General features: G+C 39.5%; 2 protein-coding genes across 2 annotated transcripts; one reads left to right on the top strand and one right to left on the bottom strand.

The window, feature by feature from the left end:
* Nucleotides 1–4,158: 4,158 nt before the first annotated feature.
* sfrp1a (secreted frizzled-related protein 1a) lies at nucleotides 4,159–15,811 on the bottom strand. The gene is made up of 3 exons (XM_029511525.1): nucleotides 15,046–15,811; nucleotides 11,977–12,057; nucleotides 4,159–5,695 (listed from the first exon to the last, which is right to left on the bottom strand). The coding sequence occupies exons 1-3, from the start codon at nucleotides 15,539–15,541 to the stop codon at nucleotides 5,370–5,372; spliced, it is 903 nt and encodes a 300-aa protein (XP_029367385.1). The 5' UTR covers nucleotides 15,542–15,811; the 3' UTR covers nucleotides 4,159–5,369.
* Nucleotides 15,812–39,354: 23,543 nt separating this feature from the next.
* Nucleotides 39,355–48,210, top strand: LOC115048380 (golgin subfamily A member 7-like). Its single transcript, XM_029509819.1, has 5 exons — nucleotides 39,355–39,395; nucleotides 40,570–40,714; nucleotides 43,770–43,925; nucleotides 46,851–46,952; nucleotides 48,169–48,210. The coding sequence occupies exons 1-5, from the start codon at nucleotides 39,355–39,357 to the stop codon at nucleotides 48,208–48,210; spliced, it is 486 nt and encodes a 161-aa protein (XP_029365679.1).
* Nucleotides 48,211–54,456: the final 6,246 nt, after the last annotated feature.

The following is a 54,456-nucleotide window of genomic DNA, read 5'->3' as shown; positions in this document are numbered from 1 at the left end:
ATTTCAATGGCTGATAGTGTCATAATTTCACACTACAATTTCCAGTAGAGCCCTGAATTTCTGGACTTTTAGCAGCCAGAAGACTAACATGACTAATCTGTCAATTTCCATGGAATCTGATCTCCAGAGGAAGCTGGTCTTTACGGCAACGTGCTGACTTATCCCTGCTCAAGAGCCAAAAACACTTATTAAAAGCACTGTATTTAAATGACATGTAAATGTATGCAGTGACACACAGTGGAAAAGCTCAAGATGTGCCAACATTATATTTTAAAATTTAAAACTCTAGCACTGCGCTAAAGAGGTGAAATGTTTGTGCGTCACTACAGGAAATCATTTTAACTCTATGTTCTGATTGTGATTTGCGTTCATCTTCCTGCTACACAGCACATTACAGTTGACGGGCTGCACACACAAAGTCCTCCAAAATGACCCTTTGAAGCTTGTGGCTACTGTCTAATCTGTCCCATAAAACTGATTAGAACTATACCATTGAACACAAAGGATAGTTTTACAGCATTTGGCTGAAACAGCAGAAGCTTTGAAAGTACATGGATTAAAAGCAGAGAGTTACCTCACTTTTTAAAAACTCAAGGCTCAGCCTTCAGAGATCAGAGACCCATAAGACAAGATACTTGGGCCTGGTGAAGAAAGTAAAGAAAATGCCATAAAATCATGACTTATTTTCTGCCAACATTTGTGATTTATGTCTTGGTGACACTTTATGTGAGGCTGTGAGGCTGAGGAGCTGTATCTTGAATAAAAAGTGTGTCGCATGGTTTCTGGTCATTCAAGTCATTCTCAGGCCATTTTTTAAATGGTCCATATACAGTGTGTGTTTTCTCGCCCCTCTCTGTGGCTCCCTGAAGATGGGCAATTATTAAAAAGTCTTATCTTTAAAAAGAGGCTCATTATTTTCCAAAGGAGCAGTTTTTAGCAATAAATAAAACAGATGGAAAGAGATATTTGCTGGGAGATATAACTTGATCCAGAGTAAATTAGATGCTTAATTTACAGGTCACCCTGAAGGCAGCCTCAGTGACTTGAATGTGAGGCTCTGGCAGGTGAAACATTCAGATTTTTAGGTTGATTAAAGACCAGATGTGCTGCTGCAAATGGAGACCCAGCTGACTACAGCTGCAGTCATCAACATGAGAGACAACCATGGCCTAGAACCGACATTGTCATGTTGTGAAGTGCAAAGACAGATTTAACATGGTCACAGAAGAAAACCATGTGGGTGTCATAGCATAAAATTGGCTACCTTTGGCGTGATCAATAGATAAAAAGGTTTTAAGATATTTCTTTATTCGTCCCACAGTGGGGAAATTTACAGTATTACAGCAGCATCAGTAAAAAAGAATTAGACAATAGATAATGTACAGTATAAACAATATAAACAAGTGTTACAGATAATATAAAAAAGTATGTACAGTAGTACTATGGAGACAAAATATGTACAATCCAGTAACTTTAAAGAGTCTTGTGTGTGGTCTCCTGGTTCTGCAACTGCTAGTTGTGAAGTCTGACAGCTGCAGGAAGGAAGGACCTGTGATATCGTTCCTTCACACAGTTTGGGTGAAGCAGTCTGTTGCTGAAAGAGCTTCCCAGTGTTGTTAAGAAGTCCTGCAGGGGGTCGGACTCGTTCTCCAACATGGATGATAGCTAAGCTATCATCTTCCTCTCTCCCACCACCCCCACTGAGTCAAGGGGGCATCCCAGGACAGAGTAGGCCTTCTTGGCCAGTTTGTCAAGTTTCTTCCTGTCAGCCATTGAGATGTTGCTTCCCCAGCAGACCACTCCATAAAAGACGGCTGATGCCACCACAGTGTCATAAAAGGTCTTCAGGAGTGCCCCCTGCACCCCAAAAGACTGAGTTGATTAAGTTTGCTCTGGCCTTCCTTGTAAAGTGCGGTTGTGTTCAGAGTCCAGTCCAGTTTGTTATTTAGGTGAAAGCCCAGGTATTTGTAGGATGTCACCATCTCTATGTCTGCCCCCTGGATGTTTACCGGTATTGGAGGGCTGGGTGCTCATCTGCGGAGATACACCACCAGTTCTTTAGTTTTCCCGGCTGATCTGGAGGCACCATTCCACAAAGTCCTGCGTCAGTCATATTGAGGATTGGGTAGTTGAAGGTGGTGTTCTTTTGTCCATGTGCATCTGTCTGTTGGGATTAGTTGGGTATAGTTGGGGGGTATCTGTGTAGTAGTGACATGAAAAGCCAAGATGGGGCCCCAGTGCTGATCCTTGAGGCGCACCTGAACCTGTCAACAATTTTTGCCCTTGTCAAGATACACAAGAATTTGCCAACTAGTTAGCTTGTGTGTGTTGCTCAATCCTATCAGAAGCAGTCAGAGTGAATTGAAACACTAAAGCAGTGAGCTGTGATGGCAAACGGTGTGCTAAATGAAAACAAGTTTCACAACTGTGCAAAAACAGTGCAGAAACAAGTCTTTGTTTCTGTTCAGATTGTACCAAAGACATATTGATCTGAAATCAGTGCATGACATTGTTGGATATTGTCCTCTCAACATCTAAATCAAGACCAGTTTCCTGGACTTGCTGTATAATGTTGCTTGGATGATAAATACTGAAAGCTCAAAGGAAGGAAGTGTACTAAGGGACATACAGTTTTTTATCTGGCACGGTTTTACAGGTCCCGAGGAACATAGTGTATCTGAGAACAACAATCGCACTTGCAACTTAGTAACTTAGTAGCATCTTACACAAGTGTGTGATATTAATATTGGAGGGATAATTGAATACATGCCTACAGCCACTAATGTGGAACAAATTGTGTATTTGATTCAAATCGTGAATCAAATACTTCATCAATTTGAGGTTTTCACCAACAGATCCAACAGGATGTTTTTTTGTAGATCACTTCTTAATGGGACAAAGCTGGATCTTGGCCGATCGTTTTAGGGCTCTTTTGAAGGCAGCTGAAGTAATGATTAGAAAGCAAAGTCCACATCTGAGATTTATTTCCAATGCCAGAGCCATTACTGAAACCAGATGGGCAAGACGTTGGTCTGTTTGATACTTCCTGGTTTTTAACAAGGCTTTTTATTGACAGAATGATTTCATGTTTTGTTGTTTACACATGGTTGTTGTTTACATTGGTGACATGACGGATTTCAGCTCATAAATGCATTTATCATCAAGTTTCTCAGATTTATGCTTCTCGTTGAGGGAAAAGACACATTCTCCCACATTCTCCAAGGTCGCTGCCTCGATCTGTCCTTGGGACTTGTGCAGTTTTGAATGCTAATGTTCATGAATTAATCTAGGTAAATTCATGCCTGTTATGCTCAAAACCAAATCCATCATACTTTCCACATACTTTGAAAACAAATCTGTTAATTCAACAGTTGATTAGACAGCACTGCCCTTTGGTTAAGAAAACACTGGTGTTCATTATCAGCCTGAGCTGTTGAGGATATATATCTCAGGATTAGCATTTGCACACTACATACCAAGACACCAACAGCCTGTGAAACCACATTGAACCTGAATCAGAAGACAACCAGACAAGAATTTAGTTTCATCCGGCAGATTGTGGGGAAGAAAAATATGGGTGCGTGAGAGATCCTTCTGTGCAGAGATCTGGTAGTGAGGTGTGTTGTCTTTTCAAAAAGCATGAAGATGTTAGTTTGGCACAGCTGAGGTAAAGCACTTTGTTTGACATAGCTGTCAAAGCAAAAACTGCTGCCTGAGTTTAAGTGCGTTACATATCACAGGAAATTATATGAATGATGGGTAAGAGTGAGACAAAAGTTTGCACAGTCTTGGTGAGGCAGTTGTAGGATGCCAAATGTTTCAAAATAATTTAAACAGTTAATGGGTCTAATGCACCAATAAAATACACAATCTGAGCTGTTTTTGTGTTTTTAACGTCCATTCATCCAGGCTACACCAATGTATCCTTGACACTACTATGCTTGATATTTTGAATTAATGTGATAATATGAAATGCATGAAAGATGCTGAGAAGAATGAATCAGCTGTGATCATTTCCTCTATAGTGACTGGATAAAGTGGCAGTGTTGAGGGCCTTTCACTACTTTGCTGTGCAATTCACTGGCCCTGGTGGGCTAACGAGGCAGCTAACACCACAGCTATAAAAACCTATGAAAGAAAGTCAAATAATATCAGACAGAGTTTTTCCATATTTATGTAAAATTTGTATGTACAGATAACAAGCAGAAACGTACCGCTCACACTAAAATCTGCAACGTAATAGTGCAAAAATGGACCAGAGCAAATTTGCACTTAGATCACTTTTGCAAGTTTAAACATGTTCTGATTACAAGGCATTTTCGGTTTACTAATGATCATTCTAGTTAGACTGGATGCAGAGAAACATCTAAGTGGTAACTGCCAAACAAGGCTACTCATAATCTCATGATACAGACCTGTGTCCAAGATTCTTTTTCGATTTTTCCTTTCAAGTAACAAAAAGAAATGTAGCAATAAAATAAAGGAATGGAGGAAATTATTATGTTTGAGGGCAATGCAATCATTAGTTCAGCTGATGGCAACACTCAAACTTCTTTCTTCAGACTTTTTTAAAGTTCTTCAAAAGGAAGGTGATCTGGAGCTACTCTGTGAGTTTTAAAGCTCAGAATAGCTGCAGCTGCCAAATTACTTATTTTATAATTTAGTGTGAGTAAAGTGAGAAAGATTTAAAGGGACAGCTGAAAATTGTTTCTTCAATGATATTAATACTTCTTTTTCCTCTTTGCTAAAATCAAAGCTAGTGCCAGCAGATGGTTAGGCTTAATTAGCTTAGTTAGCACGACTGACGCCCCACCCCCCCAAAAATAAAAAAATAAAATGTCGATCAGCATTTCTAAATTTCACTAAATACCAAATTATATTTCATTCACTGTACATGTACACTTTTTTTGGACAGTGCCATGCTAGCCTCTCAGCCTCCCCACCTGCGCTTCAAGTGTTTAGGCTAACACACGCTAAACATCTGCTGGTTCTGGCTGTATTTACTGTACACATGAGGGTGGTATCAGTATTCTCATCTAACGCTTGTCAAGAAAGTGAATAAGTGTCTGTCCAACAACGTCCAGCCATTCCCACTGAGATGGAAGGATGAATGAGTTTCTAGTAAGTATCTATACATATGGTGGAAAAGGTTTCAATGTGGACGGGCTGTTACTGCAACGTCCCAAGAGGAAACCCAAGCTTTTCATTCCACTAAAACCTGATAATGGACATTTTATAGTATATCTGTTATTATACAAAGATATATAGATATATAAACAGGACAATAGAAAGCAAAGTTTGGGATTTTAATGCTCAATGCGTGTTCATATGTAGGATGAGACACAACCAAGTCAGGAGGCAGGGCGATATTATTTGAAGACATTCTCAAAGGCGGGACATTTGTAGGTCTTGAGTTTCTTGATGGCCTTTTTGAACTCTTTACTGGACTTGTCCCACTTGTGGATGCCTGTGAGGAGATACTGTGCATCCACCCTGCGGCCCATGATAAGATACTGGTTCCCCAGGTTGTCAAGCTGCTGGCACGGGCAATCTGCACCATTCTTCAAGTACAACACCAGCTTCTTCAAGTCCTTCTTCTTCAGGTTGCCTGCTTTCAACATCTTCTTTCTCTTCTGCAAGATCACCTTGCGGTCCATGTTTTCCCGCTTCACCTCCTTGATCTTGGCCTTGAAAGCTGCAAGAAATAAGAAAGAGGAACACTTTTTATTTTAAAAGGGACATCTTATGCAAATCTATGACCAGTGTTTGCTCACTTGGCAAAATAAAACACAATAACGTGTAGACATCAATTCAGGGATAACATAGAACGGATGAATGTGATTCTGAAAAGTACGAGGAGAAAGTATCACACTTTCGTCACTGTATTGTATTGTGTTTATCACATTATCTATCCACATGAGGTAATTTAAAGAGCACTGTCATCAGCCACTGTCAGTATACTACCGTGTGTTATGTTTTTCACAATTCTTTGAAAAACACATCTAAGGTCTTCTGACTTTCCGATTATGTTATCATAAAGTGAAATGACCATTGTCATAATTAGATTTCACATAAACAGAGTGAAAAATCAACTTTGTGTCTCCCTAAAACATATGTTAAAACTGTGACGAAAGATACTCCCCAAAGGTTTTTGGGAAATTGTTGTCTAAAAAAAAAATAAATAAATAAAAATACATGGGCAACTTATTTAAAACTTTAAGATACATAAGAGCTCGGACAAAGGTCATTTATACATGAGTTAAAAACAAAATATCAGTCTTGACAAATTAATGCCGCAAAATGTTGCAATTTTAAACTTTTATTTTCTTGTTGCAACAGAAACTTAGTGACATCCTAAATAAAGGGGTCAAAACCAGTGTCTTACAAATCAAATCAAATCAAATCAGGTATCAAGGCACTTTACAAATATAGCAGGTCTAGACCAAACACTTAATAAAATTATCTGTTTTAGAGAAAGGCTGATAGTAAATCTCAAAGCCTTTTGTGGCATCAACGACACAATTTCACATAGATGTTCATCACAAAGAAAAAACGCAATAGAACAAGCGAACAAATGTACTTTGAACTGTGTCACTGCAATGGTGCACATACAATACATTGGTGAGAACCTCATTACATTGTTAAAACAAGTAAATATAGTGCCATCAACCCTATATTTACTGAAAAAACGAGCAATGGCTCTTCATTATGGTGGTCATAAATAAAAAACAAAAGTAAAAAAAGTATATGCACCTCCTGTCATTTATCTTTCTGTTTGAAAGACATACAGCAAAAATATATAGTTTTTTTTTTAATCATCTTAGCAATGGTGATTAATTTAGTTTGATTCAAAGCTACAATCAGATAAAAAAATTTTATTGCTCAACAGCCCTACTTATAATCACTCTGTTTCTGGCAATTTATTTCTGAATCAGAGCACGAGTCAGAAGTTGATGGTTGAAATTGCCATACATCTTAACATATTAAGTTCTCTGGTTTTCCTCCAACATGCAGTGATGTGTGTGTGGCACAGACTACCTTGTGACATGGCAGCACAAGGAAAAAAGTGCAGCATGCCATGTTGTATTGAATTGACATAGCTGGTGTCTGGCTAAATCACCGGGTCATGCTGGAGACACAGTCTTGTCGACCGGATCAGTGGAGGAATTGTACTTCACACAAAAACGTGAATTGGCACTTTAAAAGACTCTAGACTCACATCTCCCGTTGCTAATTAAAGTGTCAAAAAGAGCTTCTGTTTTTTTCCCCAGTATTAAAATGCATGTGGTAAGGATTAAGAATCTCAATTGGCCTCTGTGAAGGGTCTTAGTGTTCAGTGAAATCAAAATGGACAGTGTTCATAATTCAGGTGTCATAAAGGAAAAGGCCTGGTCCACCCCTGAAATGACTTCATCTTGATAATTCCTCCATCTTCCCTAATCCTTTGGCACTATGAACTTTCTTTGGGCCTTGTGTTTTTTTAGAAGCCTTAATCTCCTCAGAGACATCATAGAGTGAGCTGACATCAAATAATTATTGATGAGAATGATTTATTATTTTGGTTTATAGCTGATGAAACAGTCCCTGATTGTGTTTGTAAAAAGCAGTCACACATAATTATAATGTGCAGCAGAGCAGTGAGAGCAGCGTTTACACAACCATGTTCACTTCAGCGTGAAAATTTGTCCAGTGTCCAGGCTGAAGAGCTGAAGAGTCTATTCAAAAATATCAATGAAACTGATTCTGGATAAATGAAGCAAAGGCTCACAACATGACACTAAAACATGCAAAAGAAGTCAAGTATAACACAAGGTCCTTGACTGTTTCCATCTTCCTTATTCTACACCTCAACAGTCTGTTTCTACTTCACTGTGTTGATCTGACTGATGCTGAATAAGGTTTGATTCCACATATAACAAACACAATCCCCTAATAAGATTAGAGCAACTCTTCCAACCTGGAGGACCATAATATCAGCTCTCAGTGTATACACGTGACCCCTGTTCATATGGGAGGTTCTGGCCTTACTGTGCTGGCCAGTTTTTAGGAATTCAACCAATGAGCGACTTTTTTTTTTCTTCTGTATTGTTGAAAGATCAACTACCAAGATTAAAAGACAGTTTAAAAACAGTTTTGCTCTGAAAAGAGTCAAAATGATACTCATTCAACTTCTCTTCTTATGTGTTTAATTTTTATTGTTTTAAATTTTTTATTGTTTTCTATTCCAAGATATATTTTTTTTCTCTAAATACAGTTTGAATGAAACTGAGATTCAGGCTCAAGTTTTTTTTATCTAAAAGGAAACAACTGAATTTATCCAATCAGGCAAATTATTTTATACAATTACAACCCACATTATTATCAGATAAAATTATCGCTAATATATTAACTGCAATGTAATTGGAATCAAATAATCAAAGAACAATCATCTAATTCTGCTACATATGTTAAATTTAGCCTTTTATTTTGGAGACATAAATAGACAATTCAGATGCCAAATTTATATTTTCTGAAAAAATCAAATTACATTTAGATATTTTTATAAAAGGCAGGGGGGCAGAATATCGATTAACTCACAACAAGAAGGTCACAAGAAGGTTGCATGTTTTCCCTGTGCCTGTGTGGGTTTACTCCAAGTATTCCGAATTCCTCCCATAAAGACATGCATGTTTAGGTCACTTAATGATAACAGCTCGCAGGTCTTAGTGAGAGTGTGAGTGGTTGTTTGTCGCTGTCTGTCTCTGTGTGTTGGCCCTGTGATGGACTGGCAACCTATCCAGGGTGTGCCCAGCCCTCGCCCAATGTGACCTGGGATTGGCTACAGCACTCCCAGTGACCCGGAAACGGATAAGCGGTAGAAGATGAATGAATGAAAAATAAATGAATATTTGCATGAAATCCTGGTTCCTATCTCTGGTTGGATCAGGTCTAACCTGGCCCTACTTCCCATGCCTGGTCAGACTTCCAATTCCCGGGTGTCATAAAATCAAGGAAACACAAGTGACCGGATAAGCTGCAATGATTGGGTCTCTGGCGCAGGGCCAACCTGTAGTTTACTGCATCAGCAAAGGCAATGAGTCATTTGGTGCTGACAACAAAGTGAGCTGACCAAGAAAGAGACAGCTTTAATTGAGGGGTGCTGCAGTTTTTCTGGGCAAATGAGGTGCCATAAAACCTTAAGCACAGAGTTAAATTTGTGGCGAGAACAGAGTGTTGAGTGGGATGAGCTATAAATCTGTTACCAGCTGTGTGCCGCAAATACGATGTGTGTATGTGTGTGTGTGTGTGTGTGTGTGTGTGTGTGTGTGTGTGTGTGTGAACGATGAGTAGGTCAAAGACTTCTGTGAGTGTCAGTCCTCACTTGCTGGACTTAAAGTTTTGCACAGGACACATTGCTTGAAGCAGAAACTCTGACTGACTTTTCTTGGAAACTCTCGTTTACTCAACAGAGTTCCCTCCTCTCCAAGAGAAACTCCAACTCGAGTCAAATGCTGCCTAACTACCATGTTTCTTGCTTTAATCAAGATCAACCCACATGGAAAAGGCAAATGTACTTGATAGGAAGCAATAATGTTGGGTGTCAAATGATCGAAACACTATTGAGTAAAACGCACACTTCACTTCTACCTTAACCAAGAACAGATCTTTCACAACTTCCAGTAAGTGTCGTTTTCAGGGGACAAAAATGTTCATTCAGTGCCAGGATGGAGATATTGTCCACATGATTGGTCTGCACAGATTAATAAAGACTTCAGTGCAAGTCACTGATTCATGCTTTAAGCCTCTTTGCGGTTTTCCATGCCCAGGTTCTACAAAAAAAGAACTAGGACTTTTAAAGGTCTCTTCCAAAATAAACAGAGATTCTTTGAATACAGGCTCAAAAAAAGCCAATGTCTACCTCAGCTGTCCACTTCCAGTCAAGTCTTAACTAGCAGAATCAGGATCAAGATCATGGCTTTATCTCTTGTGGGAGCCATGAAACCCATCGTGATTAAAGCTTGGGAGTTTTCCATCTGTTTATTTCAATTTTCTTCAAAATAAAACATTAAACATGGATTTGTCCTCAGCTCCTGTTAACATGTATTACTAGTTGAATACTACTTTAATATACTAGTAATATATTTTACTAGTTTTGTCCTCAGACCAAAAGCCTGAATTCTGTCCGCTGGAAAAAGCAACATATAAATCTTTACGCAAGCTGGTGAAACTGCCAATGATGCTATCTCTTGAGGCATTAGTTGCTATCAGCTCCGACTGAGAGCGAAGCGACACTGTACATACCAGAGGAGGTCGGCCCTTGTGGGTTCAAACCTGCAACATAAGCAGCATAGTGTCTCATTGTCAGCCTGATACTAAATCTGTCTGTGTATCCTCACATGTCAGCTGGTTGGAGACTTATGACAAGCAAGCAAAACAACATCTGTCTTCATCCAAGATGAAACAAGCCAATAATGTGCCACTCTCCTCCTGGCAAACAAGGATGAAGACTGAAAAAAGCGAGTCCCCATCACCACAGCATAAACAACAAGGCAATTCGTTAAACAAATGTAACTTTAAACTTTTTCTGAGAACTGGAACAAAGTCTGGTTCCAATGTGCATCCAGTCTATATTTGCTCAGTGTGGCACCTGGAATTCAGGATGCCGCAAGTTTGGTCCGGCCAGCAAATAAAAAATTAAAACTCGAAATGTTCTGTCTTATGTGCCTCATGCACATATTCCTGGAAGTGGTCATAATTATAATTCAGTTGATGTTTGTATTTTTAATACAACTAAAAGTCTTTCTATGTTAATTTTAATGCAACTGTGCTAACATATCCATTGCTAAATTTCCACAAATAAATCATGTACCGCCATCAGCAAAAGATGTTCCATCCTTCCTGGTTTGTTTTTGCTCATGTTAGTAAATGATGATAAATTATGTTCAGTGCAAGGTGAACAGAAGGCAATGAAATTAATATGTCAGCTATATTCTGCATTGTCTTACTCTCAAAAAAGGACTTTCATGAATGAACATCCTATTTTAGTGGAAATCGATGGGGAATATTATACTGAATTTTGAAATTGAGCAGATCATTATAATTTAAAGCATCTGTAGAAGAGTGTTGATAAACCATGTGTGTTAAGGATAAAACTCAATATTTTTTTTAACATTTGGATCTGCCTCTGGTAACTGACAGCAACATGTTTCTGTTCCAGCTAGCATGACTTTAAGGAGCATTAGTGCTGTTACGAGGATCTTCTGACCTCCTGTGTTGTAAATGTAACAATGACTGAAGGTGTTGGCAGGTCTTGGAAACAGCCGCCAATTCTAGCATTAGTTCAGAGAATGTATGTTTATTATAGTACTGAAAAAAAATTTTTCTGGGCATGTGCAGATAACTGTGTTATCCACAGAGCTCTTTAACCAGCTCAGGTGAAGGGGTGGGTGGAGGAAATTTGTTTTTTCTTAATCATTTCTTCAGTCTTTGAAGATGTTAAAGCCCTGTGCTTTAAAACACAAACACATGGTTTATCAGGAACTACTTCATTTAGGAAGAGGTTTAATTTGCATGTTGCCCCAAGTGCAAAAGGTATTCTATAAGAAGAATCCACCCAGACAACACAACAAACATCCCACTCTACCACATAAAGGATCTACCACACAAAGACTTTAATAGCCCCAATTCATCAGTCACAGTACATTATCCTTCACCAGACCAAACATGCCTGGTGCGTCTGACCAGGAAAGAAAACTTATACAGGACAGTAGAAATGTAAGCCCAGACATGTACATGCTTTGCATACTTTGTTAAGAACTCATGGGCTGTGTTAAAGCTTGAAGATGGCAGATAAATTTGATGCAATCTTATGCTGCCCTTCTGATTTTCTGCAAAGCAGTGATGCATGTCAAGGCTGATCAGCCGGCTGCATAAAGTTTGTGTATGTGTGTGTTGTTACGCCTGTGTTGGCACAGTGGGTGCTTGGAGGACACTTACCAAACTCGCTGGCACACATGTGTTCCAGCATGGCATCTGTTTTCATTTCATTGTCACATGGAGGGCAGATGGGAGAATAACCTGTTGAGGAAAATTAAGAAGAAGAAGGGATATGGTTTGGAAATTGTTGGAAAAGAATCAGAAATATAAGCTGCAATAAACATAATGGATATGGTTTTACAATATATTCATTCACATTTGGGTTAAAGGAAAAGAGAAAATCGATACTTAAATTAAACCTTCCTTTCTCATTCAAGTGAAAAAAATAAAATAAATCCCATCCTGAACCTTAGACTCTTATTTGAACTGATTGATTCTGCAAATCTCTGCTTGCACACAGTGAACCTCACATGCAGAGATCCCCTTTGAGTGTCTGCTGACCTGACCTCGGTCAGGAATGTATTCAGCTTTTATAGCCAGCTCAGACTAGGAGCTGCAGTTAACCATTCCTCGCTTTCATACATGTAAATACTGGACCTTTCCACAATGCACAGTTAAGCATTGGAGAAGCTCAGATGTAGAGGAGGGAAAAAAAGGCATTACTTTATAAATGTGGGTGGAATAAATGGTAATAATAAGCAATCCAAGCTTAAAGGAATGCTTTGACATTCCAAAAAAAAAAAAAAAAAAAGGTAATAATATCCAGCTCAGAGACAAAAACCCAGCTGAAGACAAAGAGCCAAAATGTGTTGTTGCCAAAAAGCAATTCAGTCTAGAGGCATATCTGCAAATATTTCACCAACACATTTTTTCAATTCTTTCTAATACCACAAGTGATCGCTTCTTGCAAAACAGCTGAGCTTATTTTCCAAACAAATTTGGACCTGTAATGTGAACGCTGCGTCCTGCAGCATTCAATTGGAGCAGGCTACATTTCAATGTCATGGCTTGGACCTTAATCAAACGAGCAGAGGGGTAAGAAAGGGGAAAACAAATATTTTCCCTCCATCGCCAGTTGTCCATTACATGTGTTTAACGAAAGCTTGTGAAAGTAACACCCAGGTGTAAAGAGCTTGTGAAAACAGACAATTACAGTCTCCTTCTTTCCTATTCAAGCCTAATTCCTCCTTTAAATTGATTTTCACCAGCCTGCATTCAGCATGCATTATTTGCTTAGTTCCATTAGTCATAAGCTTTATTTTTGTCTAAACAAAAGCTGAATTCTGCAACACCAGAGCAGCCGCCCTGGCTCAAACAGGCCAAACTCTGTAGGAGAACATTGGATTTATTTGTCAGTGACATTGACAAGAAACGATAACAGGTGACATCTGGAGAGGTTTCAGCTCTGTGTGGTCCCTTAAGCCAGAGAAGGGAGCTCTTTTTCAGAAAAATGGGCCTCCATTACACACTATGTCAGTCAGTCACAGCCACACCCACAGACGGGATACGTCCCATCCACAGATACAGTGAGAGCTGTGTAACTGCTGGAGGATCCACAGTCCTCCCATTTACAGCCAACATGTTCTCCCAGGAGTGCATTTACAGCTAAAGAATGAAATTTAAGTAAATTGATTTAGCAATGATGGAAAGTCCCCTCTATTTAATTCTCAAAGTGAATGAGGTGGTTGTACTTCCCCCTCCCTGGCACACAGCTCACCTACACACCTCTCAGGGAAACAAATCTTCAGACCAAAGCGCCTATATATCAGCTGCATCCTTAAGTTGCCCACAGGAGATCTTTTGGTGCATTTTCAGAGTTCCTCTGGTATTTGTCAGAGTGGCTCATAAGGTCAGCACTGAAACACAACTTTTCTGGATTATGTCATGACCCCCCCACCTCCACCACCACCTCACTGATATTGCACGAGGGGTCTGACTGCATGCCACACCAATACCCCCCATGGCCCCTGCAGGCCCCTATCAGGAGCTTCTCATGATAGATGATAACTGGGGCCCTAGCTCATCCCCCAGGTATATATTAATACACATTATTTAGACTGTGCTTTCCATTTTTCATCAGTTTAATCAGAATGTGTCAGTGATGGCTAGGCAGCAAATGAGAATTAATAGTTGCATGTATTCATTTTGTACTGCTGGACTTCCTCCCAGTATTGTCCCCCCGCTCAAGATACACCTCGAAATAAATGACTACCATCTGTTAGTGCACTTTCAATGTTACAACATCACTCCAAGTTAATCTCAAGCAACTTCACATTTACATTAAATCGAGAGGTTATGCAGTGGAGAACATGTAGCCACACGGGAAGGGGGGGAGGGGGTTAAAATGGGAACAAATCCAGGTTTTCATGTCTTATTTTCTACCAAAAGGTTGCATTTGGTTTGTTTGTGCTGGGATTCGCATCTGCAAACATACCCTCCTCGTGAAATTCAAGCCCATTTAACTGCAACAGTGTCAGTTTTTACACAGCGGCAAAAGTGTAGGCTGAATCCCACTCAAGGTTCTTCTGAAAGTTCAGAGTTTATCCTTCATTTGATTAGGAAACACTTCTTTCTGTGTGTTAGCCAAGCTAGAATAAGGAGTCTATTTGCCTGCAGTAATAATTCACAAATGGAAACCTTGATATGGTGAATATTTGAATGGGTTGCTTTTGTATTTTATGTCAAAGTACACTAACTTTTTGTTTGTTTGTAGAGACCACCAACACACTGATGTTGTCCCCTCCAACCTAGACTGAATGTATGTTCCAATTATAAATCACTCATGGTGGTTATTTTACAGTAGATATTTAGCCAAAACCCAAACTGGATGTCTTTTAGTTAATTTTTCATTCCTGGAGTCCAACATGTTGCAAAATCAAATTGAATAGTATCAAGAGAATTACACACAAACAATGAACTAGACAAATAATGGAAGATGTTAGTGATTGGAAAGTTTGCTGTTGGTATTTCATAAAATTCTGGTTATGCATGTTTTTTTTCCTAGAAATATTCAAGTGAGCAGAGGGGAACAAGCCAACAGGTCTGCAGACCCTGAGAGGATCTATCCTCCCGCCCAAATCCTTAGAGGTCCCTGTCCGCTCCCTGACCAGAATGTGCTGAAGCAGACACTGCTGAATTCTATTAGTCTATGGAGAAACGTGCTGAGTTGGAGTGATAGGGAGCTGTTACCAGTGGGCTTGGTGGCTACGGTGGCGTTGGGCTGCGTCATGGCGATGCACACATCGTCTTGGGGGAACTTGTCACAGGTGAGCATCTCGGGCCAGGGGAAGCCAAACGCCTCCATGATGGGGGTGCAGCCGTCCCGCACGGCCTCGCAAAGCCAGCGGCACGGATAGATGGGCCGCTCCAGACACACGGGCGCAAAGAGCGAGCAAAGGAAGACTTGCGTGCCTGGGTGGCAGTTCTTGTGCACCAGGGGTACCCAGCTGCTGGCCTGCTGCTTTACCTCCGCCATGGTCTCATGCTCAAGCAGGCTGGGCAGCAGCATCTGGTTGTAGCCCACGTTGTGACAGAGCCGCAGGTCGTCCGGGATGTCCACGCACTGCGGGGGTTTGCCATAGCTGCGTCCGCCGTTGTAAGCGTCCGACTTCCAGCTCAGGTACTCGTACTCGGACGCTTTGCACGCCGACACCACAACCAAGATCATTCTCCAGACCGACCTCATGTTTTCTCTTTGACGCAACAGACACCGGGAAGTCAAGACAGGAATGTTACTTCATGAAAAAAAAAATGCAGAAGGAGAATAAACAAGGAGGACGAGAAGCTGAGCTCTGCTGGCGGGACTTGCTAAGCTGGTGATCTGGGTAAAGTCCGGGACGGGCTCGGTCCTCCGGCCGCTCTGGGTCTGTCTCCTGTGAGATCAGGACGTTCAGCGCCTAGCCTGCGCGCCGCCTGGAAACCAGGAGGTTGTAAAGTGCGCTCCGGCCAATCGGAGCGCTCCTCAGCCTTTTGGCAAGAAGCGTTCAGTCAAAGCGTTTAATTACCCCGTGTGTAAAAACGCCCCGGGAGCCTCCCTGCCTCTGTCCGTTTTCCTGTCCCTGCCCTCTGCTTGACAGAACGAAACACAGAACAAATACATACACATGTACATAGAAATATCTTTTTTTAACCCTGGGGTCCCGTTCATAGCTTTTCAACAAATTACTATCATTATTATATGGATTACAGTCACAACTTTAGTATAACTGCTAATATATAAAGTGAGGTTGCTTTCATTCTCAGAGTGTGGAGCAGGGAAGAACACGATGGAATTAGGAAATCTTAATGCCACTGACTTTTACTAGACTTTCCAGGAGAGGCAAGCCTCAGTCTGCTTTTCTGATCATTTACTGTATCACATAACACTGTAGTCAGGTAGTCAGTTCTCTTACAAAATAAATTCCAATGTTTAAAAAAAAAACAAACAAACATTAAGTTGTTTAACAAAAGTTAAGCGACAGCAGTTCTGAAGATATTTGTAGACACCTCAAGGACTCATCCCAAACATCTCAATGAAAAAAAAAATCTGTGTTCTTCACCATAAAAGGTTTTGTAATCCCTTTCAAGTATAAAGCTAAACAAGGAGGATTGACAGAGTTGACTTTATTTAATCATGAAACTCATATTAGCAGAGTGTTTTTTAAAGTTTGTTCACAGGTTGGATCAGCTCGCCACATTGAGCGAGGGACTGTCATTGGCTGTCATGGATTTTGTTGCGCTCGTACCTCCCCTTTCCCTTGGTTTTCTCAACAATGACATGATATTTATTTTATGGAAAATCTGATGCTTAGCTCTGTGGCTTAAACAATGTCAAAACGGAATACACACACTGGATACAGGGCTCACTCTTATTCCAGCAGTTCCAAAAATGTGTCACGCACCGAGTCCTCAAGGATAAAGTGAGGGGAGGCTCCAAAAAGCAATGGAGAAATTGTATTTTGAATTATATTAAATTAAGGGCCACAAACCCATGCCGGAATGTAGAGACTTTGTATTTGTTTACTGCTGGGGGCCTGAGCCCAGTCATATCCAAAAGTAAACAGTTGTCTCAAGGGGAGTTCTTGGGTATACTAACCAAATCAGGCCTGGTGATCTACTGCAACTTGGTTGGTTTTTGCTGCACATGCAAACACTGGGTAAGTGCTTCTTTATCCAACCTAATTAGAAACTATAAGGCAAAGTCAATTTACTTTGCTGCAAGCATCCATCTCCTGTTCTTTCCCTGATAAGACTCAAGGTGTGAAATCTCTCTATTTGCATAGAGACACATTTGCATTACATTACATTGTGTTGGTAGCAGTTCTTGTCATGTAAGAGAGAGAGAAAATAAATAGGCAAACAAACAGAAAAGCACTTAATTTGATTTTAACTGTGGACATAGCAAACACAGACCTTTCAGAGTAACAGCTTTGTTCAACTTATTCATCAAATCAGCCAAGGAGACTGTTCAACTCCTCAACTTCTTCTTCTCTCCTCTAAACTGTGGCCAGGAGAAAACAGTGTGTACAATGTTAAATGAATTATGCAGTGTATGGCTGGTTGGTGACAGATGGCACCATAATAAAAAAAAATTACTGTACTTTGCTGGATGGTCAGGAAAGGGCTATAAATCACTTTGAGCTAAAATCAAGTGAGAGTCAGGATGACCCAAACTATGAAAAAACAAAGAGCTCATCAGGCAAATTATGAATGGCATCTGCATAGCAGTCTTCAGGCCGTACTGATGTGTTGAGAAGAAGGCCAAATTATTCTCCAAAGCACTTCAGAGACATCACCTCTGTTAACATTTCAAATGAACGTTGATGGTTTAATAAGGTGGCATGTTTGTGTCAATGCTACAGACTACTTTATGGGACAATGGTATCAAACATCAGCCTGTACAGATAATTACAAAATCAAACTGAAAATTCAGTAGACAGGAAGGTTTTGGTTTTCTTTTTCCTCAGACAAGACCTGGCTTTTCTCAAATGCACAAGGCGCCTCCTGTCAGGAGTGATAGGCCCTGCAAAAAAACACCAGCAGGACAGAAACAAGCCAAAACCTCAGTGAGACAAAGAAATGCAGTGAGAAAACAGGTTTGCATTGATTTTTCATATGATTGCACAGTAGAGAGAGAGGACCAAAAAAACCTCTTAAAATAAAATCAGATATGAACACAATGCTGTGAACATTGCTGTTATCACGACCATTTTCCCAGACTAAATATTTGGACTGTCAGACCTCTGGGAGGACAGTTTCCCAAAGACAGACTCTCTATCTACATTAACTTGTGTTTAAAGTTACAGTCTTGCATTCTTACATGCGCATGTATTGCCATGAAAGGGCATGTGTGCCGTTAAGGATCCATCGGCAGCACGTGCCTGCTAAACACTGGCTCTCCTCCAGAGTCTGGCGTTGGACGTGGCTTGATGAGGTGAATGTGCATGGCAGATGCAATGGGGAGAAAATCTCTTTTAAAACACACTTTCTGTATGGAATAGAAACAAGTAGCACCCCTGTTTTCTGTCAGGTAACACCTGCAGAACATACAAACACTGCTTTTTATTCAGCTCATTTTTATTCTTGTGACTCTATTCAGTGAGAGCTGGTTTATTTATAAAAAAGGTCCATATTTTAACTTCTGCAGTCTTTAATTTTGAATTGTTGGTATACATCAAGGGCAGCATGGCGGCGTAGTGGTTAGTGCTGTCGCCCCACAATAAGAAGGTCCTGGGTTTGCTTAACGGGCTGGGTTATTTCTGTGCTGAGTTCTCAGCATGTTCTCCCCATGTCTATGTGGGTTTCCTCCAGGTACTCTAGTTTCCTCCCACCGTCCAAAGATATGCATGTCTAGGTTAACTGATGACTATAATTTGTCTGTAGGTCTGAATGCAAGCGTAAGTGGTTGTTTGTTTTTGTGTGTTGGCCCTGCAATGGATTGGTGACCTGTCCAAGGAGTACCCTGCCCCTCGCCCGATGTGAGCTGGGATTGGCTCCAGCAGCCCCGCGATATGGAAACGGAAAAGCGGGAGAAGATGGATGGATGGATGGTTGGTATCCATCAAAAGATATATCTGTGATTTTGAGAACCAAAAACTTCTCAGTGTAGTTTTATATTTCCTCTCCTTTAACTTGTACTTGTACTGTTTGGCTTTTTAATGTCTACGTTTAGACTATTTTGACATTTAACCAGTCCTGTATAAACTGTAAACCTTTAGCCTGTATGGACCTACCTATAAACTGCATGCAGCTTTAGACCAGGGGTCGTCAACTTTTGACACATGTGCCATGGGTGGCACGCTAGCACCTCAGTGTTATGATGATTCTTGCTTTACAGTATCTCACAAAAGTGAGTACACTCCTCACATTTCTGCAAATATTTAATTGTATATTTTCATGGGACAACACTGAAGAAATGACACATTGATACAATGTAAAATAGTCAGTGTACAGCTTGTATAACTGTAAATTTACTGACCCCTCAAAATAACTCAACACACAGCCATTAATGTCTAAACTGCTGGAAACATAAGTGAGTACACCCCTAAGTGAAAATACAAATGTCAGAATTGGGCCCAATTAGCCATTTTCCCGCCCCAGTGTCATGTGAGTCGTTAATGTTACAAGGTCTCAGTTGTGAGTGCGGAACAGGTGTGTCTAAAACTGGTCATACTGGAATTTCAACATGGCACCTCATGGCAAAGAACTCTCTTACGATCTCAAAAAAAAAAATTTGTTACTCTACATAAAGATGCCCTAGGCTATAAATAGATGTCAACATAAACATGCCAACACCCTGAAAATGAGCTGCCATACAGCCATACATACAAGAACATACAGCAGTTTAACATTGGGCCCAACTTGGACATTGTCACTTTGGGGTGTACTGTATTGACAAGCTAACAATTCTTCCCCAAAACTGTCTCCTGACTGACCATTACCTTATTGCATTTGAGTTTAATTTAATGGGCTCCACAGCACTGAGGAATAAATTCAGCTATAGAAGATGTTTATCTGCAGCTGCTGTGGCTAAATTTAAAGAGAACATTCGGTCATCATTCCCAATAATGCCATATCTAAATTCAAATGAGGATTTCTCCCATATGCAGATTGATGACCTTGTGACTAGCACTATGGCCACACTGCGTTCGAAACTCGACAATGCCGCCCCTCTCAGAAAGAAAGTATTCAATCTGAGAAGGCTGGCTCCCTGTTATGATTACCAAATCCGTGCCTTAAAGCAGACATCAAGGAAATTAGAAAGAAATTGGCGTTCCAGCAAGTCAGAAGAGTCTCACAGAGCCTGGAAAGGTAGCCTAAAAACATATAAAAAAGCTCTCCGCAGTGCTAGAAGTTCATATTGCTCAGCACTCATAGAAGAAAACAAAAACAACCCCAGGTTTCTCTTCAGCACTGTAGCCAGGCTGACAGAGAGCCATAGCTCAGTTGAACCAGTGATCCCCTTAGCTCTAAGCAGTGATGATTTTATTAACTTTTTTACAGATAAAATCCTCACGATCAGAGAAAGAATTTATCAGCTCTTGCCTATGTTAGATAAAAATCTCCTACTGAATACAGCAACTTCCAAATCAACTGCAATGCCTATTTTACATTTGGAATCATTCTCACCTCTGAATCTCTCAGAGCTAGCTTCTATAGTTTCATCATCCAGACCGTCAACCTGTCTATTAGACCCAGTACCAACTAGCCTCTTTAAAGAGATCTTTTATTTAATTCAGCCGTTCATTCTAGATTTCATTAATCTGACTTTATTTCTGGGTTATGTACCTCAGGCACTTAAGACCGCGGTCATCAAACCCCAGCTTAAAAAGCCTAATCTTGATCCAGATGTTTTGGCAAACTATAGACCCACATCGAACCTTCCATTTATTTCTAAAATGATTGAGAAAGCTGTAGCAAAACAACTGCACGATCATCTGGATGGGAACAGTTTGTTTGAACAGTTTCAATCAGGATTTAGAGCCCATCGTAGCACAGAAACAGCACTGGTTAAAGTCTCCAATGACATTCTAATGGCTTCAGACAATGGATGAGCCTCCATACTTCTCCTTCTAGATCTTAGTGCTGCATTTGACACCATAGATAACAACATTTTACTACAGAGACTGGAACATGAAATTGGAATTAAAGGAACTGCACTCAGGTGGTTCAAATCCTACTTATCAGATAGACGTCAGTTTGTTCGTGTTAACAACAGCTCCTCCTCCTCATGTACTGTAGTCAGTCATGGAGTCCCGCAGGGTTCGGTACTTGGACCAATCCTGTTTAGCTTTATCTGCTTCCTCTAGGCAACATTATCAGGAAACACAGCATCAATTTCCACTGCTATGCAGACGATACTCAGCTGTACGTATCAATAAAGCAAAATGAAGTCACTCAGATAGTCAGACTGCAGGTATGTCTTCAAGACATAAAAGTCTGGATGACTGGACATTTTTTACTTCTCAACTCTGACAAAACAGAAGTTATTGTACTCGGCCCTAAGCACCTCAGATAAATCATCTAATCATTTCATCAGTCTGGACGGCATCACTTTGGCTTCCAACTCCACTGTAAGAAACCTTGGAGTAATTTTTGACCAGGACATATCCTTTGTCCCTCACATAAAACAAGTTAGTAGGTCAGCTTTCTTCCACCTGAGAAACATTAGAAACATCCTTTCTCAAGATGATGCAGAAAAACTAGTCCATGCATTTGTAACTGCTAGGCTGGACTACTGTAACTCATTACTATCTGGATGTCCAAACAAATCTCTAAAAGGCTTTCAGTTAATTCAGAACGCTGCTGCACGAATATTAACAGGAACTAGGAAAAGAGATATTTCTCCTGTGTTAGCTGCTCTTCATTGGCTGCCAGTAAAATATAGAGTAGAATTCAAAATCCTTCTTTTAACACATAAAATTTAGAAAAAGAGTTTGGTTTAGACCTGCTCTATATGTAAAGTGCCTTGATGTAACTTTGTTATGATTTGGCGCTATACAAATAAATCTGATTTGATTTGATTTGACTTGAGGGACTTTGCTTCTGGCAGTTTATCAGTCTTTCCACAGCACCCTGTGCAGTAATACAGTTTATCACCAATGAGATAGTTGACCACTGTTACAGAGAACACTGGGAAGTCGAACACTAGTGGTCGTTAAGTTGAGACACACTCGGTGTGGGCTGGAATTGGCTCCAGCATCCCCCACAAACCAGAATTGGATGAGTGGTAGAAGATCAATGAATTAATTAATTTTCTGGATGTGGTACATTGTTGTTAAGAGTTGGAGCAGTCGCTGCTGTAGAGGGTGCTGCCATCTTTTGTGTTCTAAGGAAACCAATTGTCTACTATTCAGATTGTGTAATTATATCTCATCTAGTCTTCAAAAAATTTTCTTTTTTCAGCAGAATAATTCCATGAAAATTATACTGATGTTAATAAAGGTCGCTGTTTCAAATAAAGGCCAGATAAACAAGGTAATAATGTAATTTACATCAAGGAAGGTAATGATGAATGGCAGTATGAAAAGATACATTTGAAATCATAAAGAATGTTTTTTGAAGGAAGGCCTAGAGAAACTGTCCATCTGTGGTTGATATTGGTGTTTGTACATTTACAAAGCTCAGATCCTTTCAGAGCTAGAGAGCAGTTTCAGAGCAGTAACTTTAGGTTAATAATGCTTCTGTGTGCTGGAAGAAGGAGGCCAAAATACCTCTCACATAACTCATAGATCGTGCTAGAGCAGCAGCATTACTGCTCACTAGGGGGGAGAGTGAGCACTTATCTGACCCACGGAGAGTCAAACTCTGAGACAGCTCACAAAACTGAATCCCAAACGTATGTGTTTCTGTTTGTTAAAACCTATCTGGAAAACCATAACTGATTTGCAATGTAATTTCACTCTGTCTACTCAAAGTTTCAAGTCACTACTGTGACTGTAAGATGGAAGATAGGTGCTTTTCTGTGGCAATAGCCCAATTCAGAGCAAACCTCAATATTTCTGCATTTCCACTGGCTTTTTAGAAATGCTCAGATCCCTTCACTCTGCACATGGTGCTTACGCTAGATTTAATTTTTGCTGTTGCAATGACAAAATGCATAGTGACATAACATTTTGCTATTGATCAAGAATTGATCAATTGATATCTCATTTGCATTGATACTCGTTCAAGCATATCAAGAACTGTGGCTAACTGAACTGAGTGCACAGTTTGTGTATATAAGGTTGACACCTGCGCACTGCAGTTGAAGAAGTCCAGTAAATTGTCTCTAGACCTCAAAGCACATTAGTTGAAATAATAATTTGGACTGAGATTGGACCAGGACTCTTCCTGGAGACTGAAAAAAAAGAGCTTCACCATCACTATGGTGAAACATCGAGATGGCAGCTCCATATTGTGGGTGATTCTGAGAGGTGGAGGTTTGAGGCAATGATTAATGCAGCCAAATATACAGAGTGTTCAGCAAGTCTAGTATCTTTGTCTATAACCTACAGTCCTTAAACATGATTTTTATTTTATATATGAGAATAATATACAAATTCAAAAATATTTTAGCAACTTGTACACTGATAAACATGTCACTGTGTTGGACACCAACATTCAAAGGCAAAAAAAGAAAAGCTATTAGTGAAACGTAAAGACTCTTTTCTCCTAAATAACTAGACATAACATTTTCATAGAGCCACCACTGAAGAAGACATGGGAAACAGAGAAGCCAAAAAAAAAAAAGTGATATTTGGGCTATCAACTCTCCCTGCTTTGTAAATTGAAAGCTGTCTCTCCTGTAGCAGAGTGCAAACTGCTCACCTTAGCTCTTTAAAAGATGCTGAAGAAAATTTAGACTGGACATCAGATTAGCTCCATGTTAGCTGAGCTGTTCAGGATATTACTATTTCTGTCAGCTGTTAAACACATCACTCTCTCAGCAGAATATGTCTTTAAGATTAAATCTGCAACAGTCAAAGCCCCAGTGCACAGATTTATTCCGGAGGCACCAGTAAACACTTCAAAGATGTCTAAAAAAGGCTTATCCACTTCAACCCTCTTCGTATGTGTTGTTAGTTCTTGATATCCATCTTCAGAACTAGCGTTCCTCCTCACATTCCTGTCGTGCCCACAGGAATTATGTATCAATGAAATGGTTCCACCATGATTATATCTGTGAACTCTGACTCAAAACCAATGCCGCCATGTAAGATTCCACGAGTGATCCATCGGAAATAATCATCTGCAAGACACTGAATACCAAGAACTGAGACATCACAGGGTGCTGTGAACACATGTGTATGTGGTGATAGGGGAGGGTGAAGGATGTAAATTCATAGATCTGTTATTAGATTGTCTGGATTTCAGCCCCAGCAATGTTCCATTCATCATTACAAGTAATTGTATCAATTTAGGATGAGGTAATTATCTTCTACTCACTCAGTATGAGATCTAACAGCCAGTCTAAAGCTGCGCTAGAACACTAACACTTGGGTAGATTCAAATGGCATTTCAAGCAAATTGATTGGAAAAACTTGAGTCTTGAGTATCTCATAGCACTGGCACTCCAGATGAGTCAGTCTATCTAGCAGGCAAGTCAATGATTCTCCATACTAAAATGTGGAAAACAGAATATGGCAGAACATTGGTTCACTTTAATATTTGGAAACATAGCAGCATCTCTTAGTATGGAGCAACACTCAGACCGAAAGAAACAAATGAACAAACATTATTAAAATTTACCAGTTGAAGACATCTGTCACAGTCTACGAACATCTTCGTTAAATTTTGACCTAATATACTTCTCATAGATCTATTTTTCTGGGCTATGATGTATCATAACAGCCATTCTTTGGTTTGCGGCAATGTCATATTGATGATGAAATGAGGCATTTTTTCTCACAATTGTGATTGCTTCATTGTTTTCTGGATTGTGTCACACAATCCAGTCTTCCCGAATGTCCCAGAACTCTGTGATCCATTTTTTAATTAAATGAAACTTCTCTTCATGTTGCTTTGCTATGGTCAGAATCAACTTCTACTCACATCTTTCTATGGCTCTCATATATCATTGCACCTATCATTGCTTGACAAAATCCCCAAAGACACAGAGGAAGGACTGAACTGTAGTTTCAGCTTCATTTTGTTTGGATATAATCAGTCAGATAGAAAATCTTACTCATTGTGTCTCACACAGCACATCAATTCCATCAGTCTGTTTTTGGAACAGTCCTGCTGTCACCCAATTTGATGTCATGTTATGATTTGTAATGGTATACACAGTTTGAATCGGTTTATTTACATGTAAGTGTTGAAAGTGTGAAGTGTTAAAGCCTTAACACTTTGTTTTTCATTTTCTTCTGCTCCACATTGACTTTACATGTAAACACTGAGAGTGAAAAAAGTATCTAAAGTTGAACCACTTGAGTAAAAGTAGTTCAGGATCTCTGCAGAACATCAGATGTTGTTTGGCGTGGTGCGGAAACAGTCTCAGTGACACCCGCCTCTCCAGTACACCCACACACCAGCCTGCAGCCCCTCCCATGATGCATGCTGTCTATTTGAGATAAATCAGGGTTCACGGGGCACTCTGGCTAACATTAACATGCATAAACATCACAATTATTGGGCCCGTAATCCCCCCCGAAAAAAAAAAGCCATTTTTCTTGCAATCAGTTACGACCATCCCTCATCTTGAAGGGTAGGCTGAAACTGCAATGCACAACTGTCGGCAAAACCAGCTGCACTCTCCTTTTTCCTCAAATACACACACATACATACACAGCCCCAGCCTCCTACCCAAACAGAGATTGTGTGGGGCCTTTCTTTTTCTCAGGGCAGTTTCTTCCTGTGAAGACGTGAAAACTGTGATTGTGGTCACAGAGAATAGCCAAGAGATTTTCAAATGTGAAAAGCTCCATATGAGTAGGTTAAAGCAAGTACATGTCAAAGAATCAAAAAATAGATCACAATTCCAATTGGTGGTTTACCAATTGGTGGTTTACCAATTGGAATTGTGATCTATGCATTACATCAGAAGAAACTGAAATGAAGAGATCCATCACTTTTCCATCACCATCCATCCAGAGAGGGCCCTTGTTTGCTAGCAGGCTTAACTGCCTTTTATCTGGAGCTGTTGCCCATAGCTGAGGTGATTGGACTGCATTATTCTTGTCCGAGAATGACCAAATAGGAATCCCTCCAGTTGTTTTCCTTTTTTCCCCCCAACCAACCTCAGTGTGAGTTCAGCAGGAAGCTGCTGCAGTTAATCAGGAAAGCATGTTGCCTTGATTTCAGCCGTCACCCACAACTGAGATTCTCTGCTTGCTCCTTATCATACCATTCAGAACTCTTTCAAACACTCCTCCTCCTTCACTTCTAACTTCCCAATCCAAACCTCGGCTTGTTTATCAGCATTACATAGAAGACACACTTGCACGGGACTAACCCTAGAATTTTGTTTTGTTACGGTGTTTGACAGCAGTGTGTTTAACCCTCCTGAGTATACGCTTCCAAGTGGATAAAGAAGGATAACGATGAATGTTATGTTATAACGATGAATGAAGTTATTTCTGATTAGGATTAGTTGTACTCTTCCACTGGAGCCAATTATGGTTCACAGTATATCTAGCAAATGAGGAAATATTATTGATATATGAAATAAGATGCGCTTGAGCTGTTATTGAATATGTGGAGAATTGGAGATTTATTTTTTTTATATTGTAACTTCAGATGGGAAAATCCAAAGGGATGAAGAAACGGAAAATCCTGAATATGTGACTCTGCTAGCCTAGCCCTCATCACATTACCTTCCCCTGCCAGCTGTTGCATTTGTTTTCAGAGCTGAAGCTGCACTTTACTTTTACCTGCCCAGAACAACATGGCAGATAGACACAACAGAACTTTCAGTCCCTGAGTATTTCCCTCAGGAATCATAGACTAAATAAGAGCAAAAAAAAAAAAGAATGACTACAGGACATACAATTATCAAATTAAAACTGTTACATGCTCACATGACTAGATGTGCAAATAAATTCGATCTGTCATAAATACCTCACAGAGGGATAATCTGTCAATTTTGAGAATAGAAAATAACAAAAGCTGCCTGAGAAATGACAGCTCACATGGAGCTTGGTTTAATCAGCTCCAGCTCCACCAGAAGTGTTTTTTATTCTATTTATGGGATGGTTTCAGATCCACCCGTTCTCCATGATTTCTTTAAAATCATGCCTTTAACTGTGTAAGATGTGGTCAAACAACACGTCCACCTGGTTCGGATCAGTTCTTTCTTTGCAGTTGTCTTTAGGACTATTGCTGGTGATTTCATTTGAAAAAATGGGCCCTTAATGGGGACGGAGGGCCTGAGGAGACAGAATTGTAGACATCTCTGTGTTGACATACTCTCAATCAACTCCAGCTTCCCTTCAGCCAAGGGGGGTCCTTTAAATCTAAGTAGCAGAGGCAGAGACGTGGAACAACACGTCCCATGTTCCCAGCCATCCAATTCCCAGCATTATGGGAAACCCAGCCAAGTGAGCTGGGTCAGGTCAACCTTGTCTCCTCGCCTGACTGTCAAAATAACAGTACCTTCCCCTCCAGCCTCCAGCACTGTCCGTCAAAGCCAGGTTGCTGAGAACTGTGGCACAGAAGGGTGGAAAAGCAATTAAATCAAACATGGGTGAGTAAATGCGGGGGGAAATGCCTCGTCAGCATTTCTCAGCTCAGCAGGAGAAAAGCTGATGCGTTTTTTTTGGGGGGGAGATTGTTACTGAAAGAGTATTGAAAGTGAAAAGGAAAAACCCTCCAAAAGAGCTAGAACATTTGTGTGTCACTGGGTGACAAATGCAGAACTTAGCTGAAGGGGTAAGAGAGACGTTGTCCGAATTCAGAGCCTCTTTCTTCTGAATCAATGTTCTAAAACTTATCCTGCGACCCCTGACCGCCCAGTTCATGTCTCATCCTAATTACCTTTGCGCATCAACCCCCTTGACCACCCCCACCCAAAGACAATATAAAAATTTGTCTTTTCAATAGTCTATCAGTCACGCTCTTACTGGCCTTTTCAGTGGGCGTGTATGGTTTCTTTTTGTATTTATTTATTTATCTTGCTTGGAGTGGTGGGGGTTGTCTGGCCTCAGGAACAGGGAGTCTTTGTTTAGGCTGGTTTCACATGGATATAATCCCTCCCCTCCTACCCCAACTCTCCCTCCTCCTCTGCACACCCTCCCTCCCATCTAGCTCCCCACAGGCAGAGTACTTTAATTTGTTTGGGGGCTGAGGGTGGCTGATCTCAGAGTCATTATACATGGCACTTCCCTATCCATTTACTAATCAATGACACCTTTCTTCTTCTGGATCAGAAAATTGTTTTTAGCTTCTCTAAGTCACGCTCAGCTTTCTCTGAAACTTCACCGGTAGCCAAACAACAAGCTGCCTGGACTCTCACAAGTGTCACTACCATGCTGGTTTTTTTGCATAATTGACAAATGCATGCAACGTGCCTGACACCTCAAACAACAGGATGCATAAAGTTTGGTTCACGGTCAAAGTGTGCTGCAGGCTTATACTCCTGACCTGCTTCTCTGGTCATTGTTTCACTGAAGGTGTTTCATTTTGTCATTTGTCATTTGATTATTTATATGTTTTTGTTGTTGTTGTCTTGGACGAGGGAACAAAATCCTCAGCACTGAGCTAAAAGGTTCAGACCTTGACCCTGGACCTCCAGATATTAATCTCAGGTATTAAGCCAGAATGGTCCAAAAAGTCTCAGTTCTCAAGTGTTCTTCCTTGAAAATTTTCATTTTGGTGAGGAGGTGCATGAGTTGTCAACAGTCAAAGTGTCTGCTGTTGTTCTGCCTGTTTCAACGACAGAAATAGGTAAGAGTTGACATAATTTTAGCATTACATCGTTTCATGTTTTCTTTTCATCACTTTTTCTTCCTTTCGAGCTGCATTCTCTCAAACTGTGAAATTCAACTCGTCTACCATTGCTGATACACTGATACACTAACTATCTGTAACTACTTCTCACCACTCACCATCAAACTAAATAATGACTACTTGTACATATTGACCATGACATGATCTGATCCTGAAGCAAAAACCACCACTTTTAATGTCCAAAGCTGCATGACTACATTTGTTAAATGATACATTTCCGTTGTGTTTTCATTGACGTTTCCTGGCTGAGATGACACTTAGACACACACACATAGACAATTACATGCCAAAGAGCTCAGAAGGTGCAACATACCTTTTTACCACAGAATTATTGCATTAATTATTCTCATTAGTTGCTTTAATTTTAAAATAATTTTTACTACTTTCACTGCATTTACACCTCCTGAAAAAATGTTTAAATAGGACGCTTACATGTTTACTACACATGTATGTGTACAAGTTTGGATGCTCACTTATATAGTATCAGTGTGATGACAAGCTTCAAGATGTATAAATATATACTGCTACTACAAATAATAATAATAATAATAATAATAATAATAATATTTTTTATGTAACATGTCTACAATACAAGAGATATGTATTTAAGTGGGATAGACCTACACTGATGTATAAAATTCAGTATCTACCAGGTTTCATGTACTGTATATGTTTTACATTTGTACTTGAATTTTCTTGAACATGCATTATATATTACACGTATGTGCATTTGCTGATGAGAAAATACAGGCTGGCTGGGGGTCCTGTAAATAATCTAGTATCGATGACACAACAAAAATTCAGCATCAAAAATGTGAAGCTCCAGACTCAGCTCAGACTTAACAGTGACAAGAGTACGTAGAGCGATTAATTTTGTCTTCACAGCTCTTTAAAATTTCTGTACATCAGAGAAACCACTACAACAATCAGCCATGTGATTTAAAGTACTTATTGTATGTGTTTATCAAGTTTAGCATGAGCAGAGTCACCAAAGAGCACTTGCTTGTTTCAAAGTTGAACTTTGAAACAAGCAAAACCTCATCAAGAAATACTTTTTTATACACAACATACACTACCCAAATATTTGTAAATGTTTAGGAAACTGCTAAGAAGAAACTGAGTAAACATATTTTTTTTAAGAGTTCACTAGACTTGACTAATTGGTTATTCTAAATTGCCCGCAGGAGTGTGATGAACAACCACTCACACCTACAGACAGTTTAGAGTTACCAATTTGTCTTATACACATGTTTTTGGATGGTGGGTATAACATGCCAACTCCACACAGAAGGCCCTGGAACCGAACCCATAACCTTATTATGGGGCAATAGCACTAACCATTATGCCACCGTGCTGCCCAGTCCACTTATTGATCATGAAAAATAGAAACCACATCCTCATCAGAAGGTATTATCAGTAGGAGGGGTGCTTTGGTAATCTAACAATCATCTAATACATTTTCCACCACCTTATTTTTTGGCACTGAATGAAATTAGATGAAACATTTTCTCTACAGAAGAGTCCATGTCCCAAAGCGAGGTAATGAAAGCCAGAGGACAGAGAATCTTGGCTGTAGTGATTTTTGAGGGATAAACATTATTGGTCTTCCAGTCACTCACTCTGATTGCCTATCAGGTTTCTTATGAAGCTCATAATTCTAAAAGTATTGAGCAGGAGATCTGTGCGAAGACGGTGGTTTGCTTTGATCAATGTAATTTTTTCTCTCTCTGAGCGGGGTAGTCTTTTTTTGTAGGTAATATGAAAACCCTAACCCAACAATATGAGGTGTATCTGTGGGAGCACAACAATGAAGCCAAAGACACAATTTTGTCTTCTCTGGTGTATCTCATTGATTCTTCCACGACAGACTGCATTGGAGAGGTCGACATGACATTAAGGTATTCGTGATCCAAATGATGATGCCTGACTTTAGTGTTACAGTCTATAGAATGGGGTACAGACTCGGGGTCTTTAAAGTGAAGAACCTTGAAGACCATGGGAAAATGTCTCTCCGCCTCCTCTCTTTGATTATTAGCACAGTATATTTTTCCTGATGGGTTTATTGTCTCAGTCTGTACTTTCAAGTCTTCAATACAATGTGATGTTAATTTTTTAAATGATGCTCCCATTTAGAGGGTGATAGACCAGAAAGCTGGGCATAGATACTGTGTGATTGACAGACTCTACCACCAGGGATGAGCAAGTAACTGTCTGTATCTGTCTATCCATCTACATTATTTGTATTTGTATTTGTACTCGAAAGGGGCGGGACTTAAACCAGAAGCGGGCGTGGTTTATACAAAAGTTATATTTTTAGGCCTGAAATTGATATGCATTGACCATATTTCGTGTAAGCCTCAATATATCAATACATTTTTATTTACAGCTTAATTTGTATAACACCAAGTTAAGAAGAGCGAGCCGACCGGAAATAAAAAATCTGACCCGCTGAAGAGACAGTGAGAACATAGTGAGGACATCAAATCAAATCAAATCAACATGGGATGGCGATGATTCATCACCTGCAGGATGAGGACAGGGAGAGAGAGGAATGGGACTGGGAGAGACAGAGACTTCGGGAAACCATGGTCGTCAAAATTGCTATATCTGTACCAGGTACTCACTTCAGTCGGGTATCCGGCTCAACCCCACTCTTCCTCAGCTACTCCTTCCCCTCCGGTTTCTGCAGGCTTCAAAAAAGCAAGATGGCCACATATCAGCAGCTCACAGATCACCTAATTTCTAACTTTAGTTCAACATCTACCATGAGAATTTGGGATCACATTTAGCACCACTTTGTATAACTGTGGACTTTAGATTTAGTTATTCCATTATGTGCCTATTCCATCACTGTCAGATGTGATGATTAACAGCGCTGTGACAGCTGACTGACCATGAATCATGGTCAGGCATTCATAACTCAAAAATATGCAAAGCAAACAGTTTTCATGAATCTGATTACCCAGGTTCAGGACTACGGGTGGAGGGTCAGATGCTCTCATTTGCCAACGCCTTTGATGCCATTTCCAGTGTTGGCTACTGAAGGCAGACAGTGCCACAGACAGTCCCTCTGTGTTCCAGGCCCTGACAGTAAACCCGCTGTGTCTGAGACGTGAAATCCGATCAACTACAAAAAACAATGAACTAACACTGACTCCTTGCCAGCATTAAGACGTGTTGAAGTGATGTTTTCAGTGAAACATATCCAAAGCATGTGGGCAGATATTATTCTGTATGTTCGTTATTACAGCCATGAAGATGAAACCTTGTCATTCTGATCTTTTCTGTAGTTTTTCCATTGTAACATGTAACTGAAAAACTGAGCCAATTGAACAAAGGACACAACACAGTGTAAAGGCAGTAATACTGATAAAAGTAACTGTATGATATGGTCAGTCTCTCCAACCCAATTCAAAATGATCAAGCAGGAATGTGATTTGCAATTAATCATTTAATACTATCTTTTAATGTGTAAACTGGTGCTAATTATTAAAAATAAAATCAAGAAATTTGACATTAATTGGATTGATCAGCTGTTAAATACAGGTTTCCTTGTGTGTTTTCAGAGTCCGAACTGCTGGACCTTCATTTCTGAGAAAACGCACTACTACTCACAAGCTAGGTGGGTAGCTGCCAGTGCTGGCAAGTGAGTGAATCTCCCTCACTTTATATTGTTGGCAGTATGCAAACACAGTCATGTGACCTGCTGCAGGAAGCAGCAATCCTTTAGCCCACAACCAAACAAGCATTTTAAGTTTCTGATCAAACGTTTAATGAAAACACAGCCTCTGATTAAAGATGTGTTTTTTCTCAGTAGAATCATTTCATGTACGAAGTTGGCTTTGTTTGCAGGGAGGGCTAAACATGTTGCCATTGGCTACAGGATTCATTGACAACATCTGTGTGTATCTACCCAATCAGCACCAGATGATTGTTTGGGATCTTTCCTCAGAAACACTACCAGGCTTCTCCTGTGTGTGTGTGCGCGTAGTAAACACATGAGATCAGGCTTTCTCTGTCCAAATCTATTTAAGTTATAAAGTCAGCCATTTATTTCTGATTCAGTGGAAAATTCTACTTTAAGCTAAACTCCATAGGTTAAAGGCTGTAGGTGCTGCTGTGGAAGAACTGTACATCACTGAAACACAACACATGAAAAATAAATAAATAAAAACTCTGCACAGACTAAGGTCAAGATAACATTATACAGCCAAAGCCATCAGCTCAGGCCACGAGAACAAAACCAAACCATCCTGTAGAAAACTACAAGAAAGACATTTCCTAGACAACACTTATTTTTCGAGTAACATCAACAACCAAAGCTTTCAGGTGTCTTCTTAACAGTTTCAAATAATTTACCAGTGTCTTTATGTTCACAGACAATGAAACCAGGCAGGCAGGAGGAAACAGAGCTGAAATGACTTATTAGAAAAAAGACTTTGGCCACTGCTTCAGTGAAGGAATGCCCCGCTGTAAGGACTTCTGCTTGTTAAGTTGGATATGTGGCTGTGTAGACCTGAAATCTGAAATGCAGTTACGTGGGTTATAAGCACCCTCATACACAAACCAATAAAACTGTCATGATTTAATGGGAAGATTAATGCCTTTCAAACTGCTGAATGAAATATGAGGTAATCTGACTCCTCTGTCCTAGTCAAAACATGCCCAACACAAGGGCAACCCACATCCTGCCATGATGAATAGGGACCTTTTGCCTCTCCAAGTCATAATATGATCCACAAAAGATATATTTATCGCCATAAACTGGATGTAATGTTAATTTTAGCCACAAAATTTGCATCTATCAACACATAACTTGATGTCCTTTATTGGTCTGCATATGTGGAGTAAAATCATTTATACTTTATACTTATACTATACTTTATACTTTATCAAGGTCCAGTGGAACATAGTTGCCAAGAAGGACTGATACCTACAGGAAATGGTGACTTAACAGTGGAACTTAACTGCAGCAAACTGATAAAACAGGATATTAAACAGCTAATAAACATTTAGATGCATGTATGCTTCCTTTTAAATCCTTTCCAGGCATCTTGAAGAAAATGGTTGTTTGAATTTCCATGGGCAGTTGAATGTGTGCTGTCACACATCTGATGCAAGTGACTCGTGGAGGTGAGGTAATATCGTGTCATTACACTCATAATGTGGGGAAGCACGAGGGACCCCTGAGTGCTCCACATGAACCATGTGTGACGGAACCATTTATGAAATATAGCAAATTTCTCTTCCGTAATTTATGGTCAATTCTAAAGAAACCCTGCAGCTCCTATTGCTTCATGTGAAAACCTCCATGAAAGAAAAAAAATTATTAAGCCAAAGATAATTTACCTGCAATCTTTGGTGGTCACTGTGGTTGGTGATAAATGCAAATTGTTAATACTCATGTGGACCCAGGTTTCAGGCTTTTATTTACCAGCCTGATTTGGAAAGAAAATATCCACAATTCCAACACACTCTACCACACCCTGACATTTTTAACTGTTCATCTGCACAAGATAACAAATAATAATTTCATTATTACATAAACACCAATCTACTTGTATGAATAAATAAATGCATGCACTATATGAATAAATACAATTATTATTAAATACAAAAATGAATGAACGCATTAATAGGAACATTGTACATGTCTTCAAATATTTTTGAGATTATGCTTTTTTATCTCTTTATCTGTTTCTATGCATTTTTGCATGTAGCACTTTTGTGTTTCGTTCTTTTTTTGAGGACACCAATTTCACTCTAAAGAAGTCAACAGAGCACAAATAAAAAATTATGGAAGTATTTATGTAAATATGTACAAATTTAGAAATAAAATGAAGACTGTATCCTGAACTATGAAAATAGATACATGCTTTTTAAGTTTTCCTTTATTTTAATTTTTTTTTTTTTTTATATAATATTTGTACATTTATTTGTTCAGTTTTCTTATTTTTAAGTACACTGCAGACTGGACAAAAATACATAAAAACTGAAAAAAGTTATTGTTAAGAAATAAAATAGAACTTAACTTAACATCAGTCTACCAATTCACAAATACAGGCTTGTTCATGTAGTCAAGCCTGCATTTGAATTCATTTCTACATTTTTACAATTTATTTCTTCATTGAAACCCACTGATGATATTTTGACCTCCAAAGTATGCCCCAACTTAACTGTCACTTTCAAAGTTTTTTCTCATATTATAATTATAACTTAGGCTTATTTCCTTTTTGTCTTTACATGGATTCATTTTTCAGCTCAAGGCGAAGATGGGGAATGTAATGTAGTTTCTACAAGCTGCCTACAGAGGTCAATAAAAGCCAGAAAATCTTAATGTTAACACTTGAAACACCTTAAATGTGCATGCTGGCAGCTGTTGGAAACAACACTTATGCTGGTTTTCAGTTCACGTTCACAGAGGGGAAACCTGAAGAGAACCTGATGAGAACGAGAAAGGATAGAAATATTTCAACACAAAAGCAAAAATGGTTTTAACTTTGACTTAGTCTTCAGTCAAGGACAAGAAAATGCAAATGAATTCCAGTTTTAGATTCTTAGTTGCTGGTAAACCCACCATAAATCTGTGTTTATGCCTGAATGCATTCTATGTATGGATGAAGACATAAAAGTCCTCCCTGTGATCTGGTTTGGTTATAAAAGTGGGAAATGGGAGGTCAGAACACACTTATCCCCTGCACGAAGATGAGAGCCACCTGTAGAGGTAGAAGAACCATGATCTTTCATGCATGTATAGTTTCCAAAGCAGAGTGTTGAAGTCCAACATAAAAACCGTCTTTGAAAGCCTCACTACTCAGAGCTCAATAGTTTGTGTCTCAGGGCCCTGCACAGAGGCATTCATTCATCTTCAACCACTTATCTGTTTCCAGGTTGTGGGGGTTCCTGGATCCGTTCCCACACTGGGCGAGGCCGGGGTACACCCTGGACAGGTCGCCAGTCCATCAGACGATTTAGAGTCACCAATGAACGCAAACATGCAGTCTTTGGACTTTGGGAAGTGTGTGTGCATATGTGCTGCAGGTGCAGACTCCTCTGATGTGCGACTAGTTCATCAACTGACATGGACTAAACACGCACACAGGGTGTTATTCACTTGTTCATACATTACTGTGAGACAGAGACACACAACAGAAGACTGATACATATATGCAAAGACATTCACGCAAACATTGAATGGCCTACACAAACAGACCCACACAGACAGACAAAAACAGAGTTAAAGTTAATGTTGTTCACTTTATTCAGACATGACTGTGGGCCAGATACACACAAACACAGACAGAACTAAAGTCCATGTTTTGTTCACTTCATAAATTACTGTGGGACAGAGACACACAGACAGACATACAATAAAAGATATTCTCACATACACAGAGGGAGTGAAACAGACAAAAAAAACAAAAACAAAACACACAGACACCGAGACACACAAACAAACGCACAGGGTTAAAGTCAATGTTGTTCACGCATGACTGAAAGAAAGAGGTGACACACACATATTGAGAAACAGAGAGCATTAAAGTCCACGTTATTCACTTTGTTCATACATTACTGTAGGACAGAGACACACACACATATACAGATATACACACAGAAAGACATACAACAAAAGACATATAAATATACACAAAGATATTGATACCCCCACACACAGCTCAATACACACAGACAGACACACACGTAAACATATAGACACACATACAACAAAAGACATCAGAGGGGTATTCCAGAAATATGTTGTTAACCCTGAGATGAGGGAAACTGGGTTATCTATTCCAGAAAGAGGGGTATCTGAAACTTCAAGTCAATCACCATGGTAACATACTCTGTGTACATAACCTGCTCACTTGCAGGTTTTCTTTAAGAAACCCTGAGTTTCTACCTGTCTCCTCCCAGGTGTAGACCAAACTCTTTATAAAATTATTTAAAGAGACCCAACAGATCCCCTGATGAGCAAGCACTTGGCAACAGTGGCAAGGAAAAACTTCCTTTAACCCTCCTGTCGTGTTCAGGTCAAATCTGATCGATTTACAACTTAAAACACTCATAAATATTGTGTTTTACATCTGATTGCCTCAAGGCCTTATGATATCCTCCAGACTATGCACTTGAACACATAAAAGTGATGATCACCTCTTTCATTGAATTTTTAGTGTTTTAATCAACCTTGTTACACCTGTGGCGTTCCCGGTCAAAAGTGACCTTCATAGGAAATTAATGGGTATCCAGACTATATTCCTATATTCACCCATCAGACAGAAAACATCCCCACTCGCTCACACACACATTACAGACTGAACAATGTCTTTTGCGGGTACACATCTCTTTGCCGCAGTTATGTGTCGATTCTCCTATGTGAACCAACTTCCCGATGAAACAATGTATCATCACACAGACTAGACAGGTGTCTGTTATGTGAACTCATCTCTTGAGGGAATTATACTCGAGATGACAAACCTGGAGGGGAAGCGTGTGTTTGGGGACACCTGGAGAGAAATCGACCTGGTAGACCTCCAAGCCTACATAGGTCTGTTGATTTTACTTGGAGTATATCGCTCAAACAATGAGGCTACAAAAAGTCTGTGGGATGCAGAGTCTGGGAGGCCTATATTCCGGGCAACTAAGTCCTTACAACAGTTTCACGTCCTTTCAAGAATTATTTGATTTGATAAAAGAGATACACAACCCGTCCGCTGGCGAAATGACAAACTGGCAGCCATCAGGAACATTTGGTACAGGTGGGTGGTGTGCCTACCACTTATGTACAATCCAGGCCCTGACATGACAGTTGATGAGCACCTGGTTCCTTTTAGAGGTCGCTGTTCCTTCAAGGTGTACATTCCAAGCAAACCAGGGAATAAGTGAGTGTTGTCTGCATAGCAGTGGAAATTGATGCTGTGTTTCCTGATAATGTTGCCTAGAGGAAGCAGATAAAGCTAAACAGGATTGGTCCAAGTACCGAACCCTGCGGGACTCCATGACTGACTACAGTACATGAGGAGGAGGAGCTGTTGTTAATACGAACAAACTGATGTCTATCTGATAAGTAGGATTTGAACCACCTGAGTGCAGTTCCTTTAATTCCAATTTCATGTTCCAGTCTCTGTAGTAAAATTTTATTATCTATGGTGTCAAATGCAGCACTAAGATCTAGAAGGAGAAGTATGGAGGCTCATCCATTGTCTGAAGCCATTAGAATGTCATTGGAGACTTTAACCAGTGCTGTTTCTGTGCTACGATGGGCTCTAAATCCTGATTGAAACTGTTCAAACAAACTGTTCCCATCCAGATGGTCGTGTAGTTGCTACAGCTTTCTCAATCATTTTAGAAATAAATGGAATGTTCGATATGGGTCTATAGTTTGCCAAAACATCTGGATCAAGATTAGGCTTGATCTGGGGTTTGATGACCGTGGTCTTAAGTGCCTGAGGTACATAACCCAGAAATAAAGTCAGATTAATGAAATCTAGAATGAACGGCTCAATTAAATAAAAGATCTCTTTAAAGAGGCTAGTTGGTACTGGATCTAATAGACAGGTCGACGGTCTGGATGATGAAACTATAGAAGCTAGCTCTGAGAGACTCAGAGGTGAGAATGATGCAGAGCACTATGGAAAGGCAACAGTGTGTAGAGCTGTGAGAAAAATTACTCTTGCACTGAAACGTCTGTTACCAGTGATGGTGGTGTTCCCGGGACACAAACCACAGGATTGCAGGAAATCATATTGTTTTAAATTATATACATTCTGCCACTCTCCCTGTGGCAGCAGACAGCGTTTCTCCTTTATCACCATCACCATCACCATCACCATCCTCCTGATGCAGAAAAATTTATTGTTTCAGAATACAGTAAATTTGGTATACTTACATTCTCTCTGCAAGGTCCTCACTCGGTTAGTGCTAGTGAGGCAGCAAAAAAAAACAACAAGATGTTTCTTGAATACTGAACTTACATGATGGTGCATTGAATTTTATGTTTTCGAAATCTTAATAGGCAAATTAAGGAGTACCCCATCCTCAGTCGAGTTGAGCTGGAATTGGCTCCAGCCCTCCACTAGTTCCAGCCAACACTGTTCACTACATTTCAGAGGAACTATGGAGACAGTACCAGGGAAGCAGGGCTGGAGGAAAGTTGAAGGCCAGACTCCTGGAGAAGCAATGGAGCTTTCCCAGCTGCCTTCCAGGATGTTTACTGCAGCACAAGGAAGAACAGGACAATTGATCTGATGTATGCAAATATAAGGGATGCATACACTGCCACCTCTTGGAAAATCATAACTTGGTCTTTCTTCAATCACACAACACACCACTTGTCTGCAGACAACCAACCGCCACACACTTTTTCAGAAAATTATCTCCTGAGGCTGAGGCAGCCCTGAGGGACTGCTTCGAGTCAACGGACTGAAGTGTGCTGCAAAACTTGCATTGAGATAGTCACGAATTGCGCAATTGACAATGACTACCTGGACATTGTTGTTTTGACAAGAACTGTAGGCTGTGTGGGGAATTCATATAATATGTTTAAATCATAATCTGGTAGTGTAACAGTAAAGCAGAACAGCTTATGTAATCATGACCTTGAGGAGCTACTCGAGCAAAGCAGAACAGCCTATGTAATTGTGGCCTTAAGAAAACTGCTCTGAAAAAAAAAAGGGGGGGGGACCCGAGAACTGCAAAGACTCACTGTCATTCGAACACAGAAAAACAACTCCAAAAATAGGATAATAAACCAGAGCATAGGGGGATCCAGGGGTACAAAAGACAGGGACCTCTCTTTGTTGTTCAGAGCATTTTCACACATGGCGTTGTTTGACCAAAATATTAACCCGGAAGGGATATTCCATTGTACGGGATCAAAGCTGTTGTCGGAAGATAAACACAGACCTTGTTCGGAATGGCAGAGGTAAGACAGTGGTGAATTTGAAGTCTGTGGTTCAAACAGATGATAATTATACTGTCTCAGCTTCTCTTCTCCACTGGGAAAATGTCTGACAGAGAGGCAAGCAGAGCTGAGCAGCGTTAGCCTGCTAACTCCCAGGTCGGTCGACAACTGCTGGCGTTTGTTTGCTGTGCCTCTGCCAACAGGGATGTGTTCCTGGACACATCGTGTACATAGGGACATGTACGGATCAATAAATGAATAACCACCATTTCCACGCACATATTCATAAGGTGCTTCAGTTGTGATATATTAATTCATATTAATTATTAATTAATGAATAACCAACATTTCCACTCACAAATTATAAAGCTACTTCACTAGAACGTGAATTATTAGCTGGTTCCCGCATCTCCAGTCATTCTGGTCTTTTAATACCTCAAGATCAAATGTTAGTGGCTATTAATACATCCTCCTGTGTCCCAGGAAGCTGTGGCAGTTTATCAATTATTTTATTATTCATTGGCAGATAACTACACTTTTTGATAAATAATACATAATGGAAGTTGTTTTATCAATACTAAATGCCAAACATTGAAATATGCCATATGTTATGTCTAGTAAATTTTAAACACAATATTAAGTAATGAATTGATGAACTTATAACACTGAAATATTGACGGACATTGTTATTCTACTTTTCATTCTGCTGTTGTCGTGTTGAAACGTCTTCCTCTAAAATGGACGAGTGAATATTTGAGTTTTTTATGCAGAGAACCAAAATGGGTTGACTGTCTTGCCTTTGCTAGCTGTTATAGTCCCTCCTCTCAAACAGCCTGCTTGGATGTTCATAAACATAAACACTGTATTTCAAACAGACCCAGAAACTGAAGAGGTCATTTAAATAGTTTTTTCCTGTTTCCAAAGACTCACAGTTTGGAAGTGATGGCTGCCTGTTGCCTCGTGTCCTGCAAAGTCGTCATTCAGAGAGATTATACCAATGGGACTGTGTGCCAGTTTCAAATTAAGTTCCCCTTTGAGCTGGAGACCAGGGTAAGATTTGTCATCTTGCTCTTCAGAATGACTTTCCCCATCCCAGTAAGGAATTAAAAGGTTTTACTCTGTATGTGTCTGTGATGGGATTGGACCCACAGGCCAAAAATTACATGTAGGGATGAGCAATATGGAACAAAATCCCATCGCAATATTTCATATCAGCTGATATTGTTAGTCGATATATCACAATATAAATCAAATAACTATTTTTGTCAAGTTTAAATGTTCCTTTTTACTCTTATGTGTAGATACCACATTAACATTGGTTTGAATATTATTTGTTTTCTGTCAGAAGTTAAACATGAAATGCACTACAGACCTTGTAAAACTGTATTTCAAATAAATAAAATAATTATATAAGAAACTAAAATCTTAATTCTGACCAGTTAGAAGCTTCAAGTGTTACAGGAGAACACAAACAAACCGACAACAAAATTAAAATTCAATGACAAAAAATAAACAAATAAATAAAATATGAAAATAGGAAATAAAAAATAGAAAAATCTCACACAATTTGCAGTGCACGCTACTCTGCTTAATGTCGGACCTTAAATAGCTGTCCCTCGTGTTAACATTTTCTGCCATTTTCATGCATTTCACTCCCACTCCTTATGTACTGATGGCCAAAACATAACCATGTGTGCTTACGTTTAAACTGACTGCATCACCTACTCTCTCTATGTGTGTATCAACCTAGCCTGATGTGGCTGTAACTCTATTCCACCTGCATGATTGGCTCGGCATGGTGCTATTCTCAGTATCATTGGCTGTTCATGTTGTCTGTCAAAACATGGCTGGAATGAGTTCTATCAACCATGTCTTATATATCTATCGAGGAAAAGTTATTTCGCAATAATTATTGTTATTGTTTTATCGCCCAGCCCTAATGAAATGTAATGGGACAGTAAATAAAAAAAAAAAAGATTTTAGTTCATAAAAAAGTCATAGATATTAGTGGGATTTTGAATGAATGTTTTTTCACTTCATTTCAGCTCTGTATTGTCCTCCATGTTTGCTTCCTGTTTAAACAGTGAGAGTCTGCACCCTGAAAACATGGTGTTTATTCCACAGAAGAGGAGCCTGATAATTCTATATGCTCTATATGTAAAGTGCGTTGATGTAACTCTGTTTTTTGGCACTATATAAATGCTTCTGATTTTAAAGCTGAAGCATCTGCTTCCCAATTTACTCTTGGAAATTCTAGGAACCACAAGGAAACCTACACCCAGAGAGCAACATGACCTGCTCGGGCAATAACGAACGATGAGTTCTCTGGAATTGATGATGGACCTGGGTTATTAAGAGCTTTTTATGTTAGGAGAAGGATTTTAAATTCAAGTCAGAATTTTGCTGGGAGAGAAGCGAGGACAGGAGAAATGTGATCTCTAGCTTCTGTTAATGTTCAAGCAGCAGCATTCTAAATCAACTGAAGGCAAGGGAAACTAGCCCATCACTTGACTAACACAGCATATAGACACATGACCCCTATGTACACATTAACCCCAAGTGTATATAGACAACATTCAAATATTGGACATGCTGCTTTCAGTGTGTCCTTTCTTGTAATTTTGCTGCATACTGTAGCTAATCTGAAACAGGTTGTTCTGCATTTTCAGCTAAGAAGAAAAAATATTGCCATTGCTGCTAAAAAGAAAGAATGAAAAGTTTAAATGTTGCTCAATGTTTAACTGAAAGACGTGTTTATCAGAACAAACTATCCATAACAGAGTGTACAACCACTGTTCTGGCCCCGCCCCCCAAATCAGTGTGAATATAGAGCCAAAAGTACAAATTACTGCAGAGCCCTGAAATGAAGACTGGTTTTCCTCTTTGAAAGTAAAAGTTACTCACCTGCCACATAACACTCGTCCCACACATTTCTACAAATTCTACAGTATGACACCATTTATTGACTGTTTTTAGGCCTCTTGTGTATGACGCTTTGTGAGGCTGGGTTAAAAAAATTGCTTCATCTTTTGAGCCAGTGGTTTGTGCAGCTCAGGCTGTGGGATTTATTATTTTTGGTGGTCATTTCCTGTTTAAATTCTTTTGGAGAATTGTACAAAAGAACTGGGAAAGCACTGAATTTCTAAATGTATTTGGCAGCCAGCTTGCAAAACCATGTCAGGGTTTCATTAATTAGGAGGTGACAGTTTCCTCTGACCTGTGTCTAAGTTTATGTTATAATCACTGACTGCTAGAGTCCAGAGAATGTCTTCTTCCTTGCTTCAATTTGTAAACCCTGTGCAGCTTTGGACTCTGATCTTACATTTTTGGACTTCAAATAGGATTTCATGAGATGTAATGGAAAAATGGAGAAATGTAGTTTGAATTGATGCCCATGAATTGGAAAATTAGACAGCGACAAAGGCTCCAAATGGCCAAACATGCCGAACACTACAGATGTGTTGGAGCTTGTTGTTGCATTCCTTGGGCATAGGGGAGCAGATCATTAGGGGCTCCTTCCTTGGATTCAGAGAGAAATCATCGGATTGATTCTAGGTCAGCATGGTACTAGTGTTGACCCTCCAGCCTCGAGGTTTAAATGTCCTCTACCCTCCATCAGTCTTCATGCAAGCTCATTAGAGGAATTCTTCAGAAATGCTGGTTTGATTTTCAGCCAGCTGTTGTTTTAGCTTGTGTACCCAAAAATCTATCTGCTGTCTGCAGAACAGCTGAGATGCATCTTTGTCTTCATCAAGGTCTGACCATGCCATGGGACGAGGACTCATCATTATGCCTTCCTGGATTGTCACTCTTTGTATCCAGTTTTCAGTATGTTTCAGAGAGTTTAAAAGGCAAAATTTTACAGAGAATATTGCCAAGGCATTCTGATCATCTCAGGTTGTTTCCAGTGTAAGAAGGTTTCCCACTGTTCCTCTGATGCATGACCAATCCAAGAAAGTTCATTTCCTTATTTATCTTGGGATGTCAATTGAGGATGGAAGAAGATGATCCAGTGCTAATACTGACATTAAATGTGCACTTGATTCTATGGCTATTCCAGAAGTTTTAACTTTTTGCTCTTTCTCTATGTCTCCATGTTTTTCAGATTGACAAGCAACAGTTTGAGGAGACAGTCCGGACACTCAATAATCTCTTTGCCGAAGTGGAGAAGCTGGGGGGCCAGTTATATGTTGAAGGCTATTTGGCACGCCTCACAGCATACACTGTTGTCTTGCTATGTATTGAGACACACTATGAGAAGGTGAGATAAAATTTTCACACTGGTTATTTAACTGGTTATTTATTCTGACCAAATACTGGCCACCAGTGGTCTTCGAGCAACCACAGAGCTACTGAGCAGTTCAGGGATACAGTTTGTTTTCAATATAACAAGAGTAAAATATGACACTTTCCTTTAATTGTTAGTTTTCCAGTGTTTTTGAACTCACTGTCTTCTTGCGCAATTACATCACTCAAGTTTAACTGACATTAGAGAGGAAATGTGAGTTAGCCTGCTTGTGGATGAGGATAAATGTCTGCAGTTATCAGCCTCTTAACAGTCAAAGAGACTGACCAGAGGCTGAAGATCAGGTCAATTAAAAAGAGTCAGCTGAAAACATCTGACATAATTATAATGGAAAGTTTAATTTGACAACAAAATTTAGTGGTGAAAATATCACAGCATTAACTATAGCCAGGAACCAATGCAAAGGCAAAAAGTGCTGAGATCTTTTTTCTTCCAAAATTATAAAGCAGTCAAGACACGTTTTTCTGAATATTTCATCCAAGCTTCACAATTAAACTGGAATGAAACAACTGTGGCAGGACACAAATGTCAGTGAATTTATGAAACACAGATGATTCTCTCTGAACATGAACACTCTTTCTTTCTTAAACTCCTTAACTTTTTTTCCCATGCATGTGTTCCTTGTCAAAGATTTTGTTATCGCTACAGTTACTCTGAGAAATAAAATGTTGTCACAACTGATTGAAATGATTAATTCATCTTCTACTGCTTATCTGTTTCCGAGTCATTGGGTGGGGTAGCTGGAGCCAATCCCAGCTCACATTGGGTAAGCGTGGTGTACACCCAAATGCTCAGGTCCTGAGATCCCAAAGTCCAGATACACAAAATACTGGGAAGAGAAGTTCATTAAGCTGTTTGAATAAAAAAAATATCCTTCACAGTTTTCTAAGCCTAACATAATATGTTCAAACAGCCAGTTTAGTCCAACCCATAGTTCAAAACCATAAGTAAACAGACAAAAGCAGCAAATCCTCCCCATTAAAAGGCAGACAGCATGACCTTTTGGACTGAAACTCGCTACAGGTAATTTGGATCCTTTAAGTGATTCCATTGAGATGACATTGAATTTCTTGAGTGTGAAGGTGGCTTATTTTTCTTCATTAAGCATCATTTTGGAAGCAAAACTCATATTCAACATGGACACTAATGTTTGAACATTTCTGAAGATATGGAGCTGTAATGATGAATGTGTTAAGGTATTGAATTTTGAGATGCTGGAGATGTTTGTAGACATGAATAAGAACATTGTAGACAATCGAGCTGTATTAATGCTGTGGGACCCTGTGCTGCTGCTCTGTTGAATCCTTTAGTTTGGCTGTAAATCCAAAACTTTTTATGGCCTCTGAGAACTAGCAGCAAATGTTTTTTATGGACAACTAAGATCCCTTTTGGCCCAGCTGTTATGGAATGTAAATGGATCAGCATGTCAGTGGTCTTTTCTTGTCCTATGCATTCGTCATGCAGTAGACAGGAGTGAACTGGGATACAAACATGTGGCTTGGTTTGTGTTTTATGAGCACTCATAAAGTTATGCAGTTTAAATTGACTGGTCATTACCAAAGTCAAAATGAAGTTTGTTTTTTAGCACTTCAGCTCAAAAATGTGTTGGGTTTGAGCTAGTTCTTCTAGCTTCTAATCGTATAGTAGCCAAGCAGAGGTCTTTTGTTTGTTTTCAGGCAGCAGAAGCATACTGTTTGTTTCACTTCCCATTAGGACTGTGCATAGTGCAGGAGTTTAGCTTTCTTTTACATAGTTCACACAACCATGTTTGTGCATGAGTAAAGGCAACAGAATGAATACCTTTGAGTCAAGGCCTCATTGTGTTGAAAAGAAATAAGGCCAGTGAGGGTTCCTCCTTAAGCTTTAGCTTGTTTGTCTTAAAATAGTTCACAGTGGGGTTTGAAGTCTGCTATGGATCATTGTCCTCTTGCAAAGGCCTCTGTCAGTGTATTGACTCACTGCAAGACGTTCGCATCCAGTGGTTGTTGATATTTTGTGGAATCCACTCTACACACAACATTGATCAGATGCCACCTCATGTTCTCTTGGTTTTTAGTTTTGGACACTCAGCCTTGATCTCAGTATATGAAAAGTTACCAACTCTACCAGATGAACCACGGGGATTCATTGGAATCAGAGACACCCTCCCTAAATCATATTTTATAAAAGTAAATTTTTTGTGTGTGAAAATACAAAGCAAAATGATCCATCTCAACTCAAATCATATCACTATCTCAAAATCTGGCAAAATAATTGCAATAGGATTTCTCTTTACATATTATTTAGCTCAATTTCTACTCTGAAAGCACAGCAGTTTTAATGTCAATATATACTGGGACACGTCTGGGTCATGTCTGATTACTTCAATATTTTTGGAAAAAGATAAATCAACTCAAAACTTTTTTTCTTAAAACTGAAACTTAACCTCGATATTCATATGTTCAAATTTTGGTCTAAAGCTAAAGGAAAAACATCAAAAATGATAGAAGTGGGGACAGAAGCCGGGCTGATCATATCATCATCACTCATAAGGCTTTTGGAAAAAGTGTATTTTTTCACCAAAGATAAATAAAAAGATTATCCCTGCACCTGTAATCACAATACAATTTCTTTTGTATTATAATGTCAGTATTTTTATTGATGGGACATGGAAAAAAGAACGTTTGTTTGACAAAAATCAATGCTGGGTTCTCTCTTAATCTGTCTCTTAATCTCTTAATTTGTCACTTATGTATTACCTTAGCCATTGTAATCTAAACTTTTAGAAAATTTTAAAATTTTATTTCAGATTCAGCTCTTAGTTGTCTGAATGAGGAAAATACATTTCTGATTTCTATCAATGTGCTTGCCATTTAGACCTGTGTTCCGTGGCCATTTCAGGTTTTTAAGAAGATTAGAAAGTACATTCAGGAACAGAATGACAAGATCTATGCACCACAAAGTCTCCTGCTCACCGACCCCATTGAGAGAGGCCTACGAGTTGTATCCTGCACAACACTGTCTGTTGTACACAGGGAATAGTCTATTTATACCAAGTTTTAATATTCTTCAGCCTTGACTGATCAGGTCTGTGCAATAAAATGCAAAGAAAGACCCCCAAAGCAGTATTTAAATTTTTTGGGCAACTTGTCAACGTCCCCTCAGATGAGGAAATGTGAATGTAATCACACCCCAGTTTTAAGTAGAACAAGGAGCCGTCATCATGCCCTGATCGATGTCGTGATTTACAGGCCCTGCCCCCACCGTGTTTCTCCCTTGAACTGCTGCCTGCAAATGAAAAGCAGGAGTCTGGGCAGCTTAAAGTAAACCCAGAGTTATGTAAGGATACCTTATAAAAACACCAGATAAAATTAAGTATGAAATCCATAGCATCTGCATAAACTCAGCAGGTGTACCAACATCCTGGCTTTACCAGTATGTGGGGTGACTCAGTTAACTGTAACTGGTCATGTCATGTCCATTCGTGAAACTGTGTCATGATTCAGGCAACGCGCCCTATGAAGGTCAGTCAAACTAAAATAAGATCTGGTGTGTGTAGAGTTTTTGCTTTGTGTCATCACGGGAAACAAAGTTTCTTTTTTTTTTTTTTTTTTGCAATGAGTTGAGGTTTTAAGGTTCTTAGTTGTGTGCTTAGCAGAAACTAAATATTTACATTGTGACCCTCAGGTTCTCTTTGTTTTTTACTTCCATATTATTTTTATTTCCAGCACAAATTTAATCTTGGGATATGCTGGCCTTGAATGGATTAACCAATTGGATCTTGTGTTTCTCAGGGACAGGGGATTTGTGGGTCACATATGAAGGAGACTAAACAGGACAGTCTAGTCTTACCTGACTGAATCAATGAGAGTTCATATGCAGCCTTTAGATAAGGTGGACACAGATCATACATGCCCACAGAGCAAACCACATAGGAGTTTGAAATGTCAATGAGGAGCAACATGCCACAGATAGGGTTTTTCTTTTCCTTGAAGCATTTTATCATATCATATTTTAGTTCTGTTTTTAAACACACAAAATAAAAAAAAATAAATAAATCACTTGTAACCATCAAGATCTAAACAACACAAAGGGGAAAATATGAACTTTGCTTTCCTTGTCGGGAAAGTGAAGAGAATACAAATGTCTTTTGGCTTTGTGAATGTTAAATGAACCCATCCTTGGCCCAAATGTGTATCCTTGACTGACGTCTGTAAAGATTGAGGTCACCATCTTTGAAGACAGAGGTCTGACTAGATAAAAGTATGGTGAGTCTCATTAATATTACAGCCCATTCACATATTCTTACTAGTACAGACCTGTCCATTGCTGTGATGCCAAGTGCCTCTGCTGCATTCAGAGAAACTTCAATTGAAAGCGGATGAATGAGAGCAGAGGCTGGATGTTTCAGAGAAAGGTTTGTCCAGCAGGATGTATGTAACCCAGACATCAAGTGTTTTTAAGTCGTGATCAACCATTGACAGGTGATGCGAATAACACTGATTATCTGGTTGCCATGGATATCTGTGGACTATATCAAGACAGCAGGGGAACATTTAATCCCAAATTTCATGTGTTAAAGCAGGAACCTGTGGGCTGTGTGTTTTTATTATTGGACAGGTTAATTCTTTATATAAATGATTTTAACCTCACTATGGCACGTTTTCAGTCAAATTTTTACCAAAATTTATAAGCCAGAAACTGGCTCTGGTGATGGAGCTACACAAACTGGGTTTTTCCTTCAGGAAGCTTCGTCACACTTGGTGGCTGCTGGCAGTTTCTTTTCCTTATTCTTTGCTTTGTGTAAATGGGCCACAGCAAAGGCTGCCAATCCAGGAAAATACTGTAACTATATTTTGAGTTAACCCCCACGAGTCCTGAGATATTTTGGTTGTTGGTGAACAAACAACGTTTTAGTTTAACTAAGTTGTCCATTTGACCCAAACATGCATGTCTTTGGACTGTGGGAGGAAACCCACGTAGGCACAAGGAGAATGTGCGAACTCTGTACAGAAAAGCCCCAGGCTGGGAACCAAACCTGCAACCTTCTTATTGTGGGGCAATAGCGCTAACCACTATCTCACCGTGCCACCCGCCACTTAAATATAGTGCAAAACATAGACCACAGAAATAAACTATATATGATTTTTACTAGAACAACTAGAGCCTGAATGAAGAATTGTGACCATTAGTCAAAAACGGCTTTCACTCACTGTGCACTTCCCTGCTCAATGTGCATGCACAATAGTTACATTTACTCTTACTGCCCTTCTTGTTAAAGATGATTCAGTTTCGCCTTGATGCAGAATTTCTGCCTCTTGTATGGAGAAACTAGTTGCATGCATTGCTCAGGTGTGATTTTGTCCCATTCTTCCACACAGTCTTCAAATCTTGAAGGTTCCATGGGCCTCTTTTATGAACTCTCATCTTTAGTTCTTTCCATAGATTTTCTATAGGATTAAAGTCAGGTGATTGGCTGGGCCATTCTTGCAGCTTTATTATCTTTCTTTGAAACCAAGTGAGAGTTTCCTTGTCTGTGTGTTTGGGATCATTCTTTTGCTGAAATGTTCGCTCTTGTTTCATTTTCATCATCCTGGTAGATGGCAGCAGATTTTTATCAAGAATGTCTCCAAAATTTTTTCCATTGCTGTGCTGTATACTGAAAAACAGCCCCACACCATGATGTTCCCACCTCCAAATTTCACTGTTGGTATGGTGTTTTTGGGGTGATGTGTTGTCCCATTTCACCTCCAAACATGGTGTGTATTATGGCATCCAATGAGTTAAATTTTGGTCTCATCTGACCAGACTATATTCTCCCAGTATTTCACAGGCTTGTCTAAATATTGTGCAGCAAACTTTAAACAAGCATCAACATGTTTCTTCTTCAGCAATGGAGTCTTGCGTGGTGAGTGTGCATACAGGCCATGGCTGTTGTGTGCATTACTTATTGTATGTGCTAGTTCCAGGTCTTTCTGAAGCTCTCCACATGTGGTCCTTGACTCTTGGACAACTCTTCTGATAATTCTTTTGACTCCTCTGTCAGATATCTTGTGAGGAGCACCTAGTCACGGCTGCATTATAGTGTTGTTGTTTCACTTTCCGGATTATGGCCCCAACAGTGCTCACTGGAACATTCAGAAGTTTAGAAACCCTTCTCTATCCAATGCACCACTAAGGTTGCAAAGGAAGGGTTCTTTGCTGTTACCCATCATGAGAGGTTTTTTGGGTGACACTTTGGCAGTGAGACACCTTTTTTATAGGCCATCAGTTGGGACTCAACCAGCTGATATTAATTTGCACTGACAAGGGACAGAATTGCTTTCTGATTACTGATTGATTTCAGCTTGTGTCTTGGCTTTTGGTGCCTTTTTGCATCTCCATTTCTTCATGTGTTTAATACTTTTTCCCTGTGTCATTTAACTTTATTAATTGTGTCATCCTGGGATGTGTTGGCTCAGATCATGCTGAAAAGTGCTCTGTGTTGATGCTGGACAGAGCCCAGGCTGCGCTATTGCATAGACACCTACAGTAGGCAGAGTAAGACATTTACCATAAATATTTGACCTGTAGGGAATGTTGTCTTTGGCATAATTTCTTATTCCATGGACCCTCATGGATGGATAAACCCTTCTACTGTTCAGACATATAGAGAGATGAATCTTCTGCTTTTGAAATTCCACTTGAGCACCTCAAAATGAACACATGGCATGTGGCGAAAAGTGAACCCAGCTCTTGAACCCTGATTACACAAAAAGGTTTAGGTTGCTTTATGTCTATAATTTGGCTGTGAAGGTGCTAAGTATGCTCTGTGCTCAGTTCTGATTGGGTGGTTCAATCTTTCAATCGCACAGTAGCCGTACTGCCTAATCCATCCCCTGCTTTCTGGACTATTAAGCTTTAAATGGGAACATTATTGAAAAATGTTGTACTGAAAACTTGAAATACCTGATCTTATCATGGTATAATGTTCCCTTGGGAACATTTAGTCAATAACTTTGGCTCAGTCCGGTCTCCACCAACTACTGAAAAATATTTGTTTTCGTTACCTCGTTGCTAGTCTGTATATGTCTGCTATTCACTGCTGGACAACCAGACACTTCTGGTTGGTTCATCAGCCGACACCAATTTCCTGATTAGAGCAGTGAGTTTAGTTTTTTGGGGTTTGTTTGTTTGTTTTTTTAGCTTTAAAGTGAGGGGGAAAAAAGGGCTCCATGTCCAACCTTCATCACATATCTACCACACTGCCCTCCTGGATCCTCACACCTTCTCGGTAATGGCTGAATTTATGGTTAGTTTAAAGGGTTATTTTTGTGTGGCTGCAAACCTCGCAGGACTGAGCGGTGTAATGGATCATCCTCTACAGAGGTAACTGCAGCAAAGCAAAACCCAGAGTTGGCCCGCACAGCTCCTGATTGCTGAGCATCCATTCAGAAGCAGATGGTGCCATTGTGATGTCCTGGCATCTCCGCCACAAGACATTTTCCTCCTGATAAGGTGTCGTTTGGGTTAAACTGTGCTGGCTCACTCAGTGCCAGCAAACAGAACAGTCAATCACTATCATTGTTCGTCAGCTCAGAGGCAGCTTCTGTTCAGGGTTCACTTCAGGGAAAATACACCAAGCAAAAGTTCCTGTGGATGAAAACTGAGAGACAGTGGCCTTGCAATTGCAGTTTTACCTGATGTCTTAGCTGACATCACAATAAATGCACAGAAATCTAACCCAGGTTTAAAACTATTGCAAAAATACTCACAGTTTGGCGAGCTGAAAGCATCTGGATCCTCTTTAGCTTTAGCTTTAGCTTTGAAGGTACCGTTAATGATGAAATAATTTAAAGATTCAGGTGAATTGAAGGTGAGAAAAAAAGAACACCGTTAGTGTCCACAGAAGATTTAGAAATGGACAGCAATTAAAGAGACTGATGAGCCAAAGAGAGAGATCTTGATATGTCACACAATTAACGGGGCATTACAAAAAGGTGCAATTCAACTTTGACAGAGTTAGCATGAACAAGGCTCTGATTGTTTCAAAGTTAAAATGTGGACTTTTAATATGATATGTGGGGATCAAGTGTAAAGTCATTTACACCTTGAAATCAGTCAAAAGTTTTTATGAAGACAAGGCTTCAGCAGCAGGAAACAGCTGATATGTGAAAGGAAGGAGTAAATTTGTAGTCAGTCATAATAATGACTGTTACAATGATATTTTATCTGCTGAAAGGCAGCAGGTAAAATACAAGCAGCAGCTTCATTGACAGTTCAAAGGGAAACTCTCTTCCACTAAATCATTATCAGTATCAATATCGTAAATGACTGAATTTTGATCAGATGAGACCTGAACATGCTGCCATGGTTTACTGTTCACATCTACAAATGACAATTGACAATGTGATGTTCGCTAACTCCTCTCTGTTTGTGTTGCAGCTGTTTAGGTAAGTGGAGCAGCCCAACACCAGTGCCCACATCCCAGACCTACCCCCTTAATACTGCGCCTCTACAATCTGCCCCAACTCGTGTAAATTCTATTCAGAGTATCCTAACCTGACAGTTAATCATGTCTTAATCTGTTATCTCTGTCTGCGTTCAACAGTTTACAGTTATCTGTCTGTTTTTAGTTTGAGAGAACTTGCAAAAACCTTTGAATTAATTGACATTACACAAGGCATGAGTGATTATCATTGGTTTATTTCTCACTGATAGCCAGGTTTTGACCAGTAATACTTGTTAAAGTATGAATTTCTTATATTTTTCACTTTTCTTCCTTTTTAAACAATGACACCAACATATAGCGTCAAATATTTACCATATACTGATACCATCATGAAACAAGTTGCTCTGGTTTCTTGCATGTGTCAATCTTTACTTTCCTAATTTATCGTGTTTGGTTAGTGGATAGCCTTTTTTGCATGGTATCTTGGTAGGGTTTGGATTTAAAACAGTAATAATTAAACCTTTTCAGGCTTCGAACATTCCCTCCAGATGAAAGATTCAGATGTTCATTTACATCTTTAATATTTCTTTATTCATTCCATAGATTTTTCTTTTGAGTTTTAAAAGCCAACCCTTGTGCTAGGTGTTCTGTTGTTAATGCTTCTCCTCAATTCACAGTTCATCTCTAAACTGTGCTACATATTGTGTATGACTACTGTCTGACGAATGTCTGTTAAGCATATATCCATATATTGGTAATACTGCCTTTGATCCAAGTATTTAAAGTGCTCTTGTTAGTTGAGAGTACCTGAAATGGCTTTGGATGTTGCTTTTGAGCTTTAAAGTTTAAAGGTCGCTCCAGGAGCAAACACAGCAACATAATGTTGAAGTGATGAATGGACAAAATAAATGACCACAAATGTCACATTTAACATTCATTAGCTTTTCTTTATGTTGACCAATAAGAAACAGTCCTGGCAGAATGAAACTTTAAAGGGACCAGATTCCAACATTGAGAAAGCTATTGTTGTATGTTGTTGTCCCAGTCACTACAGACTGTAACCGTTAGCTTAGTTCACTGTGCTTTATATGGCATCTTGAATTTAAAACTAAAAAAGTATGAAAAGAAGGGCCAACTCACCAGCGATATATTCATCAACTGTTCCTGGGAGTTTGCTTTCTCTGCACAACTGAACTTGGAGCTTTTACTCTGATGTCTGTTGACAGTCTTCTGGTGTGATCTTGTCTGGACTTTTAGATGCAATGCAGCTCTGGACATCACACTGAAATCCTTAGTGTTCCTGACTCAGGCAGGAGAAACGCAGTCAAACCATAATGAGGGTTAAGGAGTCTGTATGACATGTTCAGATGTCTGGTGAATGCAGAGCACAGAAAAAGTCTTAAAATAATGATGCCACTGAATATAGGTTTTGCTGATGGATTGATATAAATCTGTAAATAAAGTTTCATTGCTAATTTTTGATTGAAGTCATACTTTATTTATAATTTAACAGAACTTTTCTTGGTTATTTTTTCATTTACAATCTACATGTTTTATTAATTCATAAATAAAACGTGTATATATTTTACACCAGAATGATTTTTGGTGTTATATTGCTCATAAGAGTTGATAACACTAGATTTTATGTTTACAGTACACTTTCATCTTTGATACTTGAGTCCTGGTGCCTGTTATGGATTAGATGCAAAAACCTAAAAATTAAGAGGTGAAGAAACTCCATGGCGTCATTTCAACTTGGTTTGTTTTCAAGGGTGGTGTTTTTTGCTGTCTGTGAGCATTGTATAGCAAGAAGGCTATACTATTTTTCTCACAGCAGAAATTAACCCTGACCAGACAAGGTTATACTCTTACAGGACCACCAGAGTGATACATTGAAGAGGTGAAACATCCTTAAGTTTTGTTAACCTGAGTTTAAGCTGTTGGATCTACAAACTTTCAAAAGAAAGCGCAGGCCAAAAGTGCAAAGATTTATGTGCAGCCTCCAAATGTGATTTCTGTGTTCCATGAGTCACTTTGCTTCTCATGGTCATGGAATTTACACAAAGAGTCTGTAAA

Source organism: Echeneis naucrates, chromosome 9, assembly GCF_900963305.1.
Source record: "Echeneis naucrates chromosome 9, fEcheNa1.1, whole genome shotgun sequence".
Lineage (NCBI taxonomy): Eukaryota > Metazoa > Chordata > Actinopteri > Carangiformes > Echeneidae > Echeneis > Echeneis naucrates.
Note: the sequence above shows the minus strand (reverse complement) of the source record. Positions and strands in the feature narration are given on the sequence as shown.

Coding starts and splice junctions, on each gene's coding strand:
- sfrp1a (XM_029511525.1), bottom strand. CDS start 15,541: ATGAGGTCGGTCTGGAGAATGATCTTGGTTGTGGTGTCGGCGTGCAAA. Junction 12,058..15,045: donor CGTAGCCACCAAGCCCACTG/GTAACAGCTCCC, acceptor TTTCCTCAACAG/GTTATTCTCCCATCTGCCCT. Junction 5,696..11,976: donor CATGTGTGCCAGCGAGTTTG/GTAAGTGTCCTC, acceptor TATTTCTTGCAG/CTTTCAAGGCCAAGATCAAG.
- LOC115048380 (XM_029509819.1), top strand. CDS start 39,355: ATGACCTTGAGGAGCTACTCGAGCAAAGCAGAACAGCCTAT. Junction 39,396..40,569: donor AGCAAAGCAGAACAGCCTAT/GTAATTGTGGCC, acceptor TCATTTAAATAG/TTTTTTCCTGTTTCCAAAGA. Junction 40,715..43,769: donor CCTTTGAGCTGGAGACCAGG/GTAAGATTTGTC, acceptor CATGTTTTTCAG/ATTGACAAGCAACAGTTTGA.